Genomic DNA, 66,101 nt, shown 5'->3' with positions numbered 1-66,101 from the left:
TTACTTCCACATTTTGGGAGACAGCCTATCTATCCAGTAATTAGAGTTGTCATCATCCACATAATAGAATATTATGCAGCCATGATTATTATTATTATTATTATTATTATAGATTTATGGATGGGGGAACTGACTATGATGTAACACTAAAGACGTTGGATGTAAAACCCATCCATAATGTATATTTTCAAAGATTGAAAAAAGTACCCAAAAGTTTTCAGTGGGAATAATATGGATTGGGTGTAATTTTTATTTTATCCTTTTATGAATTTTTTCTATAATAAAATATATACTAATTTATGATAGAAAACAAGTTGTTGAAAATAACGACCATCTTCATGTGACCCCTGCTATGCAGACCCCACTGGTGATATTTTTTCTAGGTGCTGGGGGGTGGGCCTGCTCGTTCACTGGAAACATGGCGGCGTTGTCACAAAGCAGGCCCAGTGCTCCACAGCTTCTTGTGTATATAAGTTTCTTCTGCACTTGTCAAATCCCTCAGGGCAGGTTTGCCTAGACTAGTGAAGGATCCAGGGTCTTCGAAACCCCAAATTGCTACGGCCTAACTTGCCCACAGCCATCCGTATCTCTACCCCATACAAGGTGAGGGGCTTATGCCACTATAGTTTCCTGTATCAGGGAAGATACTGTCAAATTAGGAGTCTCTCAGGGTTGGTTCAAGGTTTCGGTTCTGCGTTTGTCCACCACGAGGCCAGAGGGGTCTCATTTGCCACACACCCCAATGCTTCCTGGCTCTGGGCTCCATTGCACAAATTGGGGAAAGAATTTATGACATACTCTGGAGCCCTGGTTGGCCCTGCAGAGCTGTCCTCTGTTAGGGTCTGCTCTAGTGCTGGATACAAGGGTATGCTGGCACCAGCTCCTGCTGCTGGCCAGAGCCCATTGGGTACATCTCTTCTCTACTCTATGTTCACTGAAAAGGTGGCTTATGGTTGGCCATCGTGGTTATGGTTACACCATGGAAATAGGCAGACACTACAAATCTGGGCTTTTATTTTTTTCCTGGAGAACCCAGAATCATTTTATAGTAAATAAAAATCTACCAGCACACTGCTGGCTGTGCTTAAAACAACAGTCATTTTTATGATCTCTCACAGTTTCTGTGGGATAGGAAATGGGGAAGGGCTTGATTGGTATTTCCGGGCCTCTCATGGGCACCTCCCCTCCACAAAGTCATGTGGTTTCTCCATGTAGGAGAGTTTGGGCTTCCTCACAGCATGGCAGCTTCAGTGCTCTGGCGAGAGGGTTCAGATCCCATGGTAGAACTGAACTAGTCATTAGGATTTCCCACTGAAGGCAGACGGCATGACTGCTGTGCATTCTATTGGGTACAGGTGAGTCAGAAACTCACCCAGTTTCTAGTGGAGGGCTATTAGATTCCTCCTCTTGATGGGTGAGTGGCAGCTTTCTCCAAAAGCAGATAGGATGAGTAATACGATGAGAGAGAGTGTTTTGGAAAATATCATCTGCCACAGTGTTTTAAAATGTACTTTGGGATTTGCCTTCAGAGGCCACAGCACATTTTCTAGCTATTCACTGACCATGGCTAGTCTTCCTCTGGTGAGTATATATTTGATTTCTGAGAATATGCAACAAGTATTGAAAGTAAACTCTGGAGAACTCTGCTGGATAACAATAGTACCAGAAAAAGAGATGTTACAATAGTAATGAGGTCAGAAGTCTTGTGAGACCTTACCCCAGGGCTAGAGACATTTCCATAAAAGGATGCCACAGCCCTTCTCAGCTAACTCAGAAATACATGTACATCCTTTGAAACAGACTACTTTGATGGGTGGGGCCTTCTGAGCTAAATATTACAAAAGTGGCATATTTTACTACAAAACTTGTCTCATTGCCTTGTCACACACTGCACTTTTCTTTTGCAACCATCAAAGTATTTAGCATTGTACCAGACACATGATAAAGACAAAGTAAATATTTGAGTGAGTGACTGATTTATCATCCACAGCAAAGTAAGCCAGTCCCTGGTTCAACTAGGTCCTTTAGTATTATCTGGCATTGGCCAACCGTAAAAACGGAAAAATTGACCCTTACTCTTCAAAACCTCTTAAATGAAATCTAGTGCATTTAGACTTCAGGGTATACATAAAAATGTACCTGTCTTGAGTGCATCTATTTCCAAAGTCCGTAAATCTGTGCAACTATTTCCTCGCATCCTTCTTGGTGGGAATCAGAGAGGGTAGAGGAGAAGGTGGGAAGCACAGGTACTGCTCCAGGCTTCTTCATGGCCTGTAAGGCAGACCCAGAAGGACCGATTGGCATATTTCTCCTCAGGCAGCTAAGCATTAGTTCTCAGGCCCTGCTTGACCATTGCTCCTCAACCACCAAATATTTATCAAGATCCTAACCTATTCTGTCACCAGGACAGAGATGCTCCTTCCATACCTGTACTTTCCCATTAATTGAAGCTTAGAGTTTCCCCACCTGTCCCCATGAAAGACTAAGGAAACAACACAGAATATTTTTTGTAGGACTCATTATTGTAGACATGTTGATGCTGACAGGGGATGGCAGAGACATTTTCTGCTCACCATACATAATGTGCCCTGCCCCTCACATTTTCCAGCATCCTTGCAGATAAATAAGGCCATATGACTAGTTCTGACCAGTGGGAGGTGAAAGGAAGTGAAGTGTCACTTCAGGGTTGAAGCGTAAAACAGTGGGGGTGGGATGTCCATGTTTTCTCTTCTCCTTCCCTGGCAATCGTGGAGGGCGTACATTCCAGAGAGTGTATGCGTAGCTATGAGATGCAAGGGCTGCCATTAGCCTGGGTCTTTAAGTGGCTGTGTGAAGCACTAGCTGCCCTGAATGTCCCTCAGCCGGGGGCCACCTCACACTAGGCATGGAGCATACCTTTTTTATGTTAAGGCACTAAAGTGTCAGGGTTAGTTATTGTATTACAGCCTAGCCTTACCTAATACAGTGGTCTACAACAAAAGAACAGGCCCGCGAGCTAGCATGTTCTTATGAAAGGTAACCGAGTATTCCTATGTAAGCAGGACTCCACGTCCAGGTCCAGGTATGAGAAGCTATTCTGCTGGTGGGAAGACACGCCACCTAACTTTTGATTTAGGAAAAATAAAAATGGGGCTGCCAATGGCCAACAAAGGATGTGTTCTTTGGCTATAGAAGCACAATAAATATTGGATAGTTGACATGATTGCTTATTATGGGATATCTTTGTGGGTTTAGGATCTTGATCAGTGCGCAGAGTCTAAAACCCAATGTCTGATGAGCGAGGCGGACACACCTGCCATTTCACTGAGACGGACATGTAACCACCCGCGTGTGCACATGGGTGCATGTGTGGTGTGCCGACATACCTAATGGTTCACAGGAGTTGTGACTATAATAAATATGGATACTGTCGCTCCATTTTGTAGTCGGTCACTTCAGAAGCCAATATCAAATAGTAACAGATTTTAATGATTAGTAACTGAAGGAAGCCAGGAAATCAATCCCAAACGGAAGAAGGCCAATCATTTATTGAAATATTAGGCAGCAAAGTACAGTTGTTAAAAGTACAAGATTTGAACTAAGATTTGAACTGTGACTGCCTGGGCTAGAATCTTGGTTTCCTCCCTCTTCAGGTGTTTGGCCTTGGGTTAGTTATATAATCTCTAAGTGCCCTAGTTTCCTCATTTGGAAAATGTTGATGTCATATTGTTGTTACAAGGATTAAAAGTAATAACTCTTAAAAGTCTGTATTAGGATTATGTTTAGCTGCTTGTAACAGAAAACAGCGGCTTAAAACAACAGAAAGAGAGTTATTTCCTTCCAAAGACCAGAGCTAGGCAGTCTATGCTCGTATATTGCCTCGTGTCAGGTATCCAGCCTCCCTCTAAAGACCTGGTTTGCTCCCCCATCTTCAACTAGCGGCTTTCACTCCACGACCCAAGATGGTCACTGGTGCTACAGCTATCAGATCCTCACTGTAGCTGGCAGGAAGGAAGAAGAGACAAACGCGAGGCAAAAGGCTCATTCGGTCCATCTCATTGACCAAAAACTTGTTCCGTGGTCACGCCTGGATGCAAGGGAGACCGTATACTCTCTGTAGCAACTACACAACTCGACAGTGGTGTAGCAAAGTCAGCCTAGAGGATCTGTGACAAATGGGTATGGCTGTGTTCCAATAAAATTACTCATGGACACTGAAATTTGAACTCTGTATAATCTTCTGCAAATATTTTTCTTCTTTCACATAAACAGATTTATAAATCTGATAACATCCTTGTTTCCTACTTTTTAGTTTGGGAAATATGATTATCTATGCTGCATAACTACTTTCCCCAATGCTATTGATGGCCTTCAAAGTACATGGGTGGTGAAAGATAAAGGATGCCTGGAGTCTGCTTTTCTGTGAAGGGACATGTCAGCTGGGTGCTTGTGCCTCAGAGAAATGCCTGTACGAAACCAGCCAAAGATACTGGTTAAAAAAGAGAAAATAGAAAAATTCATTATGCTGAACTGGGGTCCAAACTGAACAACAACCTCTGACGTTTTCCCCACTCATTCAACACACACTGTGTTTATTGAGTGCTTACTATGTACCGGGGCATTAAAAGATTAAAACTTTGAATTATGTTTTAAATAGACACTTTCTGGAATGCTTTTGGAAATGCTTTTTGTAAATTTACAAACATGGAATCCATGAATAATGAGGCTTGACTCACGTCAATGTATTGTTAGTATCTGAAAAGATCTCAGGGTGAAAACTGGTGTGTTCATTCTGGAGGGGAGCTGTGCCGTGTGTCCCTAAAATCTGAGAGTTGAACTTCTGAGAATTAGCTAGAGAAAACCATCAGGCGAGTGAGTGAATATTTATGTACAGGCCTGCTCATTGAAGAGTAGTTTGTAATAGAATGGAATACTATGCAGCTGTGAAAAACAAAGAATTAGACAATATTTGTTAGTATGAAAAGAGGTTCATGAAACACTATAAAGTACAAATATAGTCACACAGTACATATACCATGGTCTCATTTTTGTGACTAGATATATATCATTTATGGTGTGTGATATACACATATCCAGTTTATGATATAGGTATATTGAGTTTATGGGTAGAAAAAAAATCTGGAAGTCTATAAACCCATAAGGTACCATGTCTGGGATTTGGATTATAGATTCATTTAATTGTGTTCTTTGTACATCTCAGTGTTTTCTAAATTTGTTTGTAACAAGAAAGCTACCTTTGTAACTAGAAATGCATTATCTTTATGACTATTTTGGGGGTGCTTACTCTATACCAGGCACTGCCCTAAGTTCCTTACCTCTTGACTTTTTATTAAAATTCTATGAGACGATAGTTGTTTATATTTTATAATCTGTAATATAAATAGAAGTAGTCTCAAGATCCCCTAGCTTCGTTCTACAGATTTGGAAGGCTCTCGAGGGCCCGCTCCCTCCCTCCGACACGCCTTGCTGCCAATCATGGGCAGAGACTCTGGCCCCAGGCCTCACTGCTCAGAAAAGTGCTGAGGCCTGAGTCTCCCTAGCCAGGCCAGAATTCCTGGGGCTTGGCCACAAGGACTGGGTGAATGGATTCAGGCAGGAATTTTGTCTGTCTCCTTCTTTGTTTTTAAAAGAACTAGCCACTGCCTAAACTGAGTTGAGCCCAGTATTATCTGGTTTTCTTCAAAGGCTGAAAGGCACAGACGAGCTGCTGATATTTCGTTATGCGGGACTGTCTGGGGGACGGGGTTTCTGGGGAGCGTGTCCTGGGTCCAGACTGGAGTCAATTGTCAGCATGGCCTATTACTGTGCGGGGATGAGCTTAACAGATGTAAGCTCATCGGCGTGAGAGTTTCTGCTTGTAATTTATCCTTTGGAGCATGGCTAGATCCCCAACCTGGATCTTTCTAACAGTCAACAAATCAAAAAATGAGCAAAGGCGATAATGGGAACCAAGTTCAAGCTGCACCCTTTCTGCATGGCACCGCTGCCCCAGGACCAGCGTCTGCGTGTGATGCTTGACAAGTTCTCCAGCTTTCCAGCTTTTCTCCTTAGACTACCTCTTATAAACTGCAGAGTCTGCTAGATTTGAGGCCAGAGGGCTGGGATGCAAGTCCTGCTCTGCCACATTCTGCCAGCGTGCCCTTGACTGAAGTCACAAACTCTTTCTGGCCCCCAGGTTAGTTATTTGAAAAATTAGATTTAAATATTAGGTTCTGTTTTGATTTATTGACTGTTTATCAGAAAAAGAGGTTGGGGATATAGCTCCTGTCCTAGAGATTGGGTCACTCTCCTTCCCACTGAGGGGTGGTGCCTGTTAAGGCAAACACACTGTTTGGATTTTTGCCGAAGCGTCAGGATTAAAGCGACACTTGCTTTTCAGCATCAGTGAGCTCGGCCAGAGTATTTCTGTGGGCAGGAGCAAGGGGGCCCTTCCCAAATCACACCACACAGGGGTCCCCTGGCCTACATAAAGCAAGTCAGCACCCCCTGGGGCTGACCCATTGGAGCTCCTCAGATCACGTGGCAGAATTAGGCACGGTTTATGGTTCTTTTTAGGGAGCTGGCGTCTCCAAGACCCGTGTAAATGGCAGTTTCATGAAAATCTATTCTAAAAGTCCCGATCGACTTCTCAATCATCTGCTCCCCCTTTTCTTCCCAGCTCTCCCAGAGCGCCCGAGGCGCTTCTGAGATCAGAGAACATAATTACAAATGAACTGGGGCTCTGGGGATGCCTTACAGCTTAATTAGCTCCCGTCCCTGCACCGTCTCCGTTTCTCGGCCTCACACTTGGTACAGGAGTCCTGACTGCCAAAGAATTCAGAGCAAGAGCCTCCTGGCTTGTTAACGCACTCTCCTCGGTCCCTCCTGACACATCCAGGCTGCAATTAGGCCCAGCCAGGGAGAGGGAGAGGCCTCTGTTTGTGCATCCGGAGCTGGCGGGAAGGTGGGGTGGGGGGGAGCTGCTTGTCTGAGCCAGCCTGGAGGTGAGGCGCACCCTGGAATGTGGAGTGGTGGTGGCTGCAGGAGCGTGCACCTGCCTGGCCCAGCCCTGGTTAGGAGGCTTCAGGCTGCAGGTGTGTTTCCGGGGGCGTCTGGCAGGGGCCAGGCATTGAAGACACCTGGCTCCTACACTAGGGCTAGGCGGAGGGGGAGAGGGGGAAGAAGGGAGGGTGGAGAGGAATGGCCAGAGATCAGGGCTGTGGGCCTGGGCAAGGGCCACCCTGGGCAGAAGCCAGGGCCCTTAGAACGAGCTTTGGGCTCATGCAATATCGAAAAGAAGCAACTGTGCAATCACACTGGAGAGCCCCTCTCCAAGAAAAAGAGCACACCCCTGAGTCGATTTCTTGGTCCTCATGACTTCCTGGTGGCTTAAGGTTGGGCTGTCACTGAGTTCCTGGCTCTACCCTAAAGGGAACTCACTCCCCTCTCTCATGGAGAGGTTGGAGCTCGGAGGAAGACTCCAGATAAGAGGAAGAAAAGAGACGCCATGAGCTGAGCACTGATGGCTGCCTGAGAAGATAATAAAACAAGCCGAAGGTGAAACCTCCCTTTCCTGCTCCCCAGATCCCCCTCCCCCTCCACCCCCAGCCAGGAGGGTCGCGTGGGCTCTAGAGGTGGGGGGCTCACTTAGCACCCAGATCCCTGCCCTCAAAGACAGGGAGTGAAAACGCAAAACTAAAATGAATACATATTGAACTTAATATCTACAAAACATAATATTACATCTAAGTTAACCATCATTCTAATACTTACATTAAAATGTGTTCCAGTGTTAGCCAGGGATGAATTTTAATCTCTTTGATAAAACAGGGACTGTCTTCCCCAAAAGCGAGTGCCCGGGGACCCACAAAGCCCTTAACATAGACCTACCGCCCCCCAAAAGATGGAAGAAAATGAACCTATCCCATTATGAAAGTGCTGAGGCCTCACGTCCACCACAGGCCCCGTGGCCTTAGAGACCCAGAGCTTGACCCTGACCTCTGGGGCTATAACTTTGTCAGAGGCATCCTCAGTGCTCCCACCGCCCTGCACCTCCCAGCTTCACAGGCAAGTCTGTGCTGCAGATCTGGAGTTTCTTTAGGAAAGCCGATTATGGGGGAGTGTTGGAGTAGTGAGAGGTAACTTGCCATCAATCTCCTCTTATCAGAGCAGTAATTCTCTGCCCTGCTTTGTCTCCTGCACTGATAATGCCCTTTGTGCCTCCTCCAGCCCTGAACCAGGCTGCATGTTTGTTATATTGTTAGTGAAAGATGGCTCTGTGCACAGGGGGAAGCCAGAGTGACTAGACAGTATTTCCAGGCATTGACTGGATGCCGACCACGTGCCTGGCAGGTGCTTTTTCTGAGGTGCTCAGAAACCAGCAGGGGAGACAATTACAGCACAACTAGGGAAGGTTCAGAGCAGGACATGTCCAGTGTTACTAGGCCTGGGGAATAGGAGAATCATTCTAGCTGAAGGAGGGGTGACCACTACTGGGCTGGGCCTCTGCGGATGATGATGGGGTATTCCTGGGTCCAGGCTGAGAAGAGGTGGGAATTAGCTGTCAGTGCGTGGGATGTGGGGAGCGGCGCAGGCTGGAGAGAAGGGCGGACAATGGGGAAGGTGTTGCCTAGTCTACAGGTGCTTCAGGAGGGACCCAGCAAGGGAACATTTTTGGTTTCCGTGTGGCCGAGTAGAGGCTGGAAGAGAAGCACAGAAAAAGGGAGACCTCTTCTACTGCAGGCTTTTTAACGACATCATCACTGCTTGTCAGCCACAGCCATGAATGGGTCACACCTCGGTGCTGTCCTTCCACTGTACCCTATGACTCCCATTGTGGCTTTTCTGCCTATAAACCAGAGATATTTCCATTAAAGCTCCAGGCCTAGATCCAGACCCACTTGGAACCCCCCAGGCCTTGCTATTCAAGGAATGGTCCGGGGACGGGCAGTGTCAGCATCCCTGGGAGCTTGTCAGAAATGCAGAACCTCAGGCCCTGCCCCAAACCCACTGGATCAGATTCCTTAGCTCACCAGAGCCATGGGACTTCCTGAGGGTTCCTGGACCAACAGTGGCCGCTGTCTGGGGCAACGTGACCTTGAGGATGGACCCTTCCACTCTAGGCTCATGAAGTGGAGGACAGGGCCCGAAGCAAAACCTGGAATTCTCTCCAGGTGCTGAGCAAGCTTTCAGCTTTGGGTTTCAATATTCCAGGTGGGAGGCCAGCCAGAAGGGGCTCAGTCACTCTCAGGCACACAGCATCAGGCGCACGGTCAAGAATCAAAACAACCCAGGAATGCAGGTGAGCTCACAGGGACGCCGAACAGCCGGAACTCATGCCGCAGCAAGTTACATGTGTTGCATTGAGGCGGCGGCCTGCACAGGTGGAGTCATGCGCCGTACTTGTCAGCACTTACATTATCCATGATTATCTGGATTTTCTTTCCGTTTGGCCACAGAGAATGAGCCGCCATACAGAGCTGAGGAGTAACTGGCCTCGCACTTGGAGAGAACAGTATCCACAGCTGCAAATAACCAGTTTTATGTGCGCATGTGTGTGCGCGCACTCACAAGCGACTGTGAGTCGCTTGTGCGTACGTGTGTGCATGTGCGTGTGTGTAGGGTGTGGGATGCTGAAATACTGGCACCTTCTTGAAGGGGAGTTCAAATCAAAGAGAAGCTCTCTGCTTTTCTGCAGGTCACAGCGTGAGAAAGACTTCTCCATCATGTTCAGGGCCTTGAGCATTTGAAAATAATAAAAAGGAAAAGTTTTGAATTAAAATTTATGGTTGAGCCTGCCTGTCTGGGAGGAGCTGGCTTAGTGGGCAAAGCTGACGCCAGCCAGGCTGCAGGGGCTGGGAGAAATTGGACACCAGCATCCCTGAAAGTGAGGGGGTTCGACTCTTCCAGAGACCAGCAGGACAGCCGCTGTTGGCCAGCAGCTCCCAACTCTGGCTGCACACTGGGCGCTCCTGGGGAAGTGTTTAAAAATGCTGATGCCTGGGCCACACGACAGACCCAGCCAATCTGAATCTCTGAGGTGGGGCCCAATCTCTGAAATGGTTTTAAAGCTCTCCAGGTGATTTTAATGTGACACCAGGGCCAAGGGCCAGTAGAGACTCCAGAGCAGGAGGAGGGGGAAGGGGTTCCTGTTTCTGCCCCAAGGTCTTCCCCTCTGTGGGAGGGGCAGTAGGTGTGCCTGCGTGGGTGCATGAGGGGTAACTTGAGCCCCTAGCTCTTTCAGAGCTTTATCCACCAATAGAGGGTCCCAAGTAGATAGGGAGGTGAGTCTGACAAACTTATCTTCAGGAACGTGGTGGCATCAATTCAGCAGCCATCCCTGCCCCGCTTGCCTCTGAGCAACACAAATACTTTCCAGCACTTTCCAAGACTTGTACATCCATGATCTTATTCGTTTTCTATTGATGATGTAACAAATTCCCACAGATGGCGTGGCTTGAATCAACACCAAGGTTTCTTACAGTGCTGTGGGTTAGAAGTCCACAGTGTGGGCTGAAATGAGGTGCTGCAGTGTGTCTGGAAGCTGGAGGGGATAATTGGTTTCCCTGTCTTTTCCAGCTTCTGGAGGCACCGTATTTCTTGGCCTGTGGTTCCTTCATCAGATCACTCTAATCTCTGCTTGTCTCACGTGTCCTTCATGCCTCTAGTGTCCCTCATCTAAGACCCCCTGTGATTACATTGGGCCCTCTGGGCTAATCGTCCCACCTGAAGACCCTTAACTTAAATCATACCTGCAAAATCCCTTTGGCCATGGAAGTTCATATTCATAGGTTCTGGAGATTAGGATGTGGACATCTTTGGAGGGGAGGGAGCATAGCTCCATCACTCACACCCTGACAACAGCCACATGAGTCAGATGTGTCATATGATAGCCATTCAGCAGAGGACCCATTCTGACACCTAGCCAGAGAGAGGCCGCTGGATCCTAATGGTGAAACTGTACCCTTGTCAGACCTTGCCTTGTTGACACAGCATCTAGCAGCCTCCTCTGGATCCTCCAGCCAGGGGTCTCCCTCTTCCCTCTATAAAGCCCAAGGTGAACCCTGCCCTGCTGTGGGGTTGGTCATTCCCACACCCCTTATGTCGGAAGCTTCATGGGCACCCAGCTAATGATACAAAATGGTGTCACAGTGAAACCTAAGGCTGCAACCAGGTCAGGCGTGCATCACAGTGGGACCCAGGAAGCCAGTTCTTTCTCTGGGTTGGTGTCCATGGTTCTGGGCTTCTCGGATCCTCTTGACAAGGTCATTATACACACAAATAACACCACATACCTCTCCTCTGTGGCATGTTATTAGGTTGGTGCAAAAGTAATTGCGGTTTAAAAGGTTAAAAATAATTGCAAAACCGCACTTACTTTTGCACCAACCTAATAGAATTCCAGCATCGTTAATGTACTTCTCTAATTAACCTTGGTCTTTCTCAGCTATGAACTCCATGAGGACAGAAAACATATTTGCTTTTGCTCAGCAGCACCCTGCAGAGTATGTGGCATTTAGGGGATATTTAATAAAAAGCCATTAAATGAAGGAATGTTTTCCAGCAGTCTAAGGCTTACAGATTATAAGGAACTACTTCTGTGCCTTCTAGAAGCTATGGTTGATTGAACTGATATTCCCATTTATTGCTTTCCCTGTAAGAAGACTACACACGCCCAGTCATTGACATGTGACCACAGGGGACACTTCCCTCCCCTGATTTCAGGCTTGGCCATGTGTGACTCGCTTTGGTCAATGGAATAAGAGTGGGTTTGACAGAAGCCATGTCTGAGGAGCTTTAAGAGTTAATGTGTGGTTTTGCCTCTTGTTCTTTTCACTTCACTGAGAGAACACAATATCCCAGCTACAGGCTTCTCCTTCAGCACATGTCCCAGGATGAGAAGATGCATGGAGTAGGGCCATGTGGCCTCCTTGCAGTTGGCAACATGAGAGTGAGATTGAAGCTGCTGCTGCTGTAAGACAATAAAACTTGGGAAATTTTGTTACTGCAGCATAACTTAAACTCTGAAATACAGAAGTCTTTCCTGGATAGCTCAGGGCACTTCCAGCGTTCCTTCCTCCCAAATGGAGACCATGCTTCTGCCACCTTCAAGCTGTGTGATCTTGAGAAAGTCACATAACATCTTTTGGTTTCAAATTTGCACACCAATAGATGAAACTTCCTCCCAGCTTTATGACTGGTAATTCTGAAGAACTAGCCTATCATTGGACACTTGATCCCTGTCCTTAATAAGATATCTTTGCACATGGTACCAGGACCAAATTTTGAGTCCAACAGCTATGTATTCTTGGGTATTATTTTTTTGTAATCTCTCTTCTGATTTGCGAAAGTCTTATCTTTAAAAGGAAAATGTATCACACAACATTTCTAGTTCACAGTAGGCACTTCTAGTTCACAGTAGGCACTCAATAAATCTAAGTATCCTCCCCTTTCTCATACCAAAGGGATCAGACTGAGACCTTTGGGGTGTACTTACTTCTTTGCACCTCATGTGCCCTGAACCTGGGCATTTTTGCAGGGAGGAGGTAAAAAAAAATCCCCGGATAAAAACCTGCAGAGCTGTATACTGATGTTCATAGCAGCATTAATCACAACAGTCCCAAAGTGGAAACAACCAAGTGCGCATCAAATGATGAACAGATAAACATAATATGGCATGTTCATACAAAGAACTGTTATTTAGCCATAATAAGGAACACAATACTGATTCATGCTACAACGTGGATGAACCTTAAACACATTATGCTAAATGAAAGAAGATAGTCACAAATGTCTGCTTCTATTTATATTAAATGCCCCGAATAGGCAAGTCCATAGAGACAGAAAGTCGATTATTAGTTGTGTAATCTACTAGGAGGCTGGAGAGGATGGAGGGATTGGTGGGGTGATAGCTAATGGGTATGGTTTTTTTGGGGGGGAGGGTGGTAAAAGTGTTTTGAAATTAGACGGTAGTAATGCTTGCACAACTTTGCAAACATACCAAAGGACACTTCATTGTATACTTTAAAAGGGTGTGTTATATAATGTGTAAACAGATCTCAATATATATATTTTTAAAAAAGAACCTCCAGAGTGATGTGAAGGGACGAGTATCCAGGGGTTGATGGCTCAGATGGAGGGGCATTGCCACATACACCCCTCTTCTCAACCCTCTCAGTGTCATCTTGCTTTGGTCTCATACACATCTCTTCTTTTCTGCTGATGTCACATGCCCATGCAAGGGGGAAATTCTGTTGTAGCTTAGCTCAAAGGAAATGACAGAGATTTTTCAAAGATAACTTTATGAAAAATTTAAAAAGGGGTAGAGCAGGGAATAAAAGTGTAAAATGCTCAGAGTATGAAGGAATTAAAGATGGCAGTGTTCTGGAGTTCAGATTCTTTACTCTAAAAAAGCCACAAGTACAGGCCAACTCATGGGTCTTGAGTCCTTCCCACCCACTCAGCCCTATCCAGAAAACCAACCCTGGAGTCCCCTTCAGAAGGTCTGGACAATTTCCTGAATCCTTCCTCCCATTTCTCATTGGGCCTGAGCCCTACCTGGTCATAGTCTGGTGGGAATGGCTGGCAGTTAGGTTATTGGTCCTCTCAGTATAGAATGCCATCTTCTTCTCCAGACGCAGGGTCCAAGGTACTGGTGAGTGGGTGGGAGAGAGTATGCCAAGACCCTCAGCTCTTCCTCCACACCACTCCCTGCAGAAAGAGAGGGCTGCTTCCTCACGGGTCTCCACAAACACTTACCATCAATGGACCTATCACCCAGGGCAGAGAAAATTGTAACTTTCCTTTGCTTCCCTGAAGAGTGTAGGTTCCTTGCCCCATCATCGATCTATAGATTCAATTGTTAGTGTATCCTAGCGAAAAGAAAACACATGAGTAATTACTCTGTACTGCTTTTGCAAGTGCATTTTTAGATATTGAGATCAAATAACAGCTTGCCAAGATAAATCTTTGAGTGTGTTCTGGATTGGTCTGCGTCCCGTTGGCCACTTCTACAAGACAACTTGAGCTGATTGAACAGAAGAAGCCCACACATACAAAAGCGTGGGTTCCTCCAGCGGCAGTTACCACGATCACCGCCATGTGTGTAGGTTTCTTTACTTTGTCAGTATCTTCACTTACCTCTGAGGGGGTGCTGGAGAGAGTTTGGGATATGGGAACATGACTTGTCACTTTCCTCAGAGTTTTAGAAGCTTATTTACAAAGCCCTCAAGTTTCTGGGTTGAAAGGCTCGCCAACAGATCTAAGATGTGCTCGAAACGATCCCGGCCCCAGTCAATATTTATAACCCGGGGCTTCAGCTCAGGTGGCTTCATAAGACTGTTTGAGCTCCACTTAACTCCTGTACATTGATCATCTGTGGGAGACCTTTAGCCCACTGGCCCCTCTCTCTTTATTTTACTACGCAATTGGGGATACACTTGACTTTCAAAGGCTCAACTTGTGCCATTCAAAGAAAAATGTCCATCTCATTTTTAAGCCGTATCTCGTTCCCCTGCAGTCTGAATAAACATTACTCAATAGCCGGAGTTACTTAAGCACCAGTCACTTCCACTTCAAGGAGAAGGTAAAGGGAACAAAGATGTAACAGCACAAAAAGATTGAAATTTAACCTCCACCGCTGGGTGCTTTCCAAGCTTGTTCAGATTAGTTTTTCAAAAAGAAACACCAGAGAACTGACGTTACCTCAAGTTCACTGAAATTCTCTTTCTCTCAAGGATTATTCTTGAGCACGAAGCAAGTCTTTCCGGAAGCCCCAGGCAGGTGATAAACTGGGCTGGGGTGTGAGTATTTGCTTTCTCTCTCTCTCCTCTTTGGAGTAATTTCCACGAATCTTTGACATTCCTTTTCTCTTTGATGTACATCCTTTGGACGGGTTTCTGACCCAGCCCCCTACCACCTCTTCCTTCAATACATCTCCCAGTTCACGAGCTTCTGTGTCTCTCTCTTTCTCCTTCCTTCATTTCCTTCTACCCATCCTCTGGGGGGGAAGGTGGGGAATCACCCTCTACAGAAACATTGGCCTCTGAAATCTCTACTTTCTCTCATCTCGCTGACTGATGCCCATGTCTGGCTCTGAGACACAGAAGTCCCACTATGTAGAGCAGGGGACAGTGGCTTTCCAGATGTGGCCTCGGACTGCTTACACTTAACTCACATGGGTCTTGTTGACCATAGCAATTCCCCAAACATCACCATGTCTACTGAGCTGGACTCTGGGCCAGAAAACCTGCAACAAGCTCACCAGGGATCCTTCCTCCCAGTGAAGTCGGGGATTCAGTGTCATTGACGGGGGAGCATGGCTTTGGAGTAAAAAAACCCCTGGCTGCATCCCGTGCTTGCTCTGTACTAGTGGCATGACTTTTTAACAGCATTGAGATTTCACATACATACCATGCAATTCACTCATAGACTTCGTACATACAACTCAGCGGTAAACTCTCAGAGTTGTACAATCATCACTATAATCAATCCTAGAACATTTTTATTATCCCCAAGACAAAAGCCCATATCCCTTAGCAGTCACTCCCGTTTACCCTCGGCCCTGAACCACCCCTAATCTGCTTTCTGTTGCAATGGATTTGCCTATTCTAGGTATTTTATATCAATGAAATCATGCCATAGGTGGCTGTTCGTGTCTGGCTTCTTTCACTTAGCATAATGTTTTCAAGGTTTATCCAGGTTGTAGCATGCACTTAAATCTTTTTTATGGCCGAGTGATAGTCCATTGTATGGATATACCGTCTTCTGTTTATCCATTCATCTGTCGATGGGCATTTGCGTTGTTCCCATGTTTGGGCTGCATGAACAAGGATCCTATGAACATCTGTGCACCAGTTTTTGTGTCGACGCAGGCTTACATTTGTCTTGGATATATACTGGGTCATAGGGTAACCCTATGCATACCACTTTGAAGAACTGCCAGATTGTTTTCCAAAGTGGCAGCACCCTTTTACATTCCTAGCAGTGTATGAGGGTTGCAATTTCTCCACGTGCTTGCCAACACTTGTTTTGTCCATCATTTTGTTTTTATTATCGTAACCATCTTAGTGGGTGTGAAGAAGCCTCTCGTTGTGGTTTCGATTTGCATTTGCCTAGTGATTAGTGATGCTGTGCATCTTCTCATGCACTTACTGGCCACTTGTCTAACTTTGGAGTAGCTGCATGATTTGGTAAGGCATGTAAGCCAAAGCTTCAGTTTCCTTGCCTGTCAAAGGGAGGTAATTGGAAGGAGAATAAATGAAGTAATGAAGCTGGAGTCCCTGATACGTACCAAGCACTTAACAAAGGTTTACCTTTTCACACCATTGATTGGATGTTAACCTAGCTAGGTTGGAACTGTGGTTCCCAGGATTCCCTTTCCTGTATGGCTCTGGGTTAAGATTGGCCACAGGAGATACTGTGGGACATTTGGAAGGCACAGTGGTGCAGTGGCCATTTCATGCTCTGAAGGTTGGCATTGGGCCCTGGGGCAGTCACGTCCGTGGCCGCTGCTCTGCTGCCTCCCTTGGTTGGCATGGGGCAGCATATCCACCAACAGTGACATCAGCTCCCACTGGGTCCCCTCCTTCAGCTTCTCCAAGGCCTGGGCCAGGTGCCTGGGACTTCTATGGCACAGGGCAAAGCTTCTCCAGCATGTCACCCGCGTCATCAAAGTGGTGTGGAAGACAGGCTTGGGTTCCCATTCCCCTGGCGGGTCCCAACTGATCTGTGCCCTCCTCGGCTTCACATCAAGTTTTCCTTCCTCACTGCCGGTCTGGCTGAGCTAATCGACTTCAGATGCAACACCAGAGACAGCAGCTTTGCATAGAATTTCCACCAGCTTCCAGGACTGTGTAGGGCCCAGTTCATATAATAAACCTCTGGTTCCCTATCCTCAGAGTCACTCTACTTCTCTGAGTGAAACCTGTGCGATACAATCACCAAGGGCCGTCACGGTGCCCTCCACCCCCACCTTCTAGAGAAACCAGGGCCTGGGACTCATGAAATGGGCTCTTCCTAGAAAAACCAAGTGGGGTCACCTGGAGTTCATTCTGGACCAGTAACCTCAGGTGTCCCAAGGCAGCGGGAAGCAGAGGGAACCCCCACCTCCCCCTTCTGTATCAGTGTGCTATTGCTGCTGTAACAAATTACTACAGACTTCCTGGGTTAAGTCAGCACAAATTTATTATCTTACAAATTTTAGAGGTCGTAAGTCCTCTAAAAATGGGCCTCACTGGTTAAAATTATGGAGTCTTGGGGCTGCGTTTCTTCTGGAGGCACCAGGAGAGGATCTGTGTCTTGGCCCTTCCCGGCTCTGGAGGCGCCTGCAATCTTTGGCTTATGGTCTCTTCCTCCATCTTCAAAGAAGTAGCATCTTCAAATCTCTCTCTCTCTCTCTCTCTCTCTCTCTCTCTCTCTCTCTCTCAATCTCTCTCTCTCTCTCTCTCTCTCTCTCTCTCTCTCTCTCAATCTCTCTCTCTCTCTCTCTCTCTCTCTCTCTCTCTCTCTCTCTCTCTCTCACACACACACACACACACACAAAATTACCCTCTTACCTCCCTTATAAGGACATTCTAATTACACTACGCCAACCCAGTTAATTCAGGATAATCTCCCATCCTAGATCCTTAACCACATCTGCAAAGTCCCTTTTGCCAAGTGAGGTCGTATGTTCACAGGTTCTGAGTGTGAGGACTTGCATATCTTTGGGGGCCATTACTCAGCTGACCACACGCCTAAATCCACTCTCCTCACCTTCTCCACACAGCTCAGCACCCCGGGAGACTGACCCATATGACCTGTATCTACTGGCTCCCTCTTGCTTCTGGTAGGATTCAAACAAAGGGAAGCACCAGCCAAGATCAGAAGACAGAGAAGAGTGCCCGGTTCCCTCCCACGGAAGGCTGTGGATGGATGCATCCCTGTGCCAAAGGACACAGCACTGACAGCCAGTCCTGTCCACACAGTGCCAGCTACACTTGTTCCACTCCCTCTTCTGTCCCCCAGCTTAGCAATGGTCAGCCTGCCTGCCTAGCCCCAAGGTCCTGCACCATTCCTGTTGGTTTCCTTTGACTCTGTACACACCTCTTGAACAAGTTTCTGTCTGACATAAACATAACTGCTGAAACTACAAAACTTTTAGAGCATAATATAGGGGTAAGTCTTCATGATCTTGGATTTATCAGGGGATTCTTAGATATGACCAAAAAAAAGAGCACAATCAACAAAAGAAAAAAAACATATAATAGATAAATTGGATTTTTATCAAAATTAAAAATTTTTGTCCCTCAAAGAACACTAGTGAGAAAGTGAAAAGACAACCTACAGAGTGGGAAAAAATGTTTGTACATTATATATCTAAGGGTCTAATATCCAGAATATATAAAGAACTCTTACAATTTGATAATAAAAAGACAAACACCCATTAATAAATGGGCAAAGGACTCGAATAGGCATTCTCCAAAGAAGGCACAAATGGCCAACAAGCACATGGAAAGGGGCTCAACATCCTTAGTCACTAGGGAGATGCAAATCAAAACCCAGTGAGGTACCACTTCACACAGACTACAATGGCTAGCATCAAAACAAAAGGAAAACACCAAGTGTTGGCAAGGATGTGGACAGAGTGAAACTCTCACACATTGCTGGCGGAAGTGGAAAATGGTGCAGCCGTTGTGTAAAACAGTTTGACAATTCCTCAGTAAGTTAAACATAGAATTACCATAGGATCCGGTGATTCTATTCCTAGGTATGAGTGTATACCCAAAACAACCAAAAACAGGTGTTTTCAAATAAAAATTTGTACATGAATGTTCATAAGTAACATTATTCACAATAGTCAAAAGGTAGAAATAACTCAAATGTATGTCAATGGATACATGGATGAACAGAATTGGTACACCCATACAGTGGAATATTATTTGGCAAGAAGTCCTGGCACATGTTATCACATGGATGAACCTTGAAAAGTTATGCTAAGTGAAAGAAGCCAGACAGAAATGGCCATGTATTTAGTGTATGATTCCACTTATAGGAAATGTCCAGAAAGCAGATTAGTGGTCGCCAGGAGCTGGGGGAAGGTGAGAATGGGGAATGACTGCTTAATGGATACAGGGTTTCCTTTTGCGGTGATGAAAATATTCTGGAACTAGATAGTGGTGACGGTTGTACTACACTGTGAATGCACTAAATGCCAACAAATCATACACTCTAAAATGGTCTAAATGGTAAGCTTTATGGTATGTGTACAAAAATTCCTTGTAAAATGCCTTTAAATGTGCCATACGAACCCTGCCAGAACTGAGCCCCCAGACTCTGCCTATTCCAAGGTGATATCACTTCTACGCTCGATCCTAAACCTCAGCTGAGTCTATTCTTTAAGGGAGCAACTGCTGTTTACTTCTGGCAGGCTCTTTCCTGGAAAAGTATGTCCTCTTCTGGAAATGCAAATGCATCCTCTGCAAAGGGAGGTGAGTACATCTCAGCAGCCTCTGCTGACTACAGCACGGCACGGAGACTAGAGCAGGTGGTTTGAGGCACAGTTTCCAGAGCTTTCTTGAGCAACATGGGGGTAGATCTGAGGCCACCCTGGGTACTTCTGATACCTCCACTGGAGAGCTGAGGACAGTCTGTTTCATATTCTCCTTTGGGGTTGGTGGCAGGTAACTCAGTGATCCCACACTGCCCCAGACAACCTGCCCAAAGGAAAGACTATTTTGCTAGAGGTGTGGCCTGGGCAGAAGGCTAGACAGCAGCCACTGGTCCAGAGTCCAGCTTAATGGAAACCTCTCTCTCGTCTTCTAAGTTATGTGGGACTCCTTAGCCCGGCCAGCTTCCTCGACTCTCTCTCCTCCCCACAAGGACACCAGGTCCTTCCCGGCTAGTTATGCAGGTAGAGGCCCTTGCTACAGCCTGACATGACTCCCCAGGCTGTCCACCCCCCTTCCTGATTCGTATGCTCAGAATGTCCAGAAATATTCTCTCCTTCCAGGCTCAAATTTAGGCCAATGTCCCCCAGTTTGTAACACTCACCTCCTGCCCTTCATTCCATCCTGGCCCCCATTTTTCTCCCTCACTGCTGTTTCTGACCTTAGTCAGCTGCATTTCTATTTCCTTGCTCCTGGCTATGAGCGCCAAACCCTCTGTTCATTACCCACGGGTCCTCCCAACCAACTCCAATATGTGAGCTGAAAACACCTGCTTTGAGATGCCCTTACAGCAGATAATTCATGGCTACTGCAAAAGAGCCGGTGACAGGACCCACTGGGGTGGGTTTTTCGTTGTCCAGGACCGTTCAACACAATGTGACACAAAGTTCAAGGTTTCTGCCAGCCGGGCTATTTCCCGATGTGCTGGTGGGAGCGACACTTCACATGCCTAGAGAAGCCTCCAATTTATGTAGCCTTAAGATCAAACGAGGTCGGAAAGAAAATTGGCTGACCCACTGTGAATCCAAAGTGACTTCAACTAGAATAGGTAGAGAACATGGAGATCATAGAAAATGGAATTTCAGATTTAGTGTCTGATGTTCCATCTCCTAAAAATAGGCAACCTCCCAGCTCCGATCTTGGCTTTCTCTCTGCGTTGTCTCTTTTGGAACTTGGTACAGACGCTTCTGTGCTAAATTTCTACCTGACAGCTACAAATCCTCTATTTGGAGTCATAGCACACTTCAAATGCAGCGTATCTCTATTGAATTCATTCATTCACTCATTCATTCATTCATTCATTCATTCATTCATTCATTCATTCATTCACTCATTCATTCATTCATTCATTCATTCACTCACTCATTCATTCATTCATTCATTCATTCATTCACTGTGCTTCTCTCATCACCATCATCTCCAAACTTCTCTGCATCCTGAATCCCCATCGCTTCCATTTCCCACTCCCAGGGGACCACAACCTCCAGCTGCCTGCCAGCCCTGACAGATCCCCACTTCTTGGTTCTCTCTGCTCCAGTCTACCCTAGACCCAAAGTCCAAATTCTCTGAAATGCAGCGTGAAGTTACCAGTTCCTACTACAAGCCTTCAATTCACTGTCATGAAAACTCCATCGCATTCCTTTGGCATCTGCTCTTTCTTGAATATCAATTATGTGCTGGGCATTGTGTTAGGGGCTGGGATTTGAACAGTGAACAAGACTCTTGGGCTTATGATTGAATAGGGGAGGCAACCATGATGTAGTATTACAGGGTGAAAAGGGCTGTGACAGGGAGGGGAGAGCATACTCTAGGGCCACAAATAAGGACACCGACCCCAGCCTCGGTGGGTCAGGAAAGGCCCCCAGTTCTTGCAGGGTCAAGTCTAGATTTCTCAGGAATGACAAAACGTTGTCTTTACCTGAACTGAATTCTCTTTCCTGACCTCTAGACATCTCACATGTTCTATGAAGCACCCACAATGGACTCCTGCATCTTCCAAAAAGGCCAACCCCCTCCTACTCCTATTTTTTTTTTGTTGTTGTTCATTTTTCTTTCGCCCTGGATTATCCTTGCTCCTCACCTTTACATGTCGAATTACTACCGAGTCTTCAAGAGCTATAAAAACACCCCCTCCTCCCTGAAGCCGTCCCTGGTTTCTGGTTGCACACAAAACCTCTCTCTTTACTGCCCTTATCTAGTTTTACATAGTATAGTGGAGTGGTCTGTGTACGTCTTTGTGCCATTGAACTGAGGGGCCAGGCACCACATTTTGTTCATTTTTGAGGGTCCCAAAGGACCTACCTACCAAAGTGCCCTGCACTGAGGTAAAGGTGAAGATGAATTAAGAGGCCCAATAGGACTTTTTGTCCAGCTACACTGAAACACGAATGAGCCACACATGGATGGTTCTGTGTGTACTGCTTCCTTGATCTGAAACCTGTAAATGCACCTGCTCCAGCACTATTAGTCCAGGAAAGTCAAGGGAGAATCACATTTATCCATGTGTCCCAGGGGCCTCTGCCTGCACCTTGTAGGTCCGCAGTAAACCTTTCCTGACCCTGACTTCTTTCTTACTCTTTCACTTCACCGTATACAATCTCTAATATGCCCACCTTACGACTGAACTAAAGCTCATGCAAATATAATCACATCTTTCTCTCTCCCACATTTGGTGAAAGAGAACTTGCTTTTATTGTGGGCTCGCTGCTCTCTGCCATCCTTTTAAATCCATCCTTCTCTGCTTCTCAACCCGCTGGCAAACCTTCCTGTCCTAACCCAGTTCTGTTTGAACTGGCCATCAGCCCAGTCCATATGACCTTCCTTCCCGTCTCTCCTCTTGCACTTGGGCCCCTCACCTTGGCTTTGCTTTGGCGAAAGTTGAAAAGGCTGGTTTCCTCCATCCCCTAATCATATTCCGTTATCTGGATCAGCATTTTTATTTTGCATTGTTAAGACGTTCTGCCTTGAATTCTGCCTTCATGGGGGAGGGGAGAGAGTTGGCACAAGGATTGTTGACGATGGCTACGTTTTATGATGTGTGATGGTCGTGGGTTAGACATGCAGTTTGTCAAGCTGGGGGCTGAGGCTGGGGAGGGGGAGCAGGACACGAAATGCCATAAAGTCACAGTGCAAAATATTTTTCAAGGAGACATCAAAGCCTTTTTCCATAGTGTCTTGCCTTGACCCCATTTCACACTGGCAAAACACAAACTCAAATTAAAATAAAAATACCAGGCTGGCTCCATTTAGCCAGTTGGGCTGCTGGGCTAAGTGACCGGTTTTATTAAAGTCACCAAACACAAACATTCCAAGATTTATTTTCCTTGCTTATAATTTTTGTGCCTTTCCACTGGTGGGCTGTTTATTCCTAATAATTTGGTAGGAGAAAACATTCGCTCATACCAGTGGAGGTCTTATATGCCAAGCTGCAAACCAGAGCGCATTTTATTGCAGAATAAAACCCCTGGAAAACAGGCTCTAGGGGGGCCCCGCTGACGGCAAGTTTACAAGCATAGCACAATTGACGCCATTATAATTAGTTCCCCCCAAAAGTCTTATTTTTTAGGGCAGAGATCTGAATCTTTCTCTTTGCACATGAATATCTCCGGACTAGAGCAAAAACATTATGGAGGGTGAGTCATAGACCAGCTTTGGGCTTTAAAGACTAACGCAGATCCTATAAATCTAACCCACATTCTTTTACTGGGAATGACTGACTTTTATGAAAACCGAGGATTGTAAATCAGAAACCTAAATAGCTTGCTTTGCAGCAGATAAACACAGATTTATGTAGTGGCTGAGCCCTAACTTAACCCTTTCATGGCGCCACAGAGGACAGGGAGGGGGTACATGTGCTGTGGGGGGGGGGGAGTGCTTATATCAGCACTGGTGTTTCTTCCTCAAAGCTGGAGTGTGGACAGGACATGTGCCACATGTCTATCTCCAGCAGACAGAGGTGGGTGACAGAAGGAGTGTGTCTTTCTATGGCCAGGCATGCTCGCTACTAATCCATCTCTGCTGGGCGCACATCGAGCCACCAGGAGTTGGCCCCTGGTTATTCCAAAGGACAGTCCCCAACTTGCTGTGCACACAGACAAGAGCTAACCTAGGAGGGGTTTTATTGTGGGTGCTTGGATGTGAGCCTGTTCCCCGCCTGGACTTCTAATATTATAGGTGTGACCTCTGGCAGGGCACCAAATCTCCCTGGACCTCAACCTTCTCATCTGCAAAATGGTGCATCTGGCACGTGTTACGGATTAAATAGGACAATTACATAAGGTGCTTAAAACAAATGCCGGCTGGTGATAAGCACTCAATACCTGTTACCCAGTGGCGTTACTATTATTAGCAGAATCATTGATCATGTGGACCAGGCTTCTCAAACTGTGACGTGCACACCGGTCACTTGGGAAACTAATTACAGCACAAATTCTGAGCCCCTGCGCCTGAGATTCCCCATTTCTAACAAGCTCCTAGGTGATGCTGATGCTGAGTCCCTGGGCCCTCCCCTCCCCCTCTCTGAATATTGTAGGTGCAGAACTCGGAATTTACCAACAGTGCCTATATCCTTTCTCATTCAATTCTCATTACAACACTTGGCCAAGGGGACATATCAAGCTTTCCTCTTGTGGTTGGTATTATTATCGCCATCAACACGATCCTGGGCAAAGAGACAGGTCTCCAAACCTTTTCCCGCCCAGAACCCACGGCGGCGTCTGGCGGGTCGCGGTGGCTGCCTGGTTACGGTGTCTGCCTCAGCCGGCCCGGCCCGTCCCGCAGCTGCAGCGCGCTTGTCTGCGCGGGGCTGCCCCCATCGCCGCCGCGCAGCCCCCTCGGCCTCGCGCTTCTGTGTTTAGGCAGGGCACGCCCGATGTTCAGACTCGAACTTTAAAAGGAAACAGGACCCATGGATCCCAGGAGGGAGGAAAGGGGCATCTATCATTTTTATGTGGCATTTCAAAGGAGGAGGCTCCTAGGCGGCCCGGAGACAAAGGCCGGCAGCGGGTTAATGGGGAACCTCGGGTTTAATCATTAACGCATAATACTAAAGCTGCTGGAAGAGGCCCGGGAGCTCTGGCTCAGCCTTTGGGGGTGGGGGGTGGGGGATCTCTGGGAGTCGGAAGGTCTCAGGGCTCCCATGGGCGTCCGTGGCGTTGGGGTCCTGGGCCCATCCTGGCAAGATGGGGCTTTCTGCGGAAGCTGAGAGTGGGCAGATGCGTCCTTTAGGTTCCAAGCGCCTGAGAATCTAGGGAGGATGGGGGGCCCCTAGGTGGCACCGAACTGGGGAACTGGAACCTTTCCACCCACTCACCCTGCCCCAGTCAGATGGAAGCATTATTAGCTCACTTTCTAAGCCAGACCTGAGACCCAGGTAAGCAGGCCAAAGCCACACAGCTGGCCCCCGGGCAGTCCTGTGCACAGGGCAGGGCCCCAAACGCAGCATCTCCAGGGACCTGGCCCCCACGCCCAGGCTCTTCCCAACCCCCACCCTGCCCCTCCTAGCACTGGGGCATTCAGCTCTGACATCTGCTGGTCCCACCCCCATGCTTCCCACACCAGTCCACCTGCCTCTCTGTGCGCAGGCACTTAGCGTCTCCCTAACCCTCCACCCTTATCTCATTTTAATCATTTACCTGGAGCTAGAATGAGTGGCCTCCTTCAGTGTTTTCCCAAGTGCTTGGACAAAGCCTTGAAATCACACAGTGAGAAAGTCATTTCCTTCCCAATTCTCCTCCAAACCCTCTGATGGGGGTGGGGCAGGGCTTTGACCCCTGAGCACCTGTTATACGGGTGTCTTAACAAGGGGGAGCAGACCTTTGGCTCAGAGACCTGAGCCCACCATGGTTTCTCCCTAGAGTTTAATAAGAACCATCCTGTATTCACTGGGTTTCTACTTAGTTTTAACTTTTTTTTTTTTTTTTTTTTTAAATATTGAAGTTTAGCACCAGGAGGGCTGTTAAACTGGGTGAATCAGTACAAACTGAACAACCTGTGAAACCAGCAGTCAATCAAGAAACAGAATGTGTTAATTCTCAATTCAGAAAACAGAATTTTCTGGGCTCCCAGCCCCCTCCCCATCCCTTCCCAGTCACTATCCCTCCTCCCCAAGGGGTGACCACTCTCCTGACTTAGAACAGCATAGGTTAGATGTGCCAGTTTTCACATCAGTCACATAAATGGACTCACCCAGGTCCAATCCTTTGCTCGGCATCGTTTGTGAAATTCATCCACGTTACTCTGTGTAGCTGGAGACTGTTCGTTCTCATTGCTGAAGAGTATCCACTGTATTTATTTTTATAGTGACTCTCCATGTATAATACACAGACACTGGTTTTCCATTGACCTCTGTTGATACTTTTGAGAATTATTAAAGAATAAAATAATAGACTTAATGTAAAAATTAAATAACAGCACCAGTAGAACTCAGATGTGGGAAAAATAGCGAAGATGATACATAAAGAGTGAAGAGGTGGCATTTCAGGCTTACTAATTTAGGGTGATGGAATTTCTGAACCTGTGCCGGTGTCCAGGTTGGGACAGGCTGGAAGCTTAACAAACCTGCCAATGCACTCGATTTTCAGCTATTTTGCAGGCCAGGCTCCGTGGTGGCATTTCCCACTCAGAGCTTCCTAGCACATCTTAGAAGGGCACAGGAGCCCATGGACCATGCATGTGTAGGCTCTGGGACCTGCACCATAGCTCCTCTGTAGCAGAAAGGGCCGAGCTGGCCCCCCAGCACACCTCGCTGACCTTTCCCACATCCCTGTGGGAAAATTCCCCAGGAAAAGATAAGATCAGGGTAAGTTAGGGCCTTGTAGGGGCTCTGTCCCCATCTTGGAGTTTCTGCAAGTCCTGCCCAGTCTTCCTGCTGAGGAGGTGACCCCCACTCCCTCCCCTGGAAATAGCACCCGGCCAGGATCCCCAGGGGGCTGGAAGCAACGGCTGTCCAGGAGAAACCTGAGCCCTGGCCTTGGGCTCAATTAGGTATAGATTTCCACCTTTCTCTCTCAAGGGAGGAAAAGTCATTCATAAACCCTAAGCAGGAGGTGATACTGACTTGTTTACCTTCAGATAGTGCTTTGGGAGTCCTGTTGACTCATTAATCTTGGAGATCTGATCACCCAGCAGTTGATGGCTCACACTTAGGAGGCTGAGAAGAAAGGCCTCTGTTCTCTCCTGACAAACCCAAACTGGAATCCCAGCTCCCCTGTCCCTTCTGCTGCGTGACCTTTTGTGAGTCCCTTAACCCCTCTCAACCTTAATTTCCTGGTCTGTAATGGGGAGGTAGTAATATTTTCCTCGCAGGGCAGTGGTGAGAATTACATGGGCCAGGGCCAGCCAAGCATTTAGCATTGAAGCTCAGTAAGTGGTGTTGGTCTCCATCAGGAAGAAAAGAGGAAGGGGGGTGGGGGTGGGGAAATGTCTAACTTTGAAGCCAGTGGCTTGATTTTTTTTTTTATTGCAGTATAATTGACATACGACATTATATTAGTTTCAGGTGTACAACATAATGATTCGATATGTGTATATATTGTGAAATGATCACAATAAATCTAGTTAATGTCCATCACCATACATAGAGAATTTTCTTGCCACAGTTTCTCCTCAGGAGAACACCGCTTGGAACACCCCAGGCAGCAGTCCCATCCCCGCCATTTTCCATGTCTGTCCCAGGACCCCCGGGGGGGCTGTCATGTCCGAATTGACTACGAGAGAGGGGCTGAAAGGGAGAGGCTAGGTTTATAGTTAGGATTGCCAAGTTGCCAATCCTGAGGACAGTCATTGCACCTCTATTTTGTTTCCTTATCTATAAAACGAGGCAATTTTATTCAGTGCCCTGCCTCATAGGTTTATAGAAAATCAAAAAGAGAATGCACAGGAAAGGGCTTGGCAAACTGACAACAAGCCCTGCACAGAGGAAGGGGCAGGTGTCAACCTGACATTCCAGGAGCTTACAACTGGCCTTGCAGGTTCAGTTTTGGTTTTTTAACTGCAGCCTCGTTTTTATTTGCTTAAATAATTTTACATACAGTTAAATCCACTCTTTTTGGTGTACATTTCTACGTGTACAATTGTGTAGCCACCACCACAATGAAGACACAGAAGAGTTGCACCAAAATATTTCCTCATCCTTCTTTGTAGCCCACCCTTCTCCCCATTCCCAACCCCTGGCAACCACTGAGCCATGTCCCTTGCCTCTCATTTTGCTTCTGCCTCACTGTTATGTAAATGGAATCATATAGTACGATAATGTGTTATACAAATGGAATATAACGGATGCCGTATAAGTGGAATCACATAGTGTACGGAGCGTTTGAGACTGGCTTCTTGCACTTAGCATTATGCATTTGAGATTCATCCAAGTTGTTGTGTATCAACAGTCCATTCCCTTTTATTGTCAAGGAGTGGTCTATTGCACGGACATGGCGCAGTTTGAGTCTGTTGCATGGACATACCACAGTTTGTTACACAGGAGTTTCACCATGTGAAGGACACTGGGGTTAGTTCCAGTTTGGGGTGATAATGAATCAACCTGCTCTAATTTATGTTCAGGGCTTTGTGAAAACACGTTTCATTTAATTTGGTTAAACATCTTGGAATAGAATTGATGTGTCACACGGGAGTATTTAACTTTGTAAGGAACTGCCAAACTGTTTGCCAAAATGGCTGCACCGTTGTGCCTCCTCCCAGGGACGCATGACAATTCCAGTTGCTCCACATCCTTCTCAACACTTAGTGTTGTCCACATCTTTCCTTCATTTTTCCTTCTTAGCTATTTTACTAGGTGTGCATGGTCTCGTAGTTTACGGTTAGGGTGGTGTAGTAGTTTTCTAGGGCTGCCATAACAAAATACCACCGGTTGAGGGGCTTCAACAACAGATGTGTTTTCTCACAGGTCTGGAGGCTGGAAATCTGAGATCAAGGTGTCCAGAGGTTTGGTTTCTCCTGAGGTCTCTCTCCTTGGCATGTAGATGGCTACCTTCTCCCTGTGTCTTCACATGAGTTTCCCTCTGACCGCATATTTCTGGCGTCTCTCCATGTGTCCAAACGTCCTCTTTTTATAAGAACATCTGTCATTGGATTAGGGCCCACCTTAAATTAAATAGCTCATTTTAACATAATCATTTCTTTTGAGACCTTATCTTGAAATATCCTTACATTCTAAAGTATTGAGGGTTAGGACTTCAACAAATGATTTTGAGAAGGACATAATTCAGCCCATACAGGCAATGTAGACACATCTTAGCCCAAGCACACAGGATGGGAACATAAGTGATCAAATGGCCTTTATGTGGGGAAGGTAGAGACAATTGCTTAAGTGCATATGGCACAGGGTGGGATCCATCATCATGGGACAAAATGCCAGATGCATCCTTCCACTGGACGTATGGGGAAAGCACAGGCTATAGACTCAGACCCCAGCTCTGAACCCAACTCTGCTGTTTCCTGGCCATACCACCTTGAGTGGGTTGCCTCTGGGCTCAGCCATACTGTCAGTCAATTGTACCAGAGGGAAATTATGACTGTCAGCCTGGTGGTGAGGAGTTTAGAGGATAATTCATGTGTAACAGTTATTTTATTTTTTCGAATTCATTTTTGCTTCTCTTTAGCTGAGCTGCAGGGAAACGTTTGGCATTTTCCCTACCCCCTGGGTTTTGTGTTAAGGTCCAAGTGCTTAATAAATGTCAGCAGTTGGATTTAAAGAGTTTTGGTGAAATTGGCTACTAGAGACTCAAATGTGCTTGTAGATTTGTACATGATTAGAAAACTGTCACGTGCCGTAGAAAGTTAGCCACTGGGATTATTTGCCAAAGGTCTCAGAGGTTTCCACCTCCTGCCTCTTTCCATGGGCTACCCAAGTTCACCCTCTCCGACTGCATTTGAAAGGAATGTGTCTGTTCGGTAAAGAATGAGACCCATCCTTTCCCCGAAGAAGTCAGCATGGATCAGGGGAGACAAGATGGCGGAACAATAAGGGAACGACAAGGAAGAACAGGGTCTTCTCACCCCTGGAAAAGCCAAGTCAGGCGGTGAGCAGCCTTGGAGGAGAGCAATTTAGGCCTTATTCCCAAGAAGGCAGACTTGACAGAAGAGGTGCTGCTTGAGCGGAAGTGGGGGGAGAAAGAAGAGGGTAAGAGAGTCCTTTGTCATTATATTAGCCTTCTATTGCCGTCGTTATTAATGAGCACAAATGTGGTGGCTTAACACTAACTTATTGTCTTACGTCTCTGTGTTTAGAAGTCCAACACACTCTAACACTGGGCTAACATCAAGGTGTCCCAGGTCTGCTCTAGGGAGGAATCCATTTCCTTGTTTTTTTTTCCAGCTTCTAGAAGTCACCCCTATTCCATGGCCATGGCCCCTTCATCTTAAAGCCAGCCTCTCTCTGCCCTGTCTACTTCTCAGGGTTCTCCGGTTTTAAGGACTCACATGATTAGATTGGGCCCCCCTGGATAATCCAGGCTAATCTCCCCATCTCAGGGTCCTTAGTTTAGTCACATCAGCAAAGTCCTTCTTGCCACCATGGAAGGTGACATATTCACAGGTTTCAGATCGTAGGACGTGAACACCTTTGGGGCCATTATTTTGCCTGCCTCATCCATGTAGCCATGAGCTCTGAATCCAGGTGGGAACTCCTCCCCTGGTGTGGCTGATGCGCCCAGACTGGGCCCTTTGTCTTCACTCAGTATTAGACTTGGCATTTCCTGAAGGGTCCCTTTTCTCCAGGATTCAACCCAAGTCCTCCCTGCTGCACCCATCTCTCCAGCTTCTCCTTCTCCTAAGTAACTCCTTTCTGCTGGGCTCCTGCTGTCTTCCAGACCTGCCTGTCTCTGCCCACATTTCCTGTGCCCCAGATTGGCAGCTGGCTATAACCCGCTGCCCTGGAGAGTAGCCTTCAGATGCCTGGAATGCAGAAAGGATGTCATTCGTCCAGCTCTGGGGATAGCCACGAGGGGACTATTGTCCTTCACTCAGGGACCTGCCACTGCAGAAAGGAGGCCTGTGGCTGCCACCTCCCAGGCTTGGAGGACTCAGCATCAGCTCCAGAATTCTCCAGCATGTGAAGAGTTCATAACTAAGGAGACTGTTTCATCAGAATGAGACCAGAACTTCTGTCTGTTCTCCAAGCAAGCCACATCCGAGGGTGTTTTAGTTTTCAAAGCCTCAGGAGCAAGAAATGCGGAATTAAAGCCAACAGATCAGCGCTGAGCATACTATCAGACTGTGTTTGTGCACTGACTATATACAAACATTCCCTTGCCTTGCACACCCAGGCCTGCCACGACTGTATTCAGAGCCCTTGCAGTCAGCTCCGCCCAAAGTGGCAAAATAAACACGCACAGAGATTCTGCAGGAAAGAGCTGCCTGGGGCATTTGGGCCCAGATTTTATTTGAAGAAATGTGCAAGAGGCCATGGCACTTTCCCCAAAGTTCTTGCAACCACAGCATTCATGGCTGTGAGGACCAAATGCGGACAAGCCACCCCTCTAGGGCCACCTGCCACTTTGCTCCTGTAGGGACCTTCAGCTCCAAGCAAACCAGGCACTATCACCACCTGGCCTTCTTCCTCTCTGGCTCTGCTAGCCCCCACCCCTCCATGCAGCTCAACAAACTTCCTCCAGGCTGGGCAATGGGAACCCAGAGCTGAGTAGGATGTGGTGAGAGCCCTCCTCACAATCCAGGGGAGGAGGCAGGGCCATATACAGACCAATACAGCACAATGTCCTAAACTTCAAGATGGCTGGGCACAGGCCCTGTGAGAGAGCTGTGCCCAACCCAGCCTGGAGAGACAGGCAATCAGGGGAGGCTTCCTGAAGGAGGAGAGTTCAGAGCAGAACGGGAGGTTGGTCAAGCGGAGGGAGCTGAGGACACTGTAGGTGGAGGGGATAGATAGAGAGGATGGTCTCCTCTGCCTCAAGGAGACCATTGTCACCTGGATCTTATCCTCCAGCCCAACCCAAATCACACTTACTTCCCACTGTTCTGCTCAGCAATGTGTTCATCTGGCACAAAGATTGTGTATGTGTATTTGTGTGTGTGTGTGTGTGTGTGTGTGTATCAAAGAGAGAGACAGAGACAGAGACAGAGAGAGACAGAGACAGAGAGAGACAGAGAAATGGATCTGTAGTTCTCCTCTACCCTCTGTGCCACCCCCAGAATGGCTCTCCATGAAAGCTGGTTGAGCAAACATAGATAGCTGCATCAGCAGCACGGCCCTCAAAGCCTCACGCTTCTCTCAAACCTGGGTCCCATCCCCCCCATCAACGCCCAGGCTGTGCTTCTTCAGCTATAAGTGTAGGTAATCATGGCCTCTGCCCCGAGAGTTCTCAGGGCGACTGTGTCAAGTGAGGGATAAATGCAAAGCATTTAGCAAATACCTGGCACCCAGAAGGTACTAAATAAATGGTAGCTATTATTATTCTTGGTGGCATTCTAGAATTCCTAAGGCTGCTGTGCCAAGGTGCCGGCTGGCATTCTGGAGGCCCCAGGGCACAATGAGAAAAGCTCCTGTTTGAAGGTCAGGCCCTGGGGGTCTCCTGCTCAGCTGTGCCACCTCACACTGGTGCCCAGGAGGACCCAGGTCTTCTGTGAAGTCACCACCCAGCCCCATCGCTCGAGGAACTTTCCCAGGATAGTGATCTAGCTCAGGGCAGCCCTCCTCCCCCTGCACCCAACACAGCTCCCAGACCCCCATCGGCTCCCTGCTCAGAAGACACACACACTGGGCTCAGGGAGGTTGGCTGTGGGCCCAGGGAGCCGCCTCCTCACTGGCCAGGAGCCTCCCTGCCTCCCCCACACACCCACCTCCAGCGTGGCAGCAGGCACCTTGGGTCACATGTACACCTGCGTTTCCCGCCCGGCCCCTCCCCTGGCAGGCGGGCAGCCATGCTCCGTGGGGAGTTCTCGGGCACCTCCCACTGTGCTGCTGCGCATCTGCATGAAACCTGCCCAGCTGAGGAGCTGCCCAGTCCTGCAGGAGAGGCTGCAGCAGGCGGTACCCAGGCAGGCAGTGTGGTGTGGTGGTTGGGCACACGTGCCTAGGTTCACATCCCAGCATTACCCTTCCAGGCCGAGACCTCAACACAGCCTCTCAGAGCCTCTGTTTCCCATCTGTAAAACTGGGGACATAATAGCACTCACCTCCATTCCCCTTCCCCCCACCCTGAGGTGGTGATTGTGAGAGTTGCAGGGTGTTTGCTCTCAGCCCAGAGTCTAGCCTATGTCAGGGAGCAATACATGTTTTCTTAAAAAGAACAATGGAATTAGACCACAGCCACCATTCAAGTGCCAGGAGCAAAGTGTTCAAGATGGACATCTGAATCAGGACACGTGGCTGTCCTTGCAGCTTGGCTTGGGGACCCCAGAAGATGGGAGAAGTGAAACAGTCCAGAAGAGAAGCAAGCTAGGACTGTGGGAGGAAGGAAGGGTGCAAATATGGGGTGCAAGCCCCAAAGGATCCAGGAGGGGAAGGGGGTACCATTCCCAGGCCAGCGCTGGAGAGGACCATGCACTTGGCATGGAGAAAGGGCCTGGCTGGGGTCTCCCTCGGGTCAGGGGATCCCTGATAGTCAGCCTGGCAACAGTACAGAGCAGGGGGGTGCTGGGGGACAGAAGACTTCTTATCTGAACAACAAGGTCATGGGCTAAACTGGCCCATGGCAAGCTTAGGAACGACTGGCCAGAAGCCATATTCATATTGGAAGCACTGTGGGCTTGAGCTGCAATGCAGTTCAAATTTCTAAGGACCTACTGTGTTGCTGCATTTGGTATCACCGGAGAGATGGGGCAAAAGTAGGCCCCGTGTTTGTCACCTAGGCAGGAAGATGAGGGCACAAGTGCTTAAATCCTGCGACAAAGATGGGTGCTTGGGGACAGTGCTGGCCTCACCTCTGAGCTCCAGCGGGTGTGGGAGCTCTCCCTCCAACCGCAGCCCAGGAAACAATGCTGAGAGGAGCACCTGGGCTGTGGGCTGGGAGTCAAGCAGTGTAGCCACAGGTGTGGTCAGAACCATGAGGGGGGCTGTTCTTTTTCTCTCTCCTGTGATTTCTGTGGGAAGGGACCCTGGCCATCTGGACTTGACCTGAAAGGCCAGGGAAGAACAAGGTAGCTTCAGCATGAAGGAGGTGAAAAGAAGCCCCAGTCCTCAGGGCCACACGGGGTCTTAGGCTGAACCCCTTAGGGCACCTACCCAACCATCCTGAATCCAAGATTGTGGGGGAATGGGAGCCCCCAATGGCCAGGGCTTCACGGGTCCTACACCCAGAGCCTTGTCAATTAGCTTCTACCACACAGTTTTGAGTGAAATAAGGTGTTTTGGTGGCAAAGGGGGCAGAGATAAAGTACAGGCGGTTGGGAAGCTTCAAGGATGAGAGGGTTTGCCTTCTCGTGGTTTGGGTCACTGCCAAAAAGCCACCTCCTCAGAGAAGCCTTCCTGACAGCCCAGTTTTCTATATCACTGAACACTGTCTGTTTCTTCCAAGGCACTATTAACCATTTGTAATTACGCATTTATTTGATCATTTGTTTTCTAGAACAGAAGCTCCATGAAGGCAGGGGCCTGGCATACTTTTTCTCTGTTGTAACCTAAACAAACCACTAGAGGGCATAGCGGACACCAGGCTTAATGAAAGGTCTGGGTCTGCAGCAAAAAAAACCCCAAATATGACATCAGCAGACCGAGGTTGGGGAGGAGAAGAGATGCATGGACAGAGTCAGGTTCTGTAAAGTTGAACTTGGCAACAGAGCAGGATAGGGTTTGGAGCCAGGGAGACAAGCTCTTAGGCTAGCTGTGCTTTTGAACAAGAGTGTTCTTGGAGCGCAGAGCAGGGCCAATCAATGAGATGAAACCAGAGAATCTTCTAGACCACAGATTCCAACATGGAAGCATATGCTTGTGTGTGGGGGGAAGGTGGGGAGATGGTGGTGATGGTGGTGAGGGATTAGTTGATGGAGAGGGGGCTGCTGGTTCCTAGCCATGGGCTGGGTAGAGCCATTCCCCAGGAGGTGGGGGAAGCAGGTGGGCAAACACACAGAGGACCACAGTCAGGATAAGGAACAGCAGGTGCTTTAAGGTACCACAATTTTAAAAAGAATCAGAGATGCACATTTGCACCACTGAGTTTCACTTGGAGACTCTGGGGTGGCAACTTGCTTCCAGATTTGTGGGCGTCACTCAGGCCTATCTGAAATCAGAAAGCAGAAGGGTGAGAGGAGAGGAGAGCCAATGCCTTCTTGCTTTTGGTAGGGGCGGGGGGAGGTGAGGGCATTTAATTTCCCCTCAGTGGTTTTGTTTGCTGCCAGCAGCGCAGACATCACCCTGCTACTGTGACAGCGCTGCAGCAAGTTCCTGCAAGGTGCACCAAAAGCTGAAAACTGTTTAGTTGAAGTTTCTACTAGAACCTCCAAGAAAGCCCATAAGAGTGGGAAGCACGCCTGTCCCCCCTGTGCTGTGTGTCCCCCCACAATGGCCCAGCCCTGACCCCAAGGTCCCAAGAGTGACAATGATCCAGGGAAAGGAGCCGAAGGGGAAGTGAGGGTGAACACAGGGAACAGCCAGGGGTGTCCGTTGCCCACAGAGCCACTGAACCCACTCAGGCTGCCCCGTCCCAGATTTTTAATGCGACTCCCCCAGGGAGCAGCAGCCCGTCCTCTGAGCCTGGAATCACATACCACAGCTTAGACTACTGGGCAGTTCCCATCCTCAGGGCTTCACGACCTTTTTGTAGCTGGAAATGACTAAAGCCTCAGCTTGTTGCAAGTGAAATGCCAAGGAGTTGGGTCATAAGTCCCCCTTGCCCTTCACTGGCCACTGGCACTTCCCCCCCTGCTCGAACATCTTGGGCTTGCCTGCTGGCCACCAGGGCTAGGCCTCCCACCACCCTCCCATTCCCTGGAAAATGTAAACCTTCTGTGTTTCGCACAGGCCAGTCAAAGCGTAACAGGCAAACAAAAAAAGCATCTCTGTGGGTGGCTTCAGGACTGTGTGGCTGCCAGAGCTTGAGTTACCTGGACTGTGGACTGGTGCTGGGTGGCGCAGGCTGCTGTCTAGGCTCCGATTCTGGAACAATGGGTGGAGAGCAAGGACCATTCAGTGAGCACCTCCTCTGTCTGTCCACATGCAGGCTTTTCACATGTTGTCTAGTTCATCGATTCCTCACCACAGTCCTGAGGGGTGCACTTCATTATCCCCACTTTACAGATGAGCAAACAGAGGCACATGACTTTCTCGACTCCACTCTCCATCCCAGGGCCAGAGCCAGGATTTGAATGCGAGTTTGACCCAAGGGCCTCTTCTCTTTGCCAAGCATTTGAGTGGCCCCACGGGAAGTTCTCCATCAATGGTAGCAGCTATTAATATCACCAAGGCACATAATCTAATAAGGGGACAAAAATCTTTTAAACCAGGAATGACCTGGACAATTTCAGATGCCCATCCTGACCCTCCCATGTGACTCTTGGAGCATGCTGCCACCTCCAGGGGTGGGCGTGGAGTTGCACCTTCAGGCTGGGGGTGGGGGGGCTCCCCCTGCTTCTGCCTGGTCAGGACATCTGCATCCCTGTCTTACCTCCACACATTTAGGCCAACATCATTTCACATCTCTGCTCCCTCCCCTCCAGGCTCCTTGCTAAGCAGGCATTTGTGGACCTTCTTTCAATTCTGGTTTCTCTACAAGCTGAGTCTAGATCTTTGGCATGAATTGCTGCTGCCAAGAGGCTTCTCAGAGACGGGGAGAATCACGTGCAGGTGTTCTCGCCTCAGGAACGTGTTTGCAATGCCATCTGCTGAGCCCCCAGAGGTTCTGATTCTATAAAACTACATCAGAGCCCAGGAATTTGAGTCGTAACAGGCTCCCCAGGTGACTGACGCTGGTGGTCTGGGCACTGCACTGCAAGAAGCCCTGAATGACACCGGTACACACATTCCAAATGGTTTAATGCTGGAGATGAGAAGGTGCTTTGCAAAAGGAGGTGGAACAAACCACTTAGAGATGGGCGGGGGTGGTGGTGGTGTGTGCTTAGAACTAATACATATGACGCTGCAACTAGGAGCTGCTTGTTTTAGACATTTCATCATTTTTAGATCTCCCAACAGCCCTGCAAGATAAACTTGATTAGCCCTCTTCACAAAGGAGGGAAACTGAGGCTCAGGGAGGTTAAGAAACATACCCAAGATTTCACAGGCTGTCAGGAAAGACCCAGAATTTGAAGCTGTCTCTGGCGGATTCTGGAAGACTTCTTCACAAATATTACTCTGCCAAAGACTGAGCAGGTCCCAGGTGCCAGACACCTTTATGCAGTGCCAGGCATGAAGTTAGTGTTAAAAGCATACTTGTTAAATGAGCAAAGAATGAATGAATGAGCAAATGAGAGAACAAAATTGCTTCGAGATTAAGGAACCCAGCCCGAGAGGTTCCCTCTATGACCTCATGCTAAACTTCCCCTGCCATAGTTTCTTTAATCTGAAAGGTGACCCCAGCTAAGTTTGCCCAGTTGATAAGGCCATGCAACTCACCTACACCGTTTATCTGCAACCTGAATCCAAACAGGAAGCCAAGGCTGAGATAAGGCCCAGGAAAGCAATTCCTGGAATCGTTACCAGACTGGAACTAGCCGTTTAATTTGGTGTCTTAAATATCTAGTGAGCTCCACCTAAGTACCAAGCTCTGTACTAGGCCCTGAGGACAAAGCAGGAAACCAGACAGTCCTGCCCTTGTAGAGCTTGCAATCTACTGGGAATCTCAAGGTTAAAGATACTGCAAGTGGGATGAGTATATGGAAAGGGAGAAGCCTGAAGCCAGAGGTCACAGCAAACCTCCCTGGGTCAGTGGCCTTTCAGCTGTGACCTTAGAGGTGAAAAGGAGGGAGCCAGGAGTTAGTGACGGGAAGGATGCAACCCCTTCATGCCGTAAGCCCCGCACGCAACAAGGTGCTTGTTGTTGGTGGTTTTCCTGCTCCTGTTCAAAATGGCTTTCCACAAGCCACTGCCCATCCCCTGAGCTTAGCTCTCTCTCTCTCTGCCTGCTCCCCAGCTTGACTTCAGCTTTCCCTCCAGGAGAAATGGCCCAGCCCCTGCCATTTTGTTCAGGCCTCGTGCCTGACTTCCCCTAACTGCTTTAGACAGTGTGTAGCGAAGCCTCCTTTTATCGGCCTGCTAGTTGGTTCTAAATTTTCAAGGAATTTTGTGAGCTGGATAAAGAAAGGCATATTAAAAACTAAGTTATATTATATTATATTCAGAAGTAATGAATCCTCAAACTCATTACTTTCTAACTATTTTACATTTCATTAGTATTCATGCTCTTGAGGATATTTACAACCATCCTATCAGTGTGGTGGAAATACATCATGACAGCAGCTCTAGGCATCACCTCCTAACTCCATGTTTAGTGATGTCACCTTGGTCGGCTGAAATGGCCATGATAGGAATATTTACACCACAGGAATTGGTGTGAGTTATTGTTTTGTTTTGTTCATTGCCTTGATTTAAGAAAGTGATAGAGAAATGTTAATAATATAGTTACACATACAAATGTATTGTCTATAGCAGTTAATTGTGAATAGCACCAAAACATCGAGGAAATATTCTTACACTATTGGAAAAACATTATCTGATTCAGTAAAGAAGTTGCTCCGATAGAAGACAAATGAGTGAGGGTCCAATACATGTCCTCATTGTTTCACTTTTGTCTTAGGAAAATACCAATCAACATGTGTTCATTGTACATTTGTTAGAAGGACTCTCATTTGTCAACAACGTGACTGATTTTGCTGATTTAAATTGTATTTCAGCATTTATTAATAGTCTGATTTGTAACACTACTGAGTTGCGAATCATAAGAACAGATTCTGTAAGAAATATAAAGTCACACTGAAGTTACAGGGGCATGGAATTTACAGTTAAGATTATTTGAATATATATTTTTTTAAGATTTTATTGGGGAAGGGGAACAGGACTGTATTGGGGAACAGTGTGTACTTCCGGGACTTTTCCAAGTCAAGTTGTTGTCCTTTCAATCAGCTGTGGAGGGTGCAGCTCAGCTCCAAGTCCAGTTGCTGTTGCTAGTTGCAGGGGGCACAGCCCACCATCCATTGCGGGAGTCGAACCAGCAACCTTGTGGTTGAGAGACAAACTGGCCCCGGTGGGAATCGAACCGGCAGCCTTCAGAGTTAGGCGCATGGAGATCCAATTGCCTGAGCCACTGGGCTGTCCCGGAATATTTTATTATTTGTAAATTGTGTGCTACAATCCTTTATATCAGTTCAATTTATAATAAACTGATGTATATGCTCCCATTTTTTGGAGAGTGGGTTGCTTTTAGCCCTTGTTTTTTTCTCTGGTAGCCTGCAGTGTTTGGAGAATTCCAACCATTTATCTTACTCAAGGATGTACTTCTTTGCTAGGTAGCTCTCAATCCCATTCCAATCTTTTCCTTCATGAATTTACAAAGCAAGTTTTCATTTTAAAGGTAAGCTTTTCCTTTACTCACAACATTTAAAAAGAAAAGAAATATAAATAACACCTGCTGGAGAAGCCCACCCCATTAAGCCTCTGAAGAAGGGCTATTGGACCTGAGCAAACCTGACATACCCAGGATGCAGGCCTTTCATGGCCATCCTTTGTCCCTGACCCTGAGAGACTCTGGCCCGGGAGTCTGGGGGGCTGGGAATGTGACCCAGACCCCGTGCCTGGGCCTCCACCTTTGCCATCTTGTTACAGACTTTGCATCGGGAAAGGCTGAGGTGGCCATTCGTCTGTAGTATTTGCTTCAAGGCCCAGATTACTTCTTTTAGAAGTTTCTAGAGCCATCTGGAAAAGACTGAGCAGATTCAATATGTCCAGGCTCAATTACACCATTGCAGAGCTGAATCTTAGGTTGGCTGCACGCTGTCCACCATTTTTGTTATCCTGGGTGTCACAGGCTTTTCCCATGGTGATGTTGGATTATATAACTAGGTCTCTATAGAAATTGCCGGAAGTGCCCTAAGTTTTATGTGGGTCAGGAGTCCATAGTGGCTGAGGTGAGGCTTTCGTTTCTTAATTCAGTGACTCAGGGCAGCAGGGCACAGATCTGAGTTATAGTAACTACCAAGCACCTGCACGGTACTAAGACATTTAAAGCATTTCCCCTCGATCCTCACTGAAACCCCAGTAGGTGAACCTTACTCTTATCTCAGTAAACAGATGAGGACAATGGAGCTCAGAGAGGTTACACAACTTGCTGGCTCCCACAGCAGAGACGTGGAGACTCAACAAACCTGCTGGCTCTCCCAGCCCTGCTCTTGGTGCCTATATGGGTACAGCCTCTGGCTGGTCACCCCTCCCTTTGTGGCCTAAAATGCACCTCTGTGGGGACAGGGCTCAGATGGGTCAGACCGCTTAGAAGGACTCATTCTATCAGGTATCAGAAAGCGTGATCAAAACACAAACAAATGAAAGCAAATCAACCAACTTCTCTGACTTCGTTTCTCTGTCTATAAAATAGGTTAAGAAGCCTAAATGAGAAAATCTGTGAAGTGCCTGGCACACGGTCAGAGCTCAGCAGTGTCCACTCTAATTAATAACACGCAAGATGACACATAGAAACCACCCAGAAGAGAGCCTGTCATAAACAGCGTGTTCAATAAATATTATTATCACTGATATTTTCTGTCCTTTTTTTTAGAGCTACAGTGAGTCCCCTACTTCTAAAATATATTTGCAATGGCAATTCCACCATTCATCCTGGTTTTTTCAGGACACAGTGGGTAACAAACCTGGCGTCTATGGACCAGGTTAGGCTCCCACTACCAACTTTAATATTATTTCTGGGGGAGGGGAAATGTGTTGAGTTCCAAGTAACTGACTTACACATTGTTTTAAAACAGCCATTTATAGCTAGATGGATGGGCTACTCATGGTTTTTAAACACTTTTTTTTTGGCCACAGAAACCTCTGTTGAAATAACATCCCCAAGATATAAAACAGATTTTGCAATCAGCAGTTGCAGGTGACATGGAGGGGATGAAGGTGGCCTAGAATCTGCCCCCATACCAAGCGTGGTACCCCATTGTCAGCAGGGGCTTCTGAAGATCAGCTGGATTATTTGGTTTATTGAGAATGGCTTTGTGTCCACCACATGTGACTGTGTAGGACGCATGCGATGCCTTTGGTTGAAGGCTTCTGTCTTATTTTAAATATGCCTCTGTTTAAGCAGAGGTAATCATTTCACGGTGATGGCAGGTTAATGCGGTACTCTACTCAACCCTGAAATATTGCCGATATTACTTTCCCTGGATCAAACAAGGCAGATCAAAGTCAAGATTTTCAAAATTCTCTTGTAGGAGGAAATTCCTCCAGGCAAAACTTTGAGGTTTTCACAGTCCTGAAAACTAGCCTTGACTTTCTTCTGGCAACAAAAAAGATCCTTTTATTTGTGCCAAGCAGGAATATATTTCTTCTCAGAAACTATTTTATAGATTACGTGTCATTTCCTACTTTTCTTTTCATTCTCGTAGTAATTATCTTCCTTGAAGAAAATGTCTGCACAGCATACAGTAGGCATGTTTAGGCAGATAAGCACCGCAAGCCAAGCCAGCTGGGAGGAGCATGGTTTCTGTAACCCTTCTAAATCCTGGGACCCACGTGGGCAGCACTGCATTAAAGAAACCATAGTTCCTATGGCCAAAAAAATAATTAAAAGGAATTCCAAACCCTACTTGGGCTTCTCAAAACTGTGAAGGGGATCCAAATTTAGAGTCTACAGCAACCATTTCCTCTACTGCCACGTCTCTCACCAGCCCCCTATGTCCACCTTACCAGGTGTCTGGAGTTATCTCTCTCTCTCCACGGGTCTCCCAAGCTTTTCTCCGCACCAGCCTTGCACTGGGATGACGATTACAGGATTATCCCGGGTGGGCAGAGGAGAGGTGGTAGGGAGGGAAAACCTGAAAACCCCCTCTTTGTCTTAGTAACTTTGGGTTTGAGGTTTGCTGTGTTCTAAATTATATCCTTGCTATTGTCTGATTTGGTGCATAGTACAAGCAGGTTATTCAAACCCAATGGACTCTGGCACCTGAGCCAACTGGCTCAATGGAGCAATATTTAGTTGTTACTTTACAAGTTTCCAGTAGCCCATAGGACAAAGAAACTCTGACCCTTGTAGCAACAACAGAATGCTTATGGTCACTCTCTCTACAGGAGAAATGAGAGACTTCCTGTATACTTTTATTTGCATGTGGTTAATCTATTGTAATTAAGGTTAAATAAAGTAGAGGAAGTTATTACTCTGAAAATCCAAAGAGAGGCAGATGCTAGATAGCAAAATTATAAATCCCTCCCTTTGCGCTGACGATGGGGAAATTGATGAAACTGTGGGAAATTGACAATGACTGGCGTAAGAAATAGCTCCTGAACTTGTTAAAGACAGACCCCTAAAAATCAGAATAGTTTTCAGAAAACAACTCAACTGAAAAGGAAACTCCTATGCACCGCTCCTAGACCACACTGTTCTTTTATGAAACTCATACTCTTATTCACTTTAAAATGAGACTTTATATGTGGCGGCACTAGAGATACAATAGAATTGATGAACTAGTCCCTCCCACTCTGGGAGGGTCATGGTCAGAGACAGGCAGATGCTGACCAGATGCCCCATTACAAGTGGTCTAGAAGGCTTCTAGTCTGGCAGCTTGCATCGTCAAAGCACAAAGCAAAGGGGACCAAGTCTTCCTGTTGGTAATGAGAGTGTGGGAAAGCCACACCAAGCAAAGAGGTGTGGGAAGGATGTTCCAGACTGAGGGCACAGCACACACCCAGGATTGAAGGTGTAGTGTGTATGGTGGGTTTAGGAAACTGTGAGGACCCCGTGAGGCTGGAATACAGAAAGCCGGGAAACACGCCTGTGGGCAGACCTGAGGTTTTACCAGGTATCCCCGGAGGACAGGAGCAGAGTGACCAGGCTGGAAGAAGAGGTGAAGGTTAAATGAACAAGGAGAACCAACACTGACACCTGATCCTGTGTAACAGAGACCCATTTAGTAGACTGGGCTCCCCCCTGACACCCTGAAGCCTCACCTCCTCGATCTGGAGGCGGCTTCCACCTCCACAAAGCCCTTCCTCCTCTGTCATTGATGAGAAAGCTCAGATACCTGGACTTGATCATTAGCAGAGGCCCTTGGTTTCTAGGAAACCAAAACCAGTAGCTTCTAACCAGAGTGGGAAGCTTTGGGGGAGACAGCGTGGAACCTCAATAACTGCATGATTTAATGGAAGAAGCACCGAGTTACATGTGCAGGTCAGACCAGAGCAGGAAGGGGGAGGCAAGGTAGCAAGAGGAGTGATTAAGGAGAGAGTCCCACAAGAAAGCCAACCTTGTTAGATAGATGTATACATAATACAGACAGCTAGATAGATGATAGATAGATAGATAGATAGATAGATAGATAGATAGATAGATAGATAGATAGATAGATGATAGATAGATCCATGCAATTTGTGCCATCTACTCATCTCTTGGAATCTGACTCAAGAGCCTCTGGTGCTTCATTTCTATTGTGCAGTTAAAAACTAAATTGTGCCTACTCCAACAAAGGCTTTCTTCTGCAGGTCCTTCCAAGTTGGTGCTGGATCCAATTCAGACTAAGAGGAGCACCAACAATTCAGAGCAGAAAGGCTTTCATCTGCGAATAATGGGCCACCCTCAGCCCCAACCCCCACCCCTCACCAACACTCAACATGAAAATACAGGAAGGTAATGACCAGGAATTCTCATCAGGATTCCATGTAACAGTGCCTCCAAGCCACGATGCTCAGACCATAAGGAGTATCCCATTTCCAAGTGGTGAGAGGGACCGTAAACAGTCCAAATTCCTTCCTCATATTGTATTCTTTGATGTTCGTAAAGTTTCACCTATTCTTAAAAAATGCTAAGATTTGAAAAAATAAATTGAAGTCTCTATGTACATAGACTATCCTTTTCAACAGAACAATAATCTCCACAAGACATTTACAAGGAACTGAGGTCACACAAAGTATTATTATTAAAAGATTGCCTCCTATCTTTTTACTAACTGAATTGTTTTCTTTTAAATATCAGATTACCTTTTATTTCACTGCACTTTGTAAAGAGAAGATTAGAATAAGTGCAATGACATAAACCCTGTCTAACAATGTTTGAGTACGTTAACAGTCCTGGATTTTGGTTCTGGCTTTGTCCCCGACTGGTGTATGACCTTGCGCATGACTTTTGACGTCACTGAGCTTTTAGTTCTCTGTTCGGAAATTGAGGAAGGTGACATCTAAGTGGACTTTCTGCTCTAATATCCTATGGTCTTATCCATCTTTTCTCCCCTTTGGCTAGCATCGTGCTTGACATACAGCAGGTACTTAATAAATGTCGTGAGTGGATAATGTGGGGTGGTTCTCCACCATGTTTAACAAAGGTAATACAGTTGGAAGTGCTTTGCTCTCACTTACGTTGGTGCATGGAGGTTTGTGCGAGCATATGCCCTGTCTGTCAATGGGCAGAGTCACGACTGGTACTTTGCACGCCCTCATGACTATTATTCCAGCAACCAGTGAAAATCTTTAAAACAATACCATGTGGGCCAAACAAAATATTTCTATTTAGTCTAGAGAACAAGTTTGTCCTGCAAGATATTTGACTAACCTCCATGTTAGATGTTGAATATATGGTTTCAATTTGGAAATGAGGCTATGGAGGAAGTCACACCATGCCACTTTACCCAGATTCATGTGTGCACACATGGACCCTTACCAGATATGGACCAAAATCAACGACGTGATGAGCAGTGATCATTTCCTGTGAAGCACATCAAAATCTAGTAGAAACGATCCACAGAGTGGTTAGCATAAGATGTCAGCAGAACATTCCAGCAAAGGCACACCCGTAGATAGAGCACCCTGGTGGCGATACAGCTGCCCTTGAACTCATACAGGCCTGTCTCACAGACACTTAAGTCCTAAGAGATGAAACTGTGGCTGTTTCCACCTGCAGTGGTAACCAGAACAGCAGAGGCATAGCGGCAAATCATAGCAAATCAGAGATTTGGCATAGGAACTCAGGAGGCAAGACTAGGGATGACAGGATAGAAAATGTGTCGGGGAGGGGGCTTGTAAAAGATGTTAGGACTTCTATCTTATACACATGGGAATGCAGAAAAAGCAAGAGTCACTTTCTTAGAAGAGTCCAAGGAATTTTAAGTCTTGTAAACTTTAAGAGAAGTCAAAGAGTAAATATGATTCCACGGGTCCTTTCGGGCTGAAGACTCATGTCTTTCTCAAGCTCTGGGAAATTTCAAATATTATCTCTTTGATTATTTTTCTCCTTTGTTTTCTCCATTGTGGAACTCATTGAAAAGAGCTTGTGACCTTAGAATCTGCCCCTAAGACTCTTTCCTTTCTTAAACCTTCCATCTCTTCGCCCTTTTGAACTGTGTTCCGGAAAAAATAAATCCTTCAGTTTGGTTCTTCAGCTCACTGCTTCAGTCTTGAGGTGTACCTGTCAGTGGGACCTTCTAATTATGATTAGCATAGTTTAACTTCCAAGATCCCCCGTTGTTTAACTAGACCAGCGTGTTCTTGTTTTAGAGATGTGATGTGAGAACCTCTCTTAAGCCTCTGAAGATTAGACATTTTTGAAAAGTCTCGTTTCGTTCTACGAGTATTAACTCGATTTACTCACGTTTTAGCTTCTTCTTTTATTGTGTTTGTGGTCCCTCTTGCATGGTGTTGGTTTTCTTCAAGGGTAATGGGCTCGGTGGTTGCACGTGAAGCTTTGTACCTACGATCCAGTGGGCCCCTGTGTCTGGATGTCCCTCCTGTGAGTCGCAGGACACCTCAGGTGTTGGAGGCCAGGCCAACCGAAGAAGAGTAGGCTGTATTGATGGTCCTGGCTGTCAGGAGCTTTGCATCTCAGTTTGGAAGTTCTCTGTCTTTTCTGACTTCATTTTACTCAATCAAAATTTTATCTATAGTAGTATGAAGACGTAAACAAGACTAGAAAACTTGTTATAGAAGTAGCAATGTCTAATTCCCCACCTTCCGTTCTCTTGCCCAAGAAGCAATAACCACGCTCAATTTGTTTACAATGATTCTTTGGGTGTTTTGCACTCTGAGAGGCTGAGAGACTTGCCCGAGGTCTCGGCCTGGAAGGGTAATGCTGGGATGTGAACCTAGGCACGTGTGCCCAACCACCATGCACACTGCCTGCCTGGGTACCGCCTGCTGCAGCCTCTCCTGCAGGACTGGGCAGCTCCTCAGCTGGGCAGGTTTTATGCAGATGCGCAGCAGCACAGTGGGAGGTGCCTGAGAACTCCCCACGGAGCATGGCTGCCCGCCTGCCAGGGGAGGGGCCAGGCGGGAAACGCAGGTGTACATGTGACCCAAGGTGCCTGCTGCCACGCTGGAGGTGGGTGTGTGGGGGAGGCAGGGAGGCTCCTGGCCAGTGAGGAGGCGGCTCCCTGGGCCCACAGCCAACCTCCCTGAGCCCAGTGTGTGTGTCTTCAGAGCAGGGGTCTGGGAGCTGTGTTGGGAGCAGGGGGAGGAGGGCCGCCCTGAGCTAGATCGCTGTCCTGGGAAGAGAAAAAAAAGTTGATCAGAAGCTCTGAGCTTGAGGGTGAGGTTTGAAAACTATGGGCTCCTTCCGAGATAATCTGTTCTTTGCTCTTGGGCCATGACATTCCTTAGAGAAGGGTCTTGAATCTCCTGCATGGAGGATACAGTACTGCTTACCTCCATTCTGGGGAATGATTACAATCCAGCATTCAGTTACGGAAGCTCAGTTACCCCCCTGAATGGCACCCCAGCCCTCACCTGTCCTGGGCGCTCCATGCCTTTCCATCCCTCTGGCTGGGGCTCCCCATCGCTGCCTCGGTGGTAGTGGTGGTGGTGACAGAACCAGAGAAACAAATTCTTCTTAAACACCCCTTTTGATTTATTTTTATTTTTTGCAGTACCTTCATTCCTACTCCAGAGGCACCTGATGCTGGCAAGCTTGGTGCCTTTTGGGTTTCTTACTGGGTAAAGCAGTTTGCTTCCTGGCTTGCCCCTCCCCCTGTAGCAGCCAGCTTTCTCCAATCAGTTACCACTGGTCCATTTGCTTTCCAGCATCCCCAATTTTGTTATAGTTCTTTTCTTCTAGGCTGTTTGTCCTTGTGGGTTTATGTGTTAAGAAAAGACAAACAAAAAAATCTCTTTACAATTATTTTAGAGGGGTTTGGACGGGAGAATAAGGAAACAGGAGCTCTTATCATCATCATCACCATCATCATCATCTTCATCACCATCGTCATCGTCATCACCACCAGCATCACCACCATCACCATCACCATCTCCACTGAGATGTTGCTCCTTCTCCTCTCTGGGTCAGAGCTACCTGGACACTGGCCTGTTCTCTGGACCCCAGGTCCACTCCTGCTTTTGTCTGGATGTCAGTACTTGCAAGCAGGCCCTCAGTTAATCACGTATATGCAGGAGCCCCTGCCTCCCCTTCTCCCGTCCATTCCCTCTGGGCTCCCAGCATCCTCTAACCTCCCCTTCCTCCATAGGAGTTTCTCCTACAAATATCTGAGGCATGGATCTCCGGCAGGCTTTTTTCTTTTCTTTTTTTAAAGTAAATCTTTTCCCTATGTTGATCTGATCCATTTGGCTTTTTAAAGGAGTTTTAAAATTTTTTTTGTCTGCCAATGGCCCTCTTTCTTATTACTCAAACCAGTTATAATTTTATTATTAAAGTATATTTTTTCTACATTTCATGAAATTTTGGGTGGAACTGGGAATAGTTGGAAGTACTCTTATCCAATATTGAAGTTTAAACACTCAGGGCACCCTCTTCTCCCTGTTTTGGTGGTGAGAGGGTGAGCTGGCAGTTTTGTCAAACTAAGAACGAATGCTTTTTGCCACACCAAGATTATTCACCCATATTTTCTCCTGTGTAGTACTTTGTGTTATTTTTTCATATTTAAATCTTTGGCTCATTTGAAATTTTATTTGGTGTTAGATGGAGAGAGGGATATAGATTTTTAAAAAATGTTTAGCCATTTGTTCAAACATTAGTTATTGACTTGTTTTCTTATTGGAAATATGTACTCTGTTAATTCATGTAGCTTCATACTATATATTATTATCTTATGGGTTAAGTTCTTTATAATTCTTTTTTAGCTTTTTTGGCAACGTGTATAAATTTGTTCTATTAAATACATTTTTGAATATTTGGGAAAGTTAAAAAATCCCATTAGAATTTGGGTGTGCTTGAAATTATTTTTATAGATTCATTTAGGGAGTATTGGCATTTTAATAATTATAAACCATATTTCAGCCTCTTGAATGAGTCTAAGTTATCCAGCCAGCTGAAGTAATCGTTTATTTTAAGATGTAATAAAATTGTCTCAACATCCATCTCACACCTGATAGAAGTCCCAACACACTACTCAGTCTTTCTGGGGTTTCATGGCAATGGAGGGGTTTGGTGTTTATTTTTCTCCAAGCCAGTTCCATTTTCCTGCTTCCACGGAATTCTTGATCTCCACTCTGGCTCTGTCCCCTGCACATCTGCCCTTTCTCCAGTCCACACACCCCACTGGACCATCTGATCTTTTCACTGGCACTAACTCAAGGCCATGAGCACACTAGATAGGCGACTTCAGGGCGATGTCACAGTCTGAGCCCTGGAGTCAGAATGTCTGGATCAACAGCTAGACTCCATTTGCTAGCTGTGCACTTGGTCAAATTACTTAACTTCTCTGCCTGAATTCCTCATCTGTAATAGGAAATAGGATTTTTGTGATAATTAAATGACACAAACAGGCAAAGTGTGTATTGCATTGTCTAGAAAGTAGGTACTCAATAAACACAAGCTGCTCTCACCACCACCACCACCACCATCACCATCGAAGGTTTGAAGGCTACACAAATGGGTTACATTATAATGGAGCACAACAAATGACTTTAAGCTGAATATTGAACGTGTTTACTCTTAAAAGTCCCTATACTTGACCCCTTACAGGAGGAAAGTCCTCACTCTCTCTTTAAGCTCCAGTTTGGCCCCTGACTTTGATCTCTTTCCTTCCTTTTCCTGGTTTAATCATCTTCAGCCCAATCTCACTACCTTAATTCTCATCCATTATAGCAAGGAACAGGAATTATCTTTCCAAAATTAAACTAGCCCATCAAGGCGTTTGACTCAAAAACAGTTTTCTCTCTCAAAAGGGATTCTGTAGTCAAGTCTTACAGCTCAAAAACTGCCAATTATTTTTTTCCCTACTTCACAAAGTTAAGATAGCGTATCTAAAAGTTATGTCTCTCCATTTTATCAAAACTTTATTATCCATATAGAGCTTTGTTGTTTTATCCATAGAGCATTTGTCTTGTTAGTTATTATATATAAATTGTTTTTATGAGTGGAATTTTATTTATTATACTTTATAACTGGTTATTGTTAGCATGAAAATAATTACTTTTTTGTATATTTGTTTTGGAACTGGAGTCATATTACCATTGTTTCAAATAGTTTTCTCAGTTTATTCTCTTGAGTTTTCTCTGGCATATGATCATTTTATCTTCACATAATGACAATTTTGCTTGCATTTGCCAATACTTATAACCTTTTGTTTTGGCTTATTGTGCTGGCTTAGACAGTTATGTGTCAGTGATGATAATGACCCACTGATATCGATGGATTCTACTTGCTGATACTTTGTTTAGGATTTATAAGTAAAACAAGGTCTCCAGTTTTCTTTTTGGTCATTTTAAAAAAAAAATTAGTTTTCAGGTGTACAAAACAATGTACTAGACATTTGTACCCCTCACAAAGTGATAACCCCTTTCCCTCAATCTACTACCCCTCTGACATCGTACATAGCTGTTACAATTCCATTAACTCTATTCCCTATGCTGTACTTTACATCCTGTGACTGTTTGTAATTATATACAACTATATATAATTATAGTTGACATTCAATATTATTCAGCTTCAGCTTCAGGTGTAGGTCTACTCTTTTTGATAGGTTTGTTATAGTGTTTCTCTGGTTTATAAAAACAATAAAACCATTGAGAAGTACGCCTTTTTCTGAGTTCTGGAACAATTTAAATAATTTCTGTGTTATCTATTCTTGGATGGTTTGAGCCATGTAGGCTGCCTGGGCCGGGCCCTTTTCACGAGAAGCTCTTTCATAATTGTCTCAAAGCTTATTTTAGGTTTTCTATTTCTTCATGATAAAGGAAATTTATTGTTTCTAGAATGATTGTCCATATTATCCAAGTTTTAAAATTTATTTCCACAGTTTTACAAGGTATTCTTTAATACTTCAAAAACTTTCCCCTGTATCTGTGGTTATCGGCCCTTTCTTTTGTCTAATTTTTTGATGTTTGTATTTTCCTACCTTTTTTCTTCTTTAAGGTAGATTATGACTTGTCTTTTTTAGTTTTTTGTATCTCTTGAATTAATGCGTTCTACTGCTTTTAGGTTTTCTAGTTTAAACTCCGTTTCATGCCTCTCATGTTTATTTCCTTCCGCTTTAAGTCAGTTTTTTTCCCTAAATTTTTGAGTTTTGCAATTTATTTCACTCTTTTCTTATTGGGAAGTTATTGTTTGTTTCTGCTTATTTATTTCTAGCTTTATTGCACTTTAGTCAGAAAATGTGATCTAATCTCTTCCTGCTATTAAAAATATGTTGAAGTTGCCTGTATGGCGTAATGTGGACTTTATGCCTAGTATACAATTAAGATGTATAATTATTTCATAAATACTTGAAAATAACATATATTCTCTAATATGATAATGTAACATATATATGATATGCATATATCACATATATATTTCTATACATATATAATATTAATTATACTATTGAGACCATCCATATCCATACATTTTATATTCTTGATCTGTCAAGGACAGAGAGAGAGATGTAGAATTAATTTGTTTCTCATTCACCTCTCTCATTTTCCTAGAGTTTATTGTATAAGGAATTGTTTCTCAAAGTGTGGCTCCCGGACCAGCAGCATCAGTATTACCTGAGACCTTGATAGAAATGCAAAATCTTGAGCCCTACCCTAGACCTACTGGATCAGAAAGTGGGGCTGGACCAACAATCTGTGTTTTAAGAAGCTCTCCGTGGCCCTAGGATGCACACATTTGAGGACTACTGGAGAAGGTACGAGGTGGGATCTCACCAGGTCTCGCTTTGTCCTGAGAAATTGTTCTTTTGTCCCGCTGGTTTGTGATGCCACCTTTTTCAATAACTTAATTCTGTTGCTGAAGTCTTTATTCTGTACCATGAACCCATATCACACTGTTTTAATTTTTGTAGTTAATAATCAAAGGCGGACAAATTCGGATTAGGCAATATGTTTTTCCTACTAAATTTACAAAGATTCAAAAACTCAATAACTCTCACTGTTGACAAGAATCTAATGGACTAGATGCTCTCCTCCATTGGATGATGAGTATATAAAAGAAAAGAAATTTTCTTCCTGAAAAGAAATTATGGCAACGTGTCTAAAATGTCTTAACCTTTGTTTCAGTAATTCTACCCCTAAGAATTCATTGTCAGGAAATAATCAGAACTGGTGGAAAATTCATATTTACATTGCCTTTTGTTTGTCTGTTCATTTATACTGTCAATTAATTAATAATTTATTTCTAATGAATAGAATATTTTCTGGAGAAGTTATGGGTTTACAGAAAAATTGAGCAGAAAGTACCATGTATTCCTGTATACCCCTCCCCTCCAGTTTCTCTTTTTAGTACCATTTTGCAGTGGTGTTGTGTATGTGTTACAACTCATGACATAATATTAAGACACTATTATTAATTAAAGTCCATAATTTACATTAGGGGTCAATCTTTGTGTGGTACATTCTATGGGTTTTGACAAGCGTATGACATGTACCTGCCATTACAGTATCATACAGCATAGTTTCACTGCCCTGAAAATCTCCTTGTTCTATCTATGTGCTGTTTTAGGTAGATCACCTGAAGGTCCAACAATACCAGAATGCTTAAATAATTTATGATATATTTAATTCAAATGAAATATTATGCAGCCATTAGAAATAATGTTCCTGTAAACTACTTAATGACTTGGGGAAATGTCCATGATATATAACTAAGTTTTTAAAAAAAGTATACCAACTGTATTTGTAATATCGTTCCAACTTTGCAAAAGAATAATTATGTATGCTCATGAGAAAAAAAATACTCCAAAAGGAGGAAAAGACTAAAGGTGCTACGTCAAAGTGCCTAGAAAGTCTGTGAGAGGCTAAAACTAGCTTGTAGGTTGAACCGCAGCCTCTGGCATAAGCCAGCCTGGGTCAGCATCATGGCTCGGCCACCTGAGAGCTGTGTGGACTCAGGAAAGTTACTTCCTTTTTCACGTTTATAAAATTGTCTAAAAGAAGTACGTATTGCTTTTAAAAGAGGAAAAAATAAAAACAATAATAACAAAAAGGAAGTGACGAAAAAGCAAGAATAGAGATAATTGGGGTAATAAAGGGCTGTAAGTAGAAAAATTCCCTACCCAAAGCGGTTGAAGCAGAAAAGAGACGTTGTTGACTCACAGAACTGAAAAGTTTGTAGGAGGGCTGGCTTGAGGCAGAATTCAAATGATGACCTGAGACCCGGTTTCTTCTGCCACTCAGGTCATTACTGGGCTCTTTCTGGGCCTGGGGCTTCTCTCCGCAATAGCTTCAGACCTTACACGGTTCTCACATTCCTCTCAGTTCACGGCCAGTGAGAGTTTTCCAGAATTCCCAAAGAAAATCTATCTCATCGCATTGGCTCTGTTGGAGTCACATGCCCATCTCTCAACCAATTTGAGTGGTCAGGGAAAATAAAATGTGCTGATTGGCTTACCCATGAATCACTCGACCTCCTGAATCAAGCATGGAGTCCACTTCCCCAGAACCATAGGGACTGACAGCCAGTGAAGAGGGGATTCTCTAAAAGGAAATGTTGGCTGGCAATAAACAAAAGATGTTCTTTGTCTCTGAAAGAAGGTAGCTATACAATTCTGCCAGCTGTTTTGAGTGCATCCTTGCCCATCTTGGAATAGTTTTGGGGGGTCTTTGCTTTTATGCTCACAGTAGAGATGGCTGTATTGATTTTTCCCAAACGGAGATTGAGCCAGGTGGTGAACAACTGGTTCTCAGCACACTGAACTGCGAGCTTATTGTTAATAGCTCTGTTTGTGCTTTCAGCATTTCACATAAAAAGGATTTCATTAAATGCCCTTTCTAAACTGTCCAAGACTATTAGCTGTCTGAGTGTTATGGGGAATCATAGAGAAGGTACCCCGAGGCAGTGATGGGGGGGATAGGGGATCTTCATTTTATTGTAACTCAAACACAGCGTCTTGGATGTCTTTTATGACCTCTCCAAGAAGACAAAAGACTGGTATAACAATATTCTTGCCAATTTGCTGAAAAGTTTATCATTCTGAGTTTCACAGCTGGAGCTCCTCACCCCAGTTCAATATCCTTGAACTAAACAGAGTCCTCATTTTATGGCTGTTATGAAACTGTATTCTTGGACCAATGACAAACTTTGAGTCCTCTAAAATCATGGCCAATTGAACCCACTGTGTCACTGAGATTGGCAATAAAAGCAGGTTGGATATTAAGCAGATACACCTGCTTCTCAGGCATCTATCAGGTGCCAAAAGATTGATTGTGTGGACCATGCCCCGTGCACTGGGAGGAAAGGAATGGAATGGAATTCCCTTGGAAAGTTGGGGCCCCAGAGAGTATTGATCAATAAACTTCCCTTCAGAGCAGGCTACACTTCCATCTGACAATGAAATGATCCAGTTTTCTTGGACTATGAATATGGAGAGACCTTTAGCCCCACCTTTGTCAACACATGAGAAACTATATGATTCTGGCAAGAACCCATAAAGAAGGTACTAGAGCAAGCCACACGCACCTTGTCATTTCATTGCCTTAATAAAATGGGATTTCATTACTTTGGCCCTGTCATCATTCTTACCTTGCCTGCTGCCTCTTTCTCTATTTCCTGGACTTGTGGTGGGTTGCCCAGTTACTTGAAAAGAGTCAGTTTTTCAAAGCAAAATACTACATTTCTATTAGTAATGTCACTGTTTATACCAAATCTTTGCTGTGCAAGTTACTGTGCTGAGTGAATGCCATACATTATTTTGAATCCTTACAGCAACTCTCTACAGTAGTTTTCATAATTATCATTGTAAATAGGAGGAAACTCAGGCTCTGTCTTGCTAAGTAACTTGCCCAAAGTCATACAGCTCTATTGATAAAACTGGAGTTTTGAAACTAAACCTGCTGGTGGTAAATACTGTGCTTCCTCCCTCCTTATCAATAGTTGACGAAAATGTATTTCCTTCAAATTCACTTAGGCAAAATTTAGCTTGATTCCATTTCTATGACTGCTTTCTTAATCTAGCAGCCTCCATGACATTACAAGCCTAATCCTTGGGGTGACTGCTTGTCTGAGAGAATAGTCTTCTCAGTGTATAACCATGCCACAGGAGCTTTCCAGAACCTTCCATGGGGCAAAACCATTTAAGAACAAAATACCTCCCTTTCTCCATCAGAGCATCTCTGCCCCACCTTTGTTTGGGTCTCTCTCTCGGTTCAGGTTCAGCGGTGCTTCTGAGCAGAGCAAGACAGCCTGTGGCCTGACCTCAGTGTTTGCACTTATCCTACGTGAAATGCTACTAATTGCTTTGCAATTTTATATTTTGATGCAAGACAAGGTTGGAACCCGCTGTTTAAAAAACAAATAGCTTTAAAACCCATTGTGAAGTGATGACCTCATGCAGGAAACTGGTTGGGTTTCTGCCACTGGAGAAGATGGTCGTGCGTTCCTGCTAGACAGGCTGCTCCTTCTAAGCCACACAGAGGCTGGCTCTGGGACAGCGGCTGTGGACATGCCATGAGAGCCACATCTGTTTGGAAATCTTAAAGAGGAATGGGGTTGGGTTTTCCCTCCTTTAACTATAGAGAAAAAGAAAGAAAAGAAACCACTTCCTGTCAATAAAGTCCTGTATTTCTAGCTTTGTTAACTTCTCTCTCGCTGAAAAACTGCTTTTCAAGAACCATTCTAAAGAGGCTGTACCCAGGATTTGGAATTGGCATTTGAAAATGTTGCCTCCAGGGAAAAACTCATAAAGCCACCAATTACTCTGTGGACAATTTTTGGCTCCGTCCCTTCTTTATACATTGGGCCATTCTCACACCCCTGTGCCCTCAGCAGCCTGGGGCAGAGTCTTCTGCTCCCTTATTTACATCCTGAAAGAGGTGAAGTACAGACTGTGGTCTATCACCTCAATGGAATACTTTAAACTCCTTGAAAAAGAATCTGATTAAAAATGACAATTTCCCCACAGTGATTATTCTCCAAATTAATTCAGTGACTGGGTCATTCATTCAAACAACAACTTTTTGAGCCCCTACTCTATGCAAACACTGCCACAGGTTCTGGGGGACTTGAAAATCCATGACCAATCACCTGTATTCAAGGCCACGGTCCAAGAGAGGAGGCAGAGGAATACAGAACCTGAAGTCCCCATGGTAAGACCTATAATGCTTAGGACGCTGGGAGACCAGCCTGGCGGTGGTAGGCATGGGGAGGTGAAGGAAATGATGACCAAAGAGGGCTTCCTGGAGGAGGCAACCCCAATCTGAACTTTGAAGAACACAAAGGAGTTAGCCGAAGTGTTTAAGACAGGAGCAGCAGCCTGTACAAAGGTGCAGGAGCGAGAAGGGAAGTACACTGTCGGCTGCACCACTGTATATAAGGGGACAGAGGGAGGAGACACGATTGGGGAGCAAGGCGCAGGGCAGGTCATGATGCTGGCTGCTGTCATCATTGCCCCTCATCTTTGGTTCATGGGAGCATCTCAGCACTGAGAGGTATCTGTGCATGAGTCTCCTTGCAACCACGGAGCCCATCAGAGAATCTCTGTGGGCATGGACGCTCTTCCCTTCAATGGCGGTTATCACTGTCTAGTTCACATTTCCCAAAGCACGTGCACACACATGCATGCATGCATACAGACGTTCCAAACAAGTCGTTATTCAATGTCTACAGTAATTCACCTACACTATTGCTTAGGTGTGGGGGGTTGGAGTAAACCTGACATTGAATCTGGTCTAGCAGCTTCGTCTCCGTTTATAAGGAAAGGCTCCCCATGGCCGGCAGGCAGTGCCCCTTAGATACCTCTGCTCTCTCTCTCTCTCTCTCCCCTCCAGGACTCCTGCTCTTCACCTGTCCTCCTCCGACAATGCCCTCACCTCCCTTCTTATTCTAGCTGCTCACCACTCCCACCCCTCACAAAAGGTTGGCACTGCCAGCCTCCCAGCCCTTATCTCCTCAGCCAGGTGAAGGGACGGGGGGTTTCAGGTCTGAAAGCTCTGTGGGGGCTACTGAGGAAGGTCATCTAATGATGGCTCTACTTTTCTTGATTCTTTTTCCTTTGGTGGTCTCCACTACCTTGGAAAAAATTCACACATCTTACAGCGGGAACGTGAAATTCTTGCCAAAAGCCCTGTGGACTGTATTGACAAGAGTCAGAATCCTCTCTGTTTGAGTAACTGAACTGATCGAGCCAGAAATGGGTTTATCCTTCTTTTCACCTTTGTTTCCATTTATTTGACATGAATAAAGCATCCAGCTACTCGTTCCTAATTCCTCCGGATGGGAGGGTAGGCTTGACTACCCCCAAGAGGTTCCACGCATTCATACCCCCTGGGTTTTACCGCTGGGCTCACCTTTGTACATGGATTATCCAGGGCTGAGCCCTGCGCCACGCAGGTACCCAGTAATTTCTCTTTATTTTTTTCAGTGAATGAATAAATAAATCAATGATTCCTAACACTCACAGTTAACCTGTAAGTTAGATAAGATTACTTGCAATTTAGAAATGAGAAAACTAAGGCTCAGAAAGGTTGAGTTGCCCACGGTCATTTAGGTGACGAATGATGGATTTTGGTCTTTCTGGCGTTACAGTTCATGCTCTTTCAGAAAACTATGAAATTGTTCATCTGCTGATTCATTCAAAATAGTCCATGTCAATAACAGTAACCCTTTGCATGGACACCTTTTGTGATAGTCTTAGTGCTAGGTAAGGAGGCTGTGGATTGGGGTAATTCTTCATGGCCCAGTTTATCATTGCTTAGTTGCCTCCCTCTCTAGAGTTGTTTCCTTTGTCCATACCCAGTACAGCACTTCGTTCGTTCATTCATTCCATAGACTTTCTAGAAGTGTCTACTATATGCTAGATGCTAGATATGCAATGGTAACTCCAATAGCTTCTGCCTTTAAGGATCCTAGAATTTATCACAGTGTATTAGTAGCCTATGTAACCCACTTAAGGACAAAGACAGAGTCTTATGAGTATTTCTGTTTCTAGCACCTGACAAAAGTCCTGGCTCATGAGAGGCCCTTAGTAAATGTTGGTTGAATTGGATTGATATGGTTTCTGGTGTAATAATGGGTACTATATATAAATCTGTTCCATGGGCCACAGCCATACTTTGGGGGCCATGGGTATTAAGCCTTTCAGATCATTGAACTATAATTTAATCAATGGCACACTTGCCTTCATATGGAGACTTGCTAGAGGGGTTACATTCATTTCCTTCCCTCCAGTTAAGAAGCAATCATGGTCATTCCTTACGCAACAAGCCAGTAAGAACTCATTTAATTTTTTTTCTTATTAGTTTTTAAAACTAGGTTTCATATAGATATGGTACAAAATCTTAAAATCACGAAAGGGTATAAAATTAAAAGTAAGTCCCTGGCCCCTCGCCCCAGCCACCTAGCTCTCATCCCCAGAAAGAGCAGCTATTCTCAATTTTCTTGAGTACACTTGCTAAGAGCATATACAGGTGGGCTTATCTGTATACCTGCATTCACCTGCTCCATCCAACAGAAGGTGGTATATTATACACTGTTCCACACTTGGCTTTGTTTATTTAATGCTAAATCCTAAAGAACTTTTCATGTTCTCATGAAGATATCCTCATTTTTAAGAAGCTACTTATTGTTCTGTTATATGGATTGTACCATATTTTAACCAGCACCCCTCCCCCCACCGCCGCCATCAAGGCACATTCAGTCCATTTCCAAACATTTGTTTTATTACTAACAAAGTCACAGTGGATATCCTTGCACATATATCATTTTGTACATCTACCATGCAGCTGTAAGATAAATTCCTAAAAGTGAAATTTAAATAAATTAATTTCACTATTGAAATTTAAATTTATTAATTTTAATAAATTAAATGAAATAAATTCCTAGAAGTGCTGGGCCAAAGGATAGATGCATTTTTTTTTAATTAAAATCTATTGGGGGAAGGGGGAAGGGGGATAGTAGATGAGGGTAAAAGGGATCAAATATATGGTGATGGAAGGAGAACTGACTCTGGGCAGTGAACACACAATGTGACGTATAGATGATGTATTACAGAAGTGTACACCTAAAATCTATGTAACTTTGATAGATGCCTTTGTAAGATAGACATTATCAAATTGCTCTCCACAGGAGTTGTGCCCACTTGCACGCTTACTATCATGATGGGTCATCAAACTTTTTGATGTATGCTAATCTCACTGTAATTTTAATGTTCATTTCTCTTGAGATCTTATTTACTTTTCAATAACCCAGTTTTATGTTAAACCATAATTCTCATGGTGTCAAAGATACTAAAACCAAAAATGTTGTGTTCATCCTGGAACTAAAATGATATTTAGTTTTATAAGTTACAGTTTTATACCACTGCTCATCCCAAAATGAATTTGTGGCAGGTTAACAAAAATCATACAAAACAATGAGAAAGAGAGGAAAGGGAGTTGTGTAAATCAAGAGAAAGGAAAGTAGAGGAAAAATGGTAAGATGAAAAAAGGGAAATTTAGTATAACAAAATGTACATTATTCAGGTCCAAAAATTTACTAATTTTGGTCTACAATTTTGGCCCTGAGCTTCCTGGAGGTCAAGTCAAAAAGGAAAATGTAATCAGTTAACAAAGGTACATTATTCATAAGGAAAAGAATAATACTTAAGAAAATCAAAGGTTTTTGGATTTTAAATCTAAGAGAAATTTGCATGGTTTATTGCAGAAGTGATTCTAGATAGCATAACAGATAATCTCCTCGATAAGACCCCTAAAACAAAAGGAACAGTAAATGTTTGGGACTACAGAGCTACTATTTTGGTAAGAACACCCCCTTTCTTCTGGGCACCAACTCCCTGATTTTCCATGGTCCTGGTGGCGTCAATAGCACACCTCATCTTCCCCACTGTGAATGCTCTCACAATGAACCACACCAGAAATGCAAAGGCGTAAGAGCATTGCTTTAGCTCATGGGTCTGCAGGTTGATGATTTAGTCTGGGCTCAGCTGAGCAGTACTTCTGGTTTTGGCTGGGCTCTTTCCTAAGTTTGGGGGTCACCTGGCTGTGGCAGGAGACCCTGGGGCATCTCGGCTCTACTCTACAGGTCTCTTGGCCTGCAGCATGCCGGCCTGGCATGTTCTCATGGCACAGCAGAGTATGAGGGGTGGAAGCAGCCTGCATCACGTCTATTAATATCCCATTGGCTGAAGCAATCACATGGCCAAACTCAGAACCAAGGCATGGAGAAGTAGACGCCTGATGGGAAGAACTGCAAAAGCACCTGGGAAAGGGGGTGGATACAGGGAAGGGTGCTGCAATCTACCATAGGAGGCAGGTGACCTCAGCTTGGCCAGGTGATGGGCAAACCCAAATGGTCCTAACCGAGCCCAGCAAGGTATTGATACATAAATCCTGAGAGGCAGAAGCTCATGTTTTTACTGGACTGTTCAGCTGAGATTTCAAGCAGCCATGTTCCCCACTGCTTGCTGCAGCAGGAAATGGGAGCAGCATTCCAAGAGGAGCAGAGACAAGAGTGGATCCAAACAGAAAGAGCCATATGGTGGGAAGTCCCTTCAGCTCTTACTTTGTGTCTGCCGGTCACTCCAATACTCAACCAGTCCCCCGAGCCGATCCACTTTCCCACTTGATGTATCAAGTGGTACTCAAGGGCATGGATACTGGATCCAGTCCTCCTGGGTTCAAATCCCAGCTCTATCACTGAAGAACCATGTGACTCGGAGGCAGGGTACTTCATTTCTTTGTGCCTCAGTTTCTCTCTCTCTAAAATGAGAATGACAAGTCTTGCCTCGCCTTGAATACGTTAATGAATGAAAAGACATAGAACAGTGCTTGGTGCGTAAATGCATGGTAGTTACTTTTTGTTGAGCTTAGTTTGCTCTGTGTTTTTATCATTTGCAGTAGAAACCTTCCTGGCCAACAGAGTGACTTTTGTGGGTGGTATCTCATTTGGATTTGGTGGAACAACAAAGTTACCTCATATGGTGACAGAGCCTCTAACATCACCCAAAGCCATTGCCCTGCCTCCGAACCGTCAAATCTACCAACCAAGAAAAAACAAACTGAATACTGTTTGCTTGGATTAGCCTAACCTGTGACCGGCCCAGTGGTGTGCCATCTGTAGAGTCATCATAATTAGAGGACTTTTTACATGAAGGAAGTCTTCGTGGACATCAGGTAACCCCCTCCCCCACCCCATCTGTCCCCTCCCAGATGTGGGCAAGGTTTGCCTGTGTCCAGGATGGGCTGGGCCAGATTGCAGCATGAGCTGGCAGGCAGGAGTGTGGGTAATTGGCTTCTACATTCTTTCTGTGAAGCATCTACCAAGCTGCACCCAGCCAATACGGGGCCCCTAAAAGGAAACACGAGGCCGCTGATGGCCTGGACTGGCAGAGTCCACGCTGCTATCAGGGCTCTGCGTCGCCTGCCTGGAGCCCCCTCTCCCTGCAGGTCTGCCATCCGGCTGCGTCTGCTCAGAGAACAACAGTTTACAGTTTGGCTGGCTCCAGCCTGCCTCCACATGGGGAATAAAGCTGACATTGTGCTGGGCTTGCAACATCCTTCCCTTCCCAGAGTTCCTGATGTGTTTGTTACCCTGGATCTGGTCTGAATGTTCCCTTTGTCGTGGACCTTCGCGTGCTGAGGTGGGTTTGCCTTCTCTGTGGCAGTCCTGGGTTAAATAAATACATTAAGGCAACATACACGGCTTGACACTGGAGCCAGCCCCAATAACTCAAATAACTCATGTGGCCGAAGACAGAGCCGCTGCACTTTTGAATTCACTTAAAGATGGATTTCTTTGTTCAGTTCCTTTGCGGGAAGACAATATAAACCTGGAAGAGGCAGCCATACTCTGATTCGGCCATTTTTCTCCAGCAAGACCGTTTGAGAGCTTCTAAATCCTGTGCAGAGGAACACAGCACATGACCTTCAGCCGGTTGCAGGATACCGTGCTGACATCACCACATAAATATATACTCCAAAGAAAGCCGTGCTTAAGCTCAGTGCTGATTTTTATCACTTTTCCAGGGAGCTTGTCCGTCATGCACCTTTACAAAACCCATAATATTTAGAAATGTGCTGTGTTAGCCCCAGAGGCTTAAATAAACTAAAGCCTGTGAATGTTTGAACGTAACGAATTACCTTCACACGTGAAATTATGACTATACGATACTCAATACTGCCACCATTGTCCGCACTCGGCTCTTTGGGGGCTGTGCGATATTAATTCTGAAATAGCTGCCTCAGACAGGCTTACGAGAGTAGAAAATATCTCTATTTCAATACCACTGCATATGTGCAAGACATTAAAAATGGGTGAAACTGTGTATTTTTTAAAAATCCAGAATCGACTTTGTGCTCTAAGGCCCATGGGGGGTGCATGAAAGGTGCTGTCTTGGTAATCTATAAAATCAGTGCATTTCATTTTCTTTTAAAAGCAGAGACAAGCGATTTGTTTTCTAAGTATAGCGGAGATTCTCAACCAGGGGCCATTTTGTTCCCTCTGGGGACACTTAACAATGACTAGAGATATTTTTGGTTGTCACGACTGCAAGTGTGTGTGTGTGTGTGTGTGTGTGTGTGTGTGTGTGCATGCGTGTGTGTGTGTGCAGTGGGTAGAAATCACAATGCCACTAAACATCCTACATGAACAGGACAGCCCCTTTCAGCAAAGGATTGTCCCTTCCAAAATGCCAGTGGTGCCACCGTTGAGAACCTTGAAGTGGAGAACACTGTCAGTGGGATTGGACTGTATCACCAGTGTGTTCTAACAGGCTGGGTGATCGTAAACTTCTTTAGATGCTTCTGTCAGCACTAACTTCACCTCCCAGCAAATGTATTGGCTGCTAGGCATTGTCTCAAAATGCCTGTTCCCCACTTATCCTAAGCACATTGCTATAAAATGCCCACTGACAAAGTCTGCCTGGCTCAAAATGCAGAGAGCCACAGGGGCTGCTCAGGTTTTTCTTTTTAACTTTTTATTTTGAAATAATTTTAAACTCACATAGACATATCTAAGAGTAGAGAGTGCGCTTCCCCCAGCTTTCCCCAACGACATCTTGCATAACTACGGTACAGTACCCAAACGAGAAAACTGACAGTGGTACCACACTATTAAACGGCAATCTTATTTTGATTTTACTGGCTTGCTCAAGTTTTAAATAATAAAACATGTAAAAATGTATCTCCGTCCTCCCCACCAAATAAGCAACTTTATTCCTCTAGAAGTGCCTTCTGTGGGAAGCAAAACAATAATAACCTTTCTGTTTCTAAATGATCCCCACTGGCAAGGATGCCAGGGAAGGAAGTTACGGGTACAAATAATTGGCTTCTGGTTTTCTTAACCACCCCCTTCAAAACTAAGACCCGAGTAATATGTACTTGCCTTCAGCCCCTTCTTATTATTTTTCAACTTGTCAGTTTACAAATCCCCCAAAATGCAAGTATTTAGCATCATGACAAAAGGTAACTATTTTCTCAACCTTCATGCCCCTGGCAAGGTAAAAGCACTGCAGCTGCCTGGACACCCTCGCCAGGGCTCTCCTGCCAAGGTACATGCACGCACACACACACACACACACACTCACTTTTTAAAGAGTCTTTTACAAATAAAAATAAAAGTGGAGCACTCTGCCCCAGGCCTACTTCAGGGAGGCGCTGTCTTTATTTCTATTACTTCACAGCTACCGTGACCCTCAGATGTGGCAAGTGATAAGCATAAGATGCTAGATTCTGCCTTTACGCTCAGTTCCCTTCAAGAGCTCCAGAGAGGAGGCTGCGTGGGGGGACACAGGCCCAGGTGAAGTTTGTGAAGTTGTTCTAATCACAAAATGAAAAACAGAAGACCAAAAGACATCCAGAAAAGGCCCTAGCACATAGGGGCTTTAGCACAGACTTTTAGAGCGTTACCCAAGAAGGCCAACGTCCAGTGGGAGAGAAAGCCCCAGACTATAAGTCAGCAGAAGCAAGTTCAAATGTTGGCTCTGCCACTTTCTGGCTGTGCATCTGCAGTGATCAGTGTTCACACTCCCCACCCCTGCCCCCAAATTCATATGTGGAAATCCTAAACCCCAATGTCATAGTATTAGGGGGAGGGGCCTTTGGGAAGTGCTTAGGTCATGAGGGTGGAGCTCTCATGAATGGGATTAGTGCTGTTATAAAAGTGACCCCAGAGAGCTCTCTTTCTTTGCCATGTGAGTCCACTGCCTGCAGCCTGGAAGCGGGCCTTCACCAGAACCGAACCCTGCTGGTTCCCTGATCTCAGACTTCCAGCCTCCAGGGCTCTGAGAAGTAAATGTCTGTTGTTTACTAGCCACCCAATGTATAGTATTCTGGTCTAGCAGCTCAAATGAAGACAGGCCTGGGGGAGGGCACTGAACTCAGCTTTCGTTTCTTCATCAGTAAAATGATGCTATTGGTACCAATCCTGCTAAACACAGAAGGAGGTGGCGAAGGTCACTGACATGCTGATGTGAGGATGCCCTTTATAGGAGGAGAAATAAACACACAGCATCATCTCATACAGTGAAAGCAAATAGAGCTACAGCCACTCGCATCAGCGTAGACGAATCCCACAAACAGAATATTGAGTGAAAAAAGTGGCAAAAGAACACGTAAGGCATGATAGACCCATCACGCTAACATGCCAAACCATACCATGTACATAGCTTAAGGACACCCATGGCTGTAGTGAACGTATAAAGCAAATGCATGGGAATGGCAAGTGTCCAATTCAGGGTAGGAGTTGCCCCTGGGGGTGGGAGAGGGCAGGGGAGGCAGTTGGGTCTGACTGTGCGGACGACACTACTTCTTAAGCTTGGAGGGAAGCTGTGTGGGTATTCCTCCCATTAATCTTGATACATTCTTATACGTCTTTACTATTTCAAAATGCTCAAGATTAAAAAAAAAGAAGTTTTCTATCATTGTCAAAAGACGCCTTAAATGTGGAGTACAGTGTGGTCGGGTCATGACCCTGGGGATGGTCTGATGAGCTCCATCACTTTGTGACTTTGGGCAATTTTCTTAACAGCTCAGCCGCTCTGTGCTTCACGTTCTCATCTGTCAAAGGCACCTCCTTCATAATACCTGGGAGGCTTCAACAAGATAATGTGCTTGACACATAATCACCTCTCCATGAATGTTCGATTTTAGCTACTGCACAAAATACACGGGATGGTACGACCATCATGATGACGCATCGATTGACAATGGAGAAGTACTGTGCATAAATAATATGGACGCTTCCATCTCCTGGCCACTGTCATGTAATATTTAGAATACAGAATAAGGTTATTGTTCCAACCCCAGATTTATGAGCCAGAATCTTACTTGAATAGCTTGGGTCACTCCGCTAAAATATCTTGTGGAGAGATAGTTGAATCTTTGGATCCTTGCCAGTAGCCATAAAAATTCTTTACCACTCAGTAAGGTTATGTATTATAGCCATGTAGGCATTCTGGCTAGCAGAACTTTCACTTTTTGGGCTGTGCCAGATAAACTCGAACATAAGACACCGTCAACAGTTTCAAGATTTATGGCAACAAATTCCAACCTGCTGGCCCCAGGCCCATGCAAGTCATGTTATTTACCACCATGTAACGTCACCTTGCGTAGCCAACTCACAAAGCAAGGTGCCTAGAACAATGTGAGGTGTCATGGCCAAAATACCAGTGACATGGAGTAGACTTGAATAACCATAAGCCACATTTGTGTCTCCAACACTTGAGTCAACGTGCAGAAATTTTTCTCTTCCATGTTGCCCTCAAGTTATTCTGTTAAAATTTAAGAGAGCCTTGCTGTCTTAAAACAGTGCAGTGCTCCGGAGTTGGCCAGCCAATCGCTGGTGTTTGTACTTTACAGAGAGAGAGCACAGGGGAGTGGATTACTGCACAAAGCTTCAAAGTTGCCTCATAAAGGTAAAAGTCACCTAGACGTGCCATCCGCTGGGCTGGACGTCCTATATTTAATCTGTTTTAAGAATGAAAGTGGCTTTCTATCCCGAAACGGCACAATCCTCCCAGCCCTTTCTTGGGCCTATAAATTTACTTTTTACATGTAGGTCTGTGAAGTATGGCCTTGTTGATTCAACATCTGGAACTACTCAGGTGGTTTGTCTCTGCCGACTTTATGAACAATAAAAGCAAACCACTGGATGATTCCTGGATATTTAAACTTGGGGCACAGGCACGCTGGCCTCACTGCTGACAAACACAAGATTTTAATTTTCCCTGCTGGGTCCAAATGCAACAAATGTGGTTGGGAAGAGAAGGCTAAGTGTTCTCCTCAAAAATGAGCTACTTGTCTAAGATATAATTTTATAACTGTGGGGTACATACTTCAGAATTTCCAACGTTCTTGCAAATCTCTGGTCAGCCCCCAAAGCCAAGCACACTCCCATTTTAAAGAAATAGACTAACGTTGATGACTTCCTAACTATAGTTTCTGCCAAAACTGAAAAGAAACGTATCAAACTACTGTGGAGACCCCAGAGTCAACCTCACTCCTGGGGTTTTTTAATCAGCACCATTTTTTTTATGATTATTACATGGGAAAGACTTCTCTGAAGTGATCCCTGAGCTGTTTGCAGCCAATATGCACATTTATAAATATCCTTAGAAATGTCATCAGCACCAAAGAGAACAAGTCCTTGAGGCCAAGGATGAGAAAGATAAAACCAACTACACGGATTAAATTCGAAAATATTAAAAAAAATGTGACTTTCATGGTCACAAAGCTGATGTAAAGAATGCAATGTCATAATATCATCAAGTGTTAAAATATATAGTTCGTTAAGAGTCTCAAAGAGATGCACCAACAGAACTTTAAACGTGGGCCACCAGGAACGAGGCTAGCCCACTACACTCTGAGGAATCACTTGTATTTATCTCTGTATCCTCAATGCCAAGTACATAGGGTAGGTTCTTATACATGTTTTGCATTTTGGAAATGCAAGTGTTAGTAACAAATTTATGATTTTATTAAGCAGGATATAACCAAAACTGCATAGTAATTCCAGTGAGGTGTCTTGACACTTGTCTAGTCCATGGAGACTCCAACATGCAGACCCAAAGAAAGATCTCGTGGTCCTTTCTTACAACTTATTGAGACATAAATAAACCCTCATCTATACACCCTCATCTAAACGCATCTATACAGATTGCGTTCAGAGAAGTGACTTTGGAAGAGTTTTTTGGCACTGGAGCCCCCTCCGTTTCACTCTACCCAGCAGCCAGGATGATCTTTTCAAATGTAGACAATGTAGACACTTTCAGAGGCTCACTGTAGTTCTTTTTACAAGGTGG

General features: G+C 45.4%; 2 long non-coding RNA genes across 2 annotated transcripts; one reads left to right on the top strand and one right to left on the bottom strand.

Annotated features, from left to right (window-relative positions):
- Window positions 1–7,228: 7,228 nt before the first annotated feature.
- On the top strand, window positions 7,229–9,959 carry LOC109458904 (uncharacterized). Its single transcript, XR_012498280.2, has 3 exons — window positions 7,229–7,536; window positions 9,193–9,280; window positions 9,438–9,959. It is a non-coding gene; the product is annotated as an uncharacterized LOC109458904 (long non-coding RNA).
- Window positions 9,960–17,503: 7,544 nt separating this feature from the next.
- Window positions 17,504–36,338, bottom strand: LOC141572884 (uncharacterized). Its single transcript, XR_016018857.1, has 3 exons — window positions 35,975–36,338; window positions 35,415–35,782; window positions 17,504–28,499 (listed from the first exon to the last, which is right to left on the bottom strand). It is a non-coding gene; the product is annotated as an uncharacterized LOC141572884 (long non-coding RNA).
- Window positions 36,339–66,101: the final 29,763 nt, after the last annotated feature.

Source organism: Rhinolophus sinicus, chromosome 15, assembly GCF_057876585.1.
Source record: "Rhinolophus sinicus isolate RSI-liver-muscle chromosome 15, RSI-T2T, whole genome shotgun sequence".
Classification (NCBI taxonomy): Eukaryota; Metazoa; Chordata; class Mammalia; order Chiroptera; family Rhinolophidae; genus Rhinolophus; species Rhinolophus sinicus.
Note: the sequence above shows the minus strand (reverse complement) of the source record. Positions and strands in the feature narration are given on the sequence as shown.